At 33.4% G+C, this 67,502-nt stretch overlaps 1 protein-coding gene across 1 annotated transcript; it reads right to left on the bottom strand.

Moving 5' to 3' along the window:
• Positions 1 to 19,758: 19,758 nt before the first annotated feature.
• Positions 19,759 to 57,486, bottom strand: LOC129222385 (uncharacterized). The gene is made up of 7 exons (XM_054856888.1): positions 57,377 to 57,486; positions 44,407 to 44,901; positions 41,479 to 41,572; positions 31,604 to 31,726; positions 29,902 to 30,079; positions 24,790 to 24,958; positions 19,759 to 21,077 (listed from the first exon to the last, which is right to left on the bottom strand). Exons 2-7 carry the CDS (start codon positions 44,831 to 44,833, stop codon positions 20,881 to 20,883), a joined length of 1,188 nt encoding a protein of 395 aa, XP_054712863.1. The 5' UTR covers positions 44,834 to 44,901; positions 57,377 to 57,486; the 3' UTR covers positions 19,759 to 20,880.
• Positions 57,487 to 67,502: the final 10,016 nt, after the last annotated feature.

Below are 67,502 nucleotides of genomic sequence, written 5' to 3'. Positions count from 1 at the left end.
ACACCCAAAGTGAAATTGCAAGTTTTTGAAAAATATAAAGCTAAAGACAAAAAATTTGAAAATTTTCCCAGTGGGAGGGGGAGAAGAGGTGTCACTACAAATTACCACCCCTGGTGTCCCCCATGTTATGTACGCCGTTGGTGTATAACACTAATTGAGCCATGTTTCATTTCTAATCCCACTGGAAATCATTTGAATAAATAACGAAATAGCTTAATTCTAAAAATTTCCTTTAACAAAAATTCCTATAACAACTTTCAAATTTCCTTCAGGTTTCAATCAGTTTAAATACAATTCTTACTTGCATTATCTCCAACAAATAACCGGAACAGGGTATTATAAATTAAATAACTCTTTCATGTTTTTAAAGTCAATATTTTTATTTCTCTTTATTATTTTTTTATTAACAAAAGATAAAAAGAAGAAAAATATAGAGCTTTCTGACTTTAACTAATTTGAAATTTTAATGGAAAACGTGATCTTTTTCCTTGCAAATATTGTCATAGGTCAACATTAGTTATCATTAAAACAACCTCAAATCAAAATTATTTTATATATTTTGTAAGCCGTGATCCAATCAGAATGTTTATGGATAACTTTTCAGAGCAATTCGTGATCTGAAAAATTCTTCAGTCATGTCAGATGAAACTTAAGATAGAAACAGTGAACGGCAATTTGTTAGTCCAGAACATAATTCAGTTACTGACGTCAGCAAAAAAAAACTCTAGTTCTCAATTCATCTCACAGAAGTTCGCTGTAAATGATGTGGTTAGAAAGAGTAGGGTAAATCATCCTAACCAGGTTTCGAGCATTTGAAGATTTTGTAAAAAATATCTGAAAAAAAAGAGACTGCTTAAATTTTAACTTTAGGGGAAGTATTTGTATTTCAACATCAATACTATATTCATTATACCTTAAATTTTCTCCAAACTTACTTTAACTAGTTTCAAAATAGCTTTAAATGACTTGCACTGTTGTTATTCCACATCCTCATATACAAGGTGACAAGAAATAAATTGGACACAAATAATGCATTATAATTTTAATGCTAATGAAAATATTAGAACCAAACTTCAAAAATAATATGAATACACTATTTTGTCTAATACATTTACAAATTTTCAAAGTGACTATCTTCAGTCTTAATACAGAGCTTTAAACGTGTCGCAAAATTTTCGGACCTCAACTCATTTACTGATATATTATCCCATTCCTTGCATAACGATTTCTTGAGGGATGCCAAAGTTTTGTGAGGTTTAGCTCACATCCTTGTCTCTAAGACCTTCTTGAATTGTTGAACGGCGTCCATGACCCCAATCTAATAGTTTGGGGTGGGATATGTGCTTGCGGTAAATTATCCCTTATTTTTGTTGATCAAGGGATAAAGATTAATTAAGAAACATATCGCAAACGCATTTCAGAACATGTTGTCTTACCTTGGTCGCAAAAAGTTCTTTGGAAAGAAAAGATGGATCTTCCAACAGGATTCCACACCTGCACACAGAGCTAAAGGACCAAGACACATTTTCCGGACTTCATTGGAGCTCAAAAATGGCCACCGTATTGCCCAGATTTGAACCCAATGGATTACTGTTTGGTCCATTGTGGAGACAAGAGTGTGTGCTAAATCTCATAAAATTTTGACATCCCTAAAGAAATCCTGATGCAACATGGGATACAATATCAGTAAGTGAGTTGCGGCCCATAGCCGAAACTTTTTAACAGGTTTAAAGCACTGTATTAAGGCTAGAGGGGAGTGGCACCATTGGCACAGTCAATGCATGTAAAACGCAAAATTTCCAGGATTTGGAAACTGAATACATGATCGCAACTCACAGTTCAACATCATCGGAAAAGTTCAAAAAATTGATAGAAACGAGCTGATGTATGCATCACATGACTTCCTTTTACTTCAATTTTAATGTCATTTTCCCATTATTGGCAATTTTAATGTGATTCAATAGTTTACTTTCTAAATATCACCACCAGTGGCCAAATTGAAACCAGATTTTAAAAAAATCGCCAAATTTGTTTTTTGACTACCAAAAGACTGGCGATATATCGCCAAGTGTCTACCAAATTGTAACACCACTTGAGTTTGCATCGAAATTAACAATGATTTCCCCCCAAAAAAGTGCAAAAGACTCCTTTAGAAACACCCGAATGCAACCAAAAAGGAAGGTGCACAACTAGACCCCAAAAAGACCAAATTTAAACTTTCTAAGACATACCGTTCTTGAGTTATGCGACGTACATACGCACATACGTACATACGGACGTCACGAAAAAAGTCGTTGTAATTAACTCGGGAAATGTCAAAATGGATATTTCGGGTGTTTATACGTTCTTAGGCACTTATCCGCGTGTGATCGGGTTGAAAAAAAAAAAAAAAAAAACCTCAACATTAATTCGGGGGTGAGCAAAATGGAAATTAAGGCCGAATTTTGAGTGAAAATATTTTCGCGAATACAATTATTCCTTTTTTTTTGGAAAAGGAAGTAATAATTTGTATATTTTCTTTTGGATAAGAAGTGATGGTCCGATTTTTTTTTGGCATATCACTGTGCATAACTCTCTGTTCGTGCAATTCCCCTTTTGTCTGCATTTCTTTATATTTAAGGTTATTTCATCACAAAATGTCCTAAAATTTATCCTACGATATAAATTAAATGAAAGCTTCCGAAGAAACTTTTAATTATGTATTTTCCTTTTGATTAAAGTTTAAGATCATCAGTTCTACAACTCACACGTTTTAACTCTAAGATAAAAACTTTTTTTTTTTTTTCACGCAGCTTAGATTTCTAACGCCAATCACAAACATATTAACAAATTTTATCTCACTGTGACATAAAGATAAAAGCAATCTTTATTGTCGTTTTATCGCAAAGATACAAGATACCAAAACACTTCGATTCGATTAAGTTTTATATATTGAATTCTAGGTGCAAAATTACAGTTGTCGCAGTATTCACACCATGGGCGTCCCGGCCGGGGGGTCCAAGGGGTCCGGACCCCCCCAATATTTGAGGACTGGACCCCCTCAATATTTGAAAATCGGAACCTCTCGATAATTCTCAAGATGAAATTCATTATTTTGGGGGAAATTATTTTTGCTTTGAAGACTTTAAACAGTTGCATAATACATAATTTACCATGTTTGATTCATATCAAATAAAACAAAATGAACATCGAAAAAAAATGAACTAAAAAAAAACAAAATAGGTGGTGTGTATAGTGAACGGAAAGTCGGAAAGTGAACTCCATTGACAAACCATTGCTCTGCTCTCTGCGCACACTAGCTTCAGTGGAGGATGCTAGAAAGGGGACACCTTCTCCCGAGTGCAATGTCAACCATCCATAGTCGAGTCTCCAGCGTATATGGACACCCCCGCCCCCTTTTTTTTACGACTCTCGTGCTAATAAGTCAACAGAAGTCAGACGGGAATCTGAGTTTCTGCCCCTTTCTTTCTTATCTCGTTTCTCGGCGCTTCCAGGTTTCTGTTTCGAATTTTGCAGTGTTTGTTTCGCCGCTTCGATTCAATTTATAGCGACCCCGATGTTACCCAAACAAAATGAGACACCAGACCTCTTTGGCGGTTTTTTGCAGCTGGCAACAACACCCTGGCCAAAGGATGCACAAAAATTTAGAAGACCACTTAGCTGGTCAAAGGTAAAGTTTGCGGTAGAAAGGGAAAGGAGACGTGTCATGTGCTTGACATTATTCAACACGTGGCTTCAAAGTACCTTACCGAAGCGCGGTTTCTCAAATGTGTTTGCGGCATCTCAAATTTGACCAAAAAAGCGTTACGTTACAGAAAAAAAAAAAAAAAAAAAGGAGGAGTCTAAAAATTAACGTGCAATTTCAAAAGCAAATCGTAAGCCAGCATAACGTTGGATACTGTGATGTCACTTCCGATAGACCAACAAAAAAAGAAGCGCAAGATGACCAGGAAAAAAAAGAGAAAAATAAAAGGACGTTCCGACAAAAATAAAGATAATTTCATGTGGTCTTTTGGTCTCCTTGAGAGGAGGTGACCTAAAGAGCGCTCCTATTTTGGTAAAAATACTTTTTTTTTTACATATTCGATTGCGGCTATGGAGAGGTGGCTTGAAACGGGAAAATGTAACAAACCTTCTACATCAAATGAACCTGAGCAATTTTTAACAACTGAATCATCATCAACATCCACGGAACCACAATCTTCAAAAAATCAAAAGACCGTGATAGGTAAGTATCATTCTGTTTAGTGTAATACATGCAGAGGCTCCCAGATTTTATACTATTCAGATGGGGTTATTTCTCGATTTTCCGAATGAAATTCCTAATTACCCACATCACTACATCTGATGAGAATATCTTTTTAATGCAATATTTCGCAAAAAACTACTCGAAATTTGAAGACTCGTCAGACAAAATTTTCTGGGAAAGGAAAGTTTATGAAAGTTCACAGTGACCTCTTATCGAGTAGCCCCTGAATGCCTGCTAATCGGGTATGCTTTACAGTCAATATTTTGACATTATGAGTCCTATCGAAGCTATTACGTTCAACTTTCTCTCTCTCTCTCTTTTTTTTTTTTGAAATGTTTCAACTTTTATAAATTTTAATGGAATAAATAATACTTTTTTTAGTTATTAAAGCTTAACAGAAAATTATCCATTAATAATCCTGCTTTACTGAACAAATTTTATTGAAATAACCCATTTTAAAACTTACAGTCACGTGTCAGAAAAAAGCAGTTCATTTCTCTATCTCTTTCCCATCGTCCGCTGATCAGAATTCAATTATACGCCAAATGCTGTTTGTTCTCTGTGTAGGCCAGTACTTAATCTGTGAGGTGTGCCTCTTAAGGCAGGCTTGTCACTTAAAGAGGATCAGGAGGGGCACTTTCCCTGCTGACTTTGAGAAATCAGAAATTAATGTATTTACATGGGCATGGTTTTTGCTGTTTTTTGGTTTCATATGCATTGAGTGTATGGATGATTCAACAAAAAAGCAAAATTTTGGTGCATTTGTTACAAAAAACCTGAAAAAATTAAGAAAAACTTTAAAAGGTAGCATTATTAAGATATGATATTATGAGAGCTTAATTATTTGTGTCTTATTTTATTTTTGTAGTTGTGTTTTTCGTAGGTTCGTGAATGTCATAATGGTGAATTATATACTTTGATATTTTAATTAAAAAACATCAAATTAAACTCCTTCGAATCCAACTTGTGCCAAGAACTTAGAGCTGCAGGGTTTATCAGTATGTAATTCAAAAATTTAATTATACAGTTGTCGCGGCTTATATGAGTCACATTTTGTTCTGAACAGTTTTGATTCCATAAAGCGACTGATTCAATAAAGCTGGATTTCGGTTTTGATGATTTCATTCATTAAGAATGGTTAATTCAATTGTCCACTGTTTCAAAATGCTGAAAATTTATTGCGGCTACTCTTGGTGTGCCGCCCTTCATCGTGTAAAGTTGAAAGAAGCTTCAGTGCGCTGAGAAAGCTGAAATTGTATCTAAGGTCGACTATGATACAAAAGCGGTTGAATCATGTTGCTTTATGCTAAGTTCACAAAAACATCTTGGACGAAATTGATCACAAAAAAATGGCACGGATATTCGTATCCCATGTGCAGTCTAGAAAAAATGTATTTGTTAGTATTTAATTATTTTTCTTACTGTGTAATTATGTAAATCAAGATGTACCCGTTTAAAAGTATCGTATTAAATGTAAACCCATTATATCTTAGTCAAGGTAAGTAATATTATAGATTAGTCAAGGTCTTAGTAATGTGTATTAAAGCTGACGACGCCAATGATTCACACAGAATACCTTTTTGGTGCTGAGTAAAAAAAAAATTTAATGTTACGAAGCATAAATTTTGTGTCTTGTAGAAACTGCAGAGTTGCTCTTTTTTCTCTCTCTCGTCTCTGAAGAAGCGCAAAAATCTTGAAATATCAATTAGACATTCATTCAAAATCTCAAGAAAGTTGAAAAGATATCAAATAATGTATTTGAATTATATTAAAAATATTATACCCTTTCATTTATTGTTTTGAACTCTTTATAACTTTATAGTTGTCAGGGCCCAATTTCCCAATAGGCAGAGTAGGCTGCTGCCTAAGGCGGCAAATTTTCAGGAGCTGCATATTTTGCTTCAACCGCGCATTTTTTTTTCTAATTATTTTACTTGAACATGAACTATTAACATTCTTTCATTTTCCATTGCTTGACTAAGATTTTTAGTGCCGTTCTGAAGTTTATTCAGTTGTGGTTTCTTCAATAATTAAAGTGTATTTTTTCTTCTACATTTTTAATAGTTTTTAAAATCTTTTTTGTTAATATTAAGTCTCGGTGGCAAATAAAAATGAGTGGCGAGCGAAAAAGACTGACTTGTTTTAAAGGAAGGAAATATGTTTAGTTAAAAACCGAAGAACGAAAAGGAGCATTCAAAAAGTTTTTTAAATGTGATACAAATATTCTATAATGGATAGTTTTCAAAAACAGAATTTTTTTTTTTTTTTTTTTTTTTGGAATCTAATCAAGTAACAAATTACAATTGAAATACCATCGAGTAGAGTAGCGGTAAGAAACTCAAGGTGAACGTAATAACACAGGAAATTATATGTAAATCGTTGATTCATAGATGAAAACAATTCTCAGTTTGCCGAATGATGAAGTACGAGCATGCACGAATATCATACATTCATAACCTAATCGAAGAAATGTTAGGCATCATAAAAAAATCAATTCTAAAAAAAATTTTAAAAAGAAAAAAAAATCTCAATGTTGCAATATTGTTTCTAAATAAGGAATGTTTTGAGGGGTCACAGTGACCTCCCAGCGAGGCACCTTAAATGTAAAACACCATCATTTCTTCATAAGCTTAACAGTTTAAATTTCAGAAAAACTATTTTTTTTTAATCTCGAAAATTTTACTTCCTCTTCTTGGGTCTTTTTTTGAGGGAGGAAGCGGCAGATTTCAAATTTGCTTAGGGGTGGCGTGGAGCTAAATTCGGCTCTGATAGTTGTAGGGGAAAGTTGGGCAAAGCCGCTCCTTTAAGCTTTAAAGTGAAATTAAAAGGTATATTCAGAGATTTTTTCCATGGGGATAAAAACTTATCAACATACTTCCTTATAGATTAGTGAGGCAATATTCGGTTTTTGATATTGTTGATGGACAGATATTTTTCATCATTGATTTTTCTTTAAATGTTTATACGAATTAATTGTTGTTTTGTCCTTATTCAGGAAATGACGGTTGACCCGTGAGTCGGACAAATTTTTATTTAGCCAAGGTTATAAAACCTACGGCTAGAATGTAAAGTATAGAATTCCGTTACTAAGCTAAAGTCTAATAAGTACGATGAATTCATGTACTTACATATACTCCACACGAAGTATTTGTCATTTTGATTCAAAATGGAATCTTATGTTCACCTTAAAATCAGACAAAAGGTTATGAATATTTTCAAAAAAATGCAACACCTAAACTAAATGACCGACGAACGCTAAATACAGCTTCAACTGTTTTTAATGTAATTTCTTTAATCATTGATATTCATTTCATCAGATAGCATGTATTGCCCAAAAACCAGAGGTGTTGGTATGACCCGGCTGTACGGTTTTGCTCAATTTTCTCTTGCAAACAAAGATCTCTTCTTATCTTGGCCCTTGTGTGGTCGAATGTGAGTTAAGTCTTGAATAATAAGAATATTTTATTAGTATATAAAGTGTCATTTGAACAACACAATGAAGACCTTTATACTGCGTAAAAAATAAGGAATAGTATAGAATGACACATTGCCCATAGTAACCCATAGCATCCATCAATTTGGATTAGTAATAATACAAAAACTGAAATACAGATAAAAATTTGAAGTGAGGTACCATACCAGGGTTGTTGTCAATCCCTTTCAATCAATGAATTCTTGCATACATGACACTAACTTCACTTTGTATTTGTAGTGACAAATGAGTTCCTTAGAACTCCGAAACTTGCTATGCAATTTATTTGCACATTATGTGAGGTGTTTCTAGCAAATTCATTTTTTCGCAATGTTTAAAATCTTCTTCTTCAACTTCTTCAGAACTTTGGCGAAAGCTAATTTACGTTTTACTCAAGCTACATACAAACATCTTCTGTTAAGTTTTACTTTGTATATTTCATTCAAAAAAATTTACATTCTCGCAGCTTGATCTGAATATCAAATTTAGGCTATATTATCCTTCGCGTCTGAAACTTATACATTATGCCTTCAGAAGTTAAAATGGCTCAAATTCGGTTAATATTCAAAGTGTAAAAAGTGAGTTTTACAGAATTGAAAAAAAAAAAAGTTTGTTCAATGCCATCAGTTAAAAAACTTGGAAAATATTTTTTAATGGGTAAATGGATATTTAGTTATGACGAGGAACGTTGCAAGAAGAAGGTAACTGACTCAATTTATAATGCTTTCTTTGCTTTTTTATTATTAAGCACTTTTATTATACTTGACCTGATTGTCACGGGGAAATCTGAGGCCTGGTTTTGCTTATAGTATCTCTGCAACTAGACCACTTAGAGACTTCGGGATTTCACTGAATGATTTACTTAATCTTAAGGTACAACTTAGCGCTGAAAAATTGAAATTCTAAAATAAAATTATTATTTCAGTTACGATGGAAAACAGGAAATTTCATGTAATTTTCCTATTAAATGTTTAAATATAAAACTCATTGTTACAAATTTTGTTGCCTTGCAACAGTAATATTAAAAGCAATCATAATGAAAATTTTTAATCAAGGATTCTCTGAAGCAAGCATGATATTAGCAAGCATAACTCCCAGAGAGGAACAAGGGTTAAATTTTAATGCCAACTGCTTAAAGTTTTAGACACTTATACAGGTTTTTTCCCTTTTAGTACCGAGCATTTACATGAAAAAATAAGGGGGTAAGGGTAAAATTATTCTTTTTCTGAAATACATTTAAACTAAAAAGAATAAAATAACAGAATTTTTTTAAGAATACCAAGCACTTTCCATAATGCACTCAAAAAGACAAAATAACTTTTCTGGGTCAGAAAGGACAATATAAGAATGTGTAGTGTTCGAAAGTAGTGTTCGAAAATTTCAAGAAAATAACACCACAAACGAAGAAAAGTGAGGTTCTAGTCATTTCAAACCAAACTTTCCACCTTAAGAAAGATATGCATGTTTCAACACTCAATTTAAAAAAGTTATAAAATAAAGGAGTGTAAATGAAGTACTTAATTAAAAAATGAATAGGGTCTGGTGGGGTAAAGTGGTCATAAAATCGTAGGTTTTCAACTTAGGTGGATAGTAAATACAATAAATTCTTTAAATACTTCAACTTTTTTTTGTTGTTATTTTACATTGCATTATTAAAGAACACAATACATTGAATTTTAGAAAGAAAAATATTGATTTTAGTATTTTTAAAGCACTTTCTTTTCCCTATGTTTTTATGACCACTTTACCCCATGGAGTGGGGGTACATATATGCAATACATGTATACATCAGATAATGCATGCACGTGCCTACTCAAGTATATACGTGTATATAAGAATGTGTATAAGCATGTATACGTAATTACCTACAGGAGTGTATGCGTGTCTACATGAGTACATACGTGTCACATGTCTATACGTGTCACGTGTATATACGCGTATAAACGAACATCATATGCTCGTACGCACTTGTATCTCGAGAAAATATGTGCATACTTGAGTATATACGTATATAGTAGATGTATATACGCATATATAAGAGTACAAACGGGTATACACGAGTTAATTCGTGGATACATCCAGTGCGTCTTTGGGGGTACGTGTCTACTCACGTATATATAATATGGAAGCACGAGTATATGCTCATGAATATGTGTAAACACGATTATATACCTGTATAGACGTATATACGTACATTTACGTGTATACACCAGTGCATGTATGTATACACGAGAATATACGCTTGTATACTTGTTGGCCTACAGAGAGAATCTAAGCTCCTGGGCAAGAATCAAATCGGTGTGAGAATGGAGGATAAGAAGCAAAGAATCATAAGGAAGTTATAATCACTGACGCGCTACATGCACACAAAGCCAGAAACTGATGGATGCAAAACAGAGCACAAATTTGTTGCACAAAGATGATTCTACCTAGGCAGTTGTTAAAAGTTACGGCCTGTAGTAGCTCTAATACACGCATCGCAATATAGGTGCAGTGGCTGATGAAAGTTTTTCAAAAGTCTCGTTATTGCAACAGACAATGATAAGTGAATGCGACGCATGTATTACAGCTGCAGGCTGCAAATTTCATTAAACACTTTAAAACTTTTCTAAGACCTAAAATGCTGTGTAAAATTGTCTTTGTGTAAATTTGTGACCTTTTTTGCATCCATCAGTTTCTGGCTTTGCGTGCATGTAGTGCGTCAGCATTGTGTTTATGACCATATGTTCCTAATGTGATCCTTACTTCTTATCCTTCCCTTTAACACCTTTTAATAATTTGCTTAAGAGTTTAAACTCACCCTACATACTTGTATTTCTTATGCTTGTATGTAAGTGTCTACTCGAGTACGTACGTATATATACGTGTCTACCTGAGTATATAAGTGTTCGTTTATACACGAGTATAAGCGAGCATATACGTGTATAGTAGAATGTATAGCTGTATTGATAAAATCTACTTGCAGATACCCATCTACGTAATTATTGGTGCATTTATGTGAATACGTCTATGTACGTGCCTACACGAGTATATATGCGTATATATACGTATGTACTCGTATATTTAACCCCGTTTCCTGCAAAAACAATACATATTAAGCAAAATTAATATTTAATTTGTATCTGCCTTATACTTGAAGATTCAATGACATTAGAAGAACAATATTCGTTAAGCCTAAGATTATGACCACTTTACTCCATTTTAATTAAATTGTTCTAAAAATTATCTAACATAGATTCAGCTAACTGCTAATGAGTAAGAGTTCTTGAGACATGTAGGAAGCTTCCTGTGCAGTCAATCTGTTCATAATTCTAACCAACAAAATTTCCCAAGGAAGTTAAAAGAGGTGTTTAGATTTTTAAAATTTTCATATTTACGCAAAATAACTTTTTTTACCAAATAAAATTTTGCCAGTTGTAAAATTTTATATTCAAAATGTAGTTTCTAACTGCCCTACTCTAAAATAAAATTTTCACATTCTTTCGAACATTTTTTTTCCAAGCTATTGCCATTTATTTGACGTATGACCACTTTACCCCATTGACCACTTTCCCCCACCAGACCCTAAGGAATTGATTAAATAAATGATGCATTTTACTAATTGCGCTAAATATTTCAAAAAAAGCTTAATATTAAATGAATAAATAATCACCGAACATTAGTAGGTCTAAATTTCTGTTTAAAATTTTAACAACTTTATCGTTTCATAAGAACAATCTTTAACTTGCAACAAAGTACTAACGAAGCCTTATTTCGATCCCGTGCTCGATTTCGTCCCCCTAAGTTTCTCTGGTCTGACACTAGGTGTCGTCACTGATGATATTTTTTCTCGTTGGGATCAAGAACAGTTGGGATCAATGTGAATGCTCTTTTTGATTTATTAGAATGTGTTTATTTCGTTGTATTTCACATAAGGTAACGGCACCAGTAACAGACATGCTTAAGACATCGCTCTCAGGTTAACTCAATTTTCTGGGCCTTTTAATGTATTTAGAATTTTTAAACTATTTTGCTTTCATGCAATTACATCTCATCTAATATTTGGATGCTTCTAGATCCTATGAACTAGTTAATTCTATTTTTATTTGCTCAATTTCGAAAAAAGGTCCGACCCTCCACCCCCCAGTAACAGACACCGAAAAATCTGATGATACCCAGTAACAAATAGGATAAGGAAAGGATTAGTAATGGGCAAAATGTGCAAAAGTTCTTTATTTTTGGAACTAAAGGGTGTTTTTTTTAGAGGTATAGAACTTTGAGTTGGCAACACTGTTTGATATGTGTGCCATTTTTATAGCTGTCACTTGTTTTGTGTTCAGTTCGGTTTGCCATTTCATCATGAATAGACAACAAGGCGTGCAACATGCCTCACAGCGCGCGTCACAATTGATTTATTAAAAGAAACGTTCGGTGAACGAATAATTTCGCGTAATGAACCCGTGAATTGGCCTGCAAGATCATGCGATTTAACACTGCTGGACTACTTTTTGTGGGGCTATGTGGAGTCTCTGGTCTACACCGATAAGCCACAGACGATTGATGTCTTGAAAGGGAACATTCGCCACTTTATTACTGACATACAGCCCCTATTGCTGCAAAAAGTGAGAAGGACTTTCCGATTAGACTTTCTCCGAGCCAGCCGAGGTGGCCATATGCCAGAAATCATATTTAAATAAAAATGGCAAAGAATGGAATAAAAATCTTTCGAATGAAGCAACATTCATGGCAATTTACAACTTTTAACTGTGTTTTATTTGAGCCTAAAGTTATCGACCTCTAAAAAACACCCTTAAAAACCCTATTTAATTCAAATGAATATTGAACACCAGTAGACCTCGTGGTGTCTGTTCCTAACTTTCCCCCACTGACTTGTAATTTGCCAACTGGCTCATAAAATTCACTCTGATAAACACTTGATGGTTACACCGTATTCATGGATCACAGCAACATCAGTTTTATCCGCCTAAAATTCTTATTACAGTAAAACCTGTAAAGTTGACCACCTTTGTAAGTTGACCACCTGTCTATGTTGACCGCTTTTGTCAGGAACGGAATTAGTCCTATGTTATATAATGAAGGAAAACCTCTGTAACTTGACCACCTCTCTATCTTGACCACCTGTCTATCTTGACCACTAATGAACACCAAATTTGGTTTGAAGCATTGTAAAAAACCCTTTGTAAGTTGACCACTTGGGTTTATTTTTTTAAATTTTACTTAGCAAATTGTTTTATTTTATTATTTTTTTATAGCTTTCCAAGAACATTTTTGATACCAGACCAGCGTTTTACTAACTAAATGAAACAGTAGCATAACTAAACCTCCTTTTGAGTTTAACCACATGGGAAAACTATTAAGAACCCTTTTATTCCCCAAACTTGTTTTTCTTTATGAAAACATGTGTCAATAGAAAAGTACAAAGTATTTTTTTCCAGTTGTAAAATTTTGTGACAACAATGGTGGAATTGTGCTAAAGAGTAAAGTTACTTGCATTGCAGTATTTCTGGTGCAAGGGATTAAGAGATACGACATTTTCATTCTCAACTGCTTTTTTAAACAATGAGAGTCCAGCTTGTTGCTCTTTGTGTTATAGTTTTACATAAAATGACTTCAAAATGAAAGTTAATTGAACTTGAGATTGATAAAAAGTATGAAATATTGAAACTAATTGAAAAGGGAGAAAGCTGGAGAAAATTAGCTGACACATATGGAATTTCTAAAACTAGTGTCTAGTAAGTGCGCCAAATTCAATAAGGAGTTATTTTGTTGAAAAGTAGATCATCATGGAGTTATAAATGTATATGAGAAAAATTTGCAATTTGAGAAGCTATGAATTTTTAGGAACTATTAATATCAAATGAGTAACTTTTCATAAACAATAAGATTTTTTTTTGATCAATTTACTGAAATTTTGAATTTGCATGACACATTATACGTCATTCTGGGAAAATAATCTCTAAAAATATTTGAATAACATTTTAAAATATTGTTTCAAAGTAATGCTAAACAATGAAAGTGAGTTAAACAGAAAGAGTAAGTGTTAATCATTAAAAAAATGAATACATGGTGCAAGAAATGACAAAAAAAAAAAAAAAAAAACATTACTCCCTCCATAAGTTGACCACCTGTCTAAGTTGACCACCAAAGGACTGCACCGCAAGTGGTCAACTTACACAGGTTTCACTGTATTTAAATCCAAATTTATAACTGTCTGTTACTGGACCCTTGTCTGTTACTGGTGCCGTTACCCTATAGGGGGTGTAAGGAGTAAAATGAATGATCTAAGTGTTTTACTATGTGAGTTTCACTTCAAACCAAAAAGTTTCCTATTGTGTTAATCACGCGAGGGAAATTATGTCAATACGCATACCAGTCCAAGAGAATCCGCTTGCAATGCTATCAAAGGCGCATGGCATTTAAATTGATCAATCACCGAAAGCAATTATATTTGCACCATTATGAACTTCCGCGTCGTCGTCTCGTTTAAAAGAATGGTAAATTTGCATTTCCCTTTTACTCCGTTAGCGAGCGTTTTCAATGGTGATGAAATCGGTCTGGCGTAAACGTGAGGGGGGGGGGAGCAGTTACTAGTGCTCATTGTGTGTTAAGATGCAGCTGTCATTAACATTGTCTTTTAACTCATTACGTCACATTGAGTCTTCTGCAATCGTATTTGTCATAATGTTATCTGCCTAATCTTATTGGTTTTTTAAAGAGTTGAGGAAAGCTTTTCGATAATGGGTTTGAAATGGGTGGCTTTAAAAATAGTTGGTGTTGTTTTTTGGAAATCAAGCAGTCATTTGGAGTGACTTTGAGCATAATTTCTCGCTTTTGAACTGCTTCAATCATATTTTGATAGATTTGTTGGTGTAAAACGGAAGAAAAAACTGCTAAAGTATTGTAGTTTGCCAAAATTAAGAAATAAAATTTATTTAGTTCATTTTAAATGAATTTTTTAGCTTGATTAAACGTTATCTTGTTATTTTGAGTCACTTTGAGCAAGGACAGAAATAGAATGGAAAACAAATTATTTCAATGAAAGTAGTGCTACTTTGAAGCAGAAAAACAAAATTTCTGGAAGGTTAAGACACTTTATACTTGACAACATCAAAAGAATTATATCATTTATATTATTTCATAGAATATTACTATGTGGGAAATGTTGTACTAGCTTCAATTTGAAGAACTTCAAAACCAGCTTCTGAAACACAACTTCATTCAATTATGGAATGATGCAGTGAACTGTGTACAATATGTCCCTTTTGTGTGTGTGTGTGTGTGTAAAGAAAAATGAAAAACTTAATTTCGCAACCTTGCTGGGAGAGTCGCGCTGAACCTCCTAGATTTTTTTAATATCAAATAATACTGAAATATTATAAGTGGTGCAAGATTAACCAGCGTGGTTCAAAGTTACCTTAAAGGGCAGTTTTTTTTTTCGACGGAAATATTACTTAAATGTGGATTAAAGTCGTAACCTATCTACTCAAATGACTCGTATGGATGGTTTACCCCTTTTTCCCTATTATGAGGAAAAGAAGTGAAGCACCGTTTATACGTTTTCGGAAGTACTGTATGAAAAAAGCGTACAAATGAAAAAACGTGTAGTAGGTATAGGTTAATATGTCGTAATCTATAATAAAAAACGCATAATTGATAAAAACGTATAAAAGAGAACGCATAAACGGTGCTTCACTATTTTTTTCATGTCGAAAAATATAAATGTAACCAATGATTATTTCTTCATAACAATTACTCTGGGCTGACTCTATCAGATTTTTCATATTGTATGGGAAGTAGGTATATTTTTTTCAGTTAAAATACTAATGCAACCTACAGGACACAAATTTAAACACTAGACACCTGCAGATCACTAACGCGAACAGATTTTCTGTTGTGGGAACATTATCTCCCAGCAAGAGAAAATTCTCGGACTTTTCTCGTGGATTATACCTTGATACGATTTCCTTGCCTTGTACGAATCAAGATGTACTATCAATACTAGGATCGTCAGTAGGGGAAACTAGGGAGACTTGGCCCAATTTTTGGTTTTTTATTTTCCATTTTTACTGTAGAATAGTTAAAACGAAATAAAAAATATACATAAAAACTTTGACATTTTGCACATTATTATGGCTAATAATAATAGCATAAGTCTAGGTATAAATGGTACAAAAAAAAATATATTCCTCACGTCTGCATGTGGGTTAAGTGTCCCTAGATCTAAGGAGACTTGACCCAACACTTAGGGAGACATGACCCACCTTCATGAATGTAAGAAAACTCATAGATACTGAAATCAAAATGCAGGTTTAATGGTATTCTTTGCTTTAATAAGTGATACTTGAAATGAATGAAAATGTTCACTCTTTAGGTTAAATGTTACACATTGTTTTAAAATTATTCTTACTCCACATAAGCAGAAGTGTAATTCAAAACTTGATAGGTACCGACCTACACAATATTTCAGCTATTTTAATGAGTAACAAATCGTTGGGCTTAAAGATTATTAGAATTTTAGTTATTTGTCTAATACAAACAATTTATTAGGCCAAAATATTTTAATCGTTCAAAAAAAAAAAAAAAAAAAAAAAAAAATCAGCCCTTCATATTTACATTTTTTAAGTTATTACTCAAATAAAACAAAATCATTAGGCCTAAATCAACATATTTTAGCTATTCATAAACAAAAATTCATTGAAAAAAAAAACATCAAATGAAACAACAACATCAAATTATTTTTTGAGTCGTTTCCCTAGTTATCTTGGGTCAAATCTCCTTAGGTAGCTTTCTTTTGTTTACCTTAAATTTTTAGCAACTTAGATCAATAAAATCAAATCATTAGGCCTTAATTACAATATTTTAGTTATTCATAAACAAAAATTCATTGAAAAAGCATCAAATTAAACAAAAACATCAAATTTGTCTTTGGATCATGTCTCCCTAGTTAACTTGAGTCAAAGCTCCCTCGGTAGCTTTCTTTTATTTACCTTAATTTTTTAGCAACTTAGATTAAAGTTATATAAAACTACTGCTTATCAATAAATAGCCAGAAAAGTGACTAAAATATGTATACTTTTAAAATTCATTTCCCTCAAAACTGGGGGGTTAAAATTAAACAAATTCCAAAAACTTCTAAATTTACTTGAAAGGTGCAGTAGCATTTAACACTAAAGTTCTTGAAAACCACTGATGATTCTGAAATGGTTTTGTCTTGCAAAATAACGTTGTGTGATTATTCAACCAATAATGTGTCTAAAATTTTCCGTAAATATCCTTTTCATAAAAAAAAATCCCCATAGATCAAGTCTCCCTGTGGGTTAAACCTCCCTAGTTTCACCTATGTCTGAAAACTAAGGGTTCTGGGGATTTCAATTGCAAACATTTCCCATCTCCGGTGCTATCCTGGAATAAAAACGAGTAAAAAAAATTCCCACATCATTATTATTTGTTTAATTCCAGTCGAACTTGCTTATAACGAGGGCAAAGGGACCACGATATTTGCTCGTTATATCCGGGTGCTCATTAAAAAAAAGAGTTCGTGAAAAATTATCATATAAATTCATCATAGTCACCTTTTTTTCTCCTTTTTAACTTCTGTGCAATCCCAAAGAAGTTGATTAATTTGCTTTTCAACTATCTGAATGTCTGTTTTTTGTGTCATTGTTTTTGAGGAATTACATATACATACACACATTTTTTAAATGCTTCTTTACTGCACAAATTTTTTTAAAAAATGCTGTCATTGATTGTTCTCAGGATTTATAATTTATCAGTTGACTTCGAAATGTTAAAGAAAATTTTCCCAAAAAAGGATAAACTTAGCTGTCAAACAGAATCTTTAGTCAGCAGACATTTTATGAATCACCAGAAATATTGCTCGCTTTAAGCGAGGTTTGCTTGTTAAAAGCGAGTTATGCTCCCATAGATTAAACATTGAACGAACCAAGTATCTCTGACTTCCTCGCTAAATCCGGGTTCTCGTTAAATCAGGGCACGTTATAAGCAATTTCAACTTTATTTCTAAAGTGTGATTTACAAAACAAATTCTGATTTTCAAATGTACTATCAATCTCCAAAATATTTTGAACTATTTTTGGTGGGATGTTTATTGCATTGTCCGCAATTTTAATAGATACAGATAACGTATTGTTCTACTGATGTTTTCGACGGCTACTGTGTAACGGAACATATTTATAGAAATCACGCTGAAAGATAACAGAAATGATCTAAGTCATCATTCAATTCAAGTCTCTTTTAACTCATTCTTATTTCAGTTAAAAATACATTTCAAAATGGTAATGACCTTCGAAAAGAAAGTTGATCAATGTGAATGATTAAAATCTTGTGAATGTAGAAGATGCGCTATTGAAATTTACATGAATGTTATTCGTATTTGGTGATTCATCACTTCTGAAGAGTGTTCTCAGAACTCTATCAGATGGTACTTAACTTTTATAGAATAAGTGACGGCCTTTGTTTGAACTTTACTTTTAGTGTTCGAGAACAACAGATTAGCCTGCGTGGTTAGTAATGGGGTCGTTTCCAAAATTTTAAAAGTATTTTTTTCTGAAAGAGCATGCTTAAAATCATAGAATCTGACCATTTTTAAATAATTTGTTTAAGTTTAATATTTAAAAAAAAAATCTTTCATCGGTACGCTTTCATTGTTTACGCTTCTGCCGATGACACCACAAGTGATGAAATGCCATTCACTGTTGCCATTCACAGAGCAAAATATTTAATTCGCATCTTTACTCACGTGTATTGGCAACGATATGGTTTTATAGCAAGCGTAGAGCGCTATGTTTAATTCACTTCTTGATTATCATAACGTGTAAACGTGGCAGAAAGATGCGCCAAAGGTGCGTCATTTGTGACGTCATGAAGACCACCCCTTGTTTGAAAAATCGGATATTTAAAAACATTAATAATAAAAAAAAACTGTAGGAAAAATTAAAGTATTTTCTAGGTCCATATTATTTTTTTGCTTATTCTATCAATTTCAGTGACTAAAAGTAGTACTTTTGACTGAAGGAAGCAACCCCATTGTTTACGTCCGGCAAAGTTCAGCTGCACACACAGCTAAAGGTATTAGATCTATTGGTCATGCCGTACAGAGTTTCAAAATGATTTAAATAAAACAGGAAAAGTTATTGTATCTCATATCTTTTTGTAACTAAAGATGTGTACATTTTCCCTACAAAAAATGTTTTTGTGAAGTGCCTACATTTGCATCAGCTATACGCTTCATTTAATGATTTAATTTTCCCGATCAGAAAAAAATTTCAAGCTTCCATTGGTGACCTGCCTGAAGTTGGATTCTTTTATTCAGGCTTTTTTAGTAAAAAAATGCTTCGATAAATCTGTGTCATTTGAATAGTTACAAAATCGTAAATAAGCCAGCATTTATAATAATGAATAATAATGAATTCAGCCAAAGAGCAACAGTTTTTTCAAAGTGCCAAAAAGCTTTCTGAGATTTGTGCTTTATAGCTTTTTCCCACATCACAGTTTTTTTTGGGGGGGGGGGGGCAGAATCAAAAAAAAAAGAAAATTTAATTCTGAAATTTTGAATTCAATTATGTGTTTCGCAATCACGAGTTGCGACAGGGACCGTACTCATTTGGGTTATTGTTTCTAGAAAAGGCTTTTATCCCCCCCCCCCAGCCTGCCCTTCCTCCTGAGAGGTTACGTGTGTGTAGTTGTGTGTGTGCATAGGCTTGTGTGTGCGTAGACCTGTGTGTATGCACGTAGGCGGGGGTGTATGTGTGCAAAGGCGTGTGTCAGTATGAGTGTGAGTGTTGAGCGTGCCCATGTGTAGGACATGGACACCACCGCACCAGGAGAAGCGGATTCTGGGGGACAGTGCTCAAGGCCAGGCCAGAGGAGTTGCGCCTGCAGAGACCGGTGGGTGGTGCTGCAGAGGCCCCTGGTCCAAGCTGAAAAAAGAACCGGACCTCAAAGACGGTCAAGTGAGAACAATAAGCAATCGTGATTGCTCAAAAAATACCACTCGGTTTTTTCAATACACTTTATTTCTAGATGAAATTTGCAACTTTATATGAAAATCATACTGGGTGAATACAATATCATATCAACTGAGTTTAAAACAAATTATTTCCCAGAAAAACAGCAAGCATGATAAACCATCTTGATTGCAGATGATATTTTTAACACAAGAAAATTACTTTCACAGAAATCACTTATATAAATAATGGTATTACTTATTACACAGAAGTCACTCACACAAATGTTATTCTACTTTTTATTACACGAGAATCACTCCGTTTAAACATTATAGTTTAAACATTATACCGTGAATAGGAACCGCATAAAAAATGGTATTAAAAAATCGCTTAAATCTTCACGAGTATCTATAAAAATAATTTTTGCAATACAGTTTTTTTTTCTTTTTTTTTTTTTTTTTTTTTTGATGCAATGGATAGTGTCCTTATAAAAATAGTTTCACGTAGAAAATAACCCAAAAACTTAAGAAACAACTATACGAAGGGTTACTTTAAACGAATTCAAGACACAGCAGCTACTTGCAATCTCGCCGAACCTTTTATAATCTGGCTTAAAAAATGCACATGTCAATATTTTTAACAATATTATCCCACATGTTCTTATTTTGCACATACAACACTTTTCAAAACGTATACACGACCAGTATCCTTTGCAGTCTGACAATACGGGAACTTTCTTGTGGTAAACTGGTTCAAGATCACTTTTGTTATTTGAAGATACTACCTCGCACTTGTTTTATAAATAATTTCGTCAATTGAAGAACAATTTGACTGAAATTTTCATGTACCGCACAAAATAAAAAAATGAATAAAATAAAAATCGAAAAAAAAAAAAAAAAAAAAAAAGACCGCACAAAAACATGTTTGAGTGTACTCCCTTTATTTTTTTTTCCTTGCAGGAATCGCCCCTTATAAAGGCTTCTTCACTGGAATCTCGCCATATAAATGTTACGTTACTACTTTTTCGTTGTCCATATAAGCGTTATGTTGCTATTTTATCACTGAAGACACTGTATATAAACGTTTTGTTACAAATATTTTCAGTTATCACTCCATATAAACGTTACATTACAGAAACGTTATGTTTTACTATTTGCAAACACGAACTCATTTCATACTTTCTGTATGCTTGCTTACTTCTCTGTTTGCCAAGGTACATGGGGGATATGCTCCCAAGACAGAGATTTGTGTTTACATTGTTGCTTGTGACTGTCAAAATGTTCAAAAAGAAACGACGCCACGGCCTTTGAAGTCATTTCTGGTTGCTTCTTGAAGACAAAGTGGGTGCCATTTTCAAAGGACAAAACTTTTTTGAACGGATTTGTTCCACCTATAAAAACAAAACATAAAGCAATTTGAGAATTCAAGGCTTTTACCACGAAAATAATGGCATTGTCATTTATTTTCCTTAATTTACTGGAAGAGGATTTCAGGCCCTTAAAGCTGCTCAAAGTTTCGAAAGAGAACATAGTTAACTTTTCTCGAGAAACTTTAACTTTTTTGTATAATAAAAAGTATAGAATAAATTTGATTTTCATGATGAGTTTAAAAAAAAATGTTGACTTACAAATTTACCGGTAATATGCTTAATTCCTTCTTTTAAAAGAAAAAACCTCATCAGTGATTTAATTTCTAAGGATATGTCTCATTAGTGAAATTTTATGTACACCTATTCATCAAAAAAAAAACTGGCTGTCCGAAGTTTAGATTCAAAAACGCATCTCATACGAAAAGAGATTATAATGAAAGAAACTCCTAAGTAAAAATTCATGACCCATTTTAACCTGCGAAAACTCATCAGCAATAATGGAAATTTGTTCTGTGAATGACTTGTGGTTCTACACAAAATGAGTCCTCATGAAATATTTCCTGTTACTCGTAACCATAAAGTTTTTTTTGTATAGTCATAGACACAGAAAATATGTATGGTCAACATAGATTTGCTGTTTTACCTATGCCTGAAGTTCCAAGGGTGCATGCCCAATGACTCTGAAATTTGAGATTACTTTCCGGAAGAAAAAGAAAAAAGGTTTGAGCCGTATGTTTCCAAAACTCTTTTGTGAATATTGTTTAAAATTTGATCAAGTCTCACATAAGATGTAAAATTTATTGGAGGGAGAAGGAGAGAGGGGCTCACACAGAATCAAGACCTGATCATGAGTAGCCATCCTTAACGTTCATTTACTGTAGTTTTAAGCAAATTTTTTCAGGGTTCTTCACTGGTGTTGAAGTTATGTCAAACACAGGTGTCTGTATTTATGGTAGACAGAATTTGCAAAGGAATGCTAAGTGCTTTATTTGATTGGAAAATCAACTGTTAAACTACTACAGGCATCATTAATAATGCTTCACCTATAGCAATCAACAATAACGTATTATTCCCTGCGCAGTTATTAATATCGACATACTTCAGCATAAGCTGAGTATGTTTGAATCAAGCATCAACCTAATCTTAGCGATCTAAACAAAACTTTTCACAAAAAGCAATAATCTCTTAAAAAGAAATGCTGATAAAGTTAAATTTAACGTTTTGAATGAATTTTTATTGATTTACTTTTTAATTTATTGAAATTTGAAAGTGCGTAGTATTTCTGTAAACCTATAACAAAACTTTTGCTTAAAAAAGTTTTGGGAAAGATTTTTGGGTTCCTTCAGGTTTGGTGACTGGGACCCTGGTTCGTTATGCGATAGTCGAGCAATGAGCCTATTTTTCATACAATTTTGACAGTGATGGTTGTAAGGAAAACTTTTATCTCTGCTAGCTTCGTATAATTTTAAAGCTGAGAAGAAGCGAAGGAAAATTCCACAGTAGAATAAAGCATGGTGACCGTGCTACTGATCACTATATTCCGAATATAAGGCTAAACTGGATTTGAAGCACTTAGTATCAAAAAAGTGTAAGTGCCAGAATTAAAATTTTGGATCTAACCAGTACAAATGGTAGGAGAAACTCACATATATTTTAGGGAAAGGGAAGGTAACAGTAATCCGGGAATATGCTGCTGTAAAACTCATGATTTGAGAAAAAAAAATCAATGAAATCCTACCTACGGTTTGAAGTTAGAACGTATTTTACACAAAACTTAGAGAAATCCACTTGCATTCCTTTGCTTCTCAGTCTCCTTTGTTGAAATACTTTGCTGTGAAACTTTTTGAGGATTGGATTAAGAAGTGTCTTATGCATTGTTTAATAATAATTTCGAGGGGAAAAAAGTTGCATGTGTTTTCCTTTCTTTTTTTTTTTTTTTGATAAAAATTCTTACTTTACGAAAAGTACAGTAATATATCGGTTAAGAGCAGGGATAGGGACCAGATCTCCTTAGATAAATCGAAAAATTCGGATAAAAGACGTACTCGTCAGGACTTAGGAGACAGCGGGAACTTAAACGTGTTTAAACATGTGAATAGTATTTAGAAAATAGTTATGAAATGTGATGTTTTTAACTATGTTACCATTATTATAAACAACAAATTTGTTCAATAATAGTCACATAATTTAGAAAATGCAGTGACAATTTAATAAGACATAGTCAACTTTAATGTGTACTGTGACATAAATGATGCATTTAACTTCATCTTGTGCTCTTCAATTTTAAACAAAAATTTGTTGCAAAAGAATAGAACTTTTACATTCGATTGCTTGTGTATTGTAACATTTGAGGCATTGAGAAGCAAAGGGATGTAATTGACAAGATTAAAGATTTAGAGATAACCAGTACAAATGACAGGAGAATCTCTCCTCTGCTTTGGGACAAGCGATGGTACTGGTAGCTCTGGTGGGTGCTGCTATACAGCATGCTTTAGACAAAAATTTTAATGAGAGCTTTTTTTACCTAGGATCTGAACTTTACTCGTGATTTACTCGAAACTTGAAATGGTCCACTTACATCTCTTTGTTTCTCACTGCCTCATTATAGAACTAGAATGGGGTCGTTTCCAAAATTTTCAAAGTATTTTTTTCTGAAAGAGCATACTTAGAAACATAGGATCTGACCATTTTTTAAATAATTCGTTTAAGTTTAATATTTTTAAAAAATTACTTAAACCGGTGCGCTTTCATTGTCTACGACTTCTGCCGATGACATCACAAATGATGAAATGCCATTCAGTGTTGCCATTCACGGTGCAAAATATTTAATTCGCATCTTTACTCACCTGTATTGGCAACGACATGGTTGATAGCAAGCATAGAGCGCAATTTAAATTCGCTGCTTGACTATAACGTGGAAACGTGGTAGAAAGATGCGTCAAATTTCATCATTTGTGACGTCATAAAGACCACGCCTTGTTTTCAAAATCGAACATTTTAAAAAAATTATTAAAAAATAACTGTTAAGAAAATGAAAGTATTTTCTGGGCCCATGTTATTTTTTTTTACTCATTCTATCAATTTCAGTGACTAAAAGTAGTACTTTTGACTGAAGAAAACCACCCCATTATTAAATTTTCTGAGCATTTACTAAAGAAAATTCAAACAAAGTGACTTCTGTTAAACGAGGGCTCGGTTAAAAGAATTTAGGATAATCAAGGATCTACTGTATTTATGTATGAAGTTACTTCAAGTGATTAATGATAGATATGTAGCGACAAACTTTAAAACAGTTTCGAAAGATTCGAACATCGTATCAGTTTAAATCGGTAATACTTCTTTTACATCAAATATGCTATTTTTTTTTCCACAAGTGATTTTGAACGGATAACATTTATTTTACAGCATGTAAGGTAATATCGATAATATTATTTTTACAGCATATAATATGAAACTTGAAAATACAGTGATTTTTAAAACAGTTGTGATTGTCTATTTGAAAAACAGCAATTGAAGGATTTGCAGCAACAAAGAGTTAACTTCATTTTTTGATTGTTGGGAAATTTCCTGGAGTTAACTCCATGTTGCCTCAAGCAAATGAAGCAGCTAACTCATTCTAGCGAATAACTTACGAACTATCAATCAGAGACAACTCTTTGTGGAACCAATCGACCAAAAAACGGAATTAACTCTTTGTTGCTGCAAACCCTTCAATTTTCTAAGCATTACGTACCCACGTTGGTCACTTTTCCAGCAGAATCAAATCTCCGGATTTCTTCTTCGTGCACCATCATTTTAGCCATTTTTAAAGAATCATTAGGATGTATTAGCTTGTCATTATTGCTGTATACCATCATAATAGGAAAATTCCTTTTTAGTAGCTTTTCAAAGTGAATCCTTTGCTGCAGAAATATTTAAAAAAAGCTAGTGTTAATATATATTTTCAGCAAAAACAAACTATCTAGAAACATAAATATGATACACAAGTTATCAAGAAACTGCGAATAAAAAGAGATATGAAAAGGAGGAAAACCGAAATATTAAATAATACCAAAGGAATTACGTGAAGCAAGGACTAATACGTCATCAGGGAGAAGATTAGCCCTACTTCACAATGCTCTTTCTGTGCTGCATTTGGGAAGGTCCCAGAACATGCAACCTTCCCCGAGAGCCTTCAAACATTTCTTGATAAGTTATGTATTTTTGATATTTTTATCATATTTCAGTTTATTGATAATTTATACATTTCTTTTCTATTTTTGTACTGTTTTTGTTTCTAACAGCTAAGTGCTAGCACTACAGAACATATTTGGTTGTTTTTTACATCATTAAATTATTGACGATTAGAATGTCGCCCGTCAAGGTATGACGGGTGAAAATTGTTTCTACTCTTCTACATTTGAACGAAACATTTCCCTGTTTGGTGATATATTATGATATTTGAAATTTTAACCGTAACTCCAGTGGATTAACCCTAAACTTCAGTGGACTAATTTTTAATCACATCTTCATTCCCTAAATTGACACAGTCTTACCATTAAAACAGTTAAGTTACCGGATTCAGTTCAGCCTTGTCACAATAAAGTCTTTCCATGCATTTTAAACACTTCCAAAACATATTATATAAAATTATCATGCCGTGGCGCGAGTTTCATTGTTGAAACACGCGCGTTACTCGGTCATCGCTATTCTATATATGAGGATGTGTTGTGCAAACTTTTGGAACATTTTTTGAAATGTATTACTTGTGTGTACTATTACCCCCCCCCCCAAATGAGAGAAGAATCCCACCACAAGTAAGCTAAAGAGAAGCAATAGAAAAGTCAAAATGAGAGGTGGGAGGAATAGAAATTAATCTTACTGATTGAAGAAGAAAAACTTTTCCTTATTCTTTTATTTTCAAATTAACAATACGAATTGATACCAGTTTATGCCGTAGCAAGAAAATATTCATTCTCTACGTTTTTATGGGATATAACTTCAGCGCACGCTCATTTTTCTTATTCTGGTTTTAGAAAATAATCTTTGCTCGGCAGTAGTTGTATTTTAAAACTAATTAGGTTTTTTAAAATGAACAATACTTGTGTAGTGATAGTTCATTTTAATTTATTTCTCTTTTTAGTTTTCTGTTACTTTTTTTTTTGTTTATTTTTGGATAAACAAAAATAATTTTGAATTATCAATGGGCTTTTTTAGCGAAGAACCCTATTTGACAAGATATACTTTGTTGATTTATTTACTTTTTCAAAGAAAACTGTTTTCCTTCGTTTTTAAACTCAATATTTCAAGTTTGTGAAGGAATATTTCTTATTCCTTCCTTCGTCAGTCATGGTTGTTCCTAGTTCCACCATGGCGCAGTCCCAACCACGTAATATATCCCTCACGTCCTCCTTTGCTTTTGAAATTGGAAAATAGATGGCAGCACCATAGTAATTGACTTTTGCTTTTTTCACATCTTGGAATCCGGAGGTTTTACTCTTTTACTCGGTTTTACTCAATTGAATTGACACATTGATTACTTTCAAGAATGCCCACCTGGGGGGGGGGGGGGTCGTAGCGCAGACTGCGCCATTGAAATTTTTATGAGGAGTTGAGGGGTATTAATTATTTTTAGTCAGAGGCGTAACTTGGCCATGTAAAGTAGGGAGGCAAATTTTTTTCAAGGGAAATTTATTAGATTTATATTTTGCCATCCAACTAAAATTCTAAAAAAAAATTTACTTTTTAAAAAACAAATGAATTCAAGAAATTATAATAACTTTTAACGCAATGTACGTTATTTAGTTTAAACAGAATAGAGCTACAGAGAGTAATGCGCACATACATCCGGAGAAGTATCACTCTTTCCCAAAATATGCTGATACTCTTTTGTTGTTGTATTTATAGTTTACATGATCACTGGCGCCAAACAGTTTTGCTTACGTTTTGTAATCCTAAAGTACGGATATCGTTTTCTAAGTTGCGTTGGTTTTAATTCTCAAATAATTCCATGGACTAATTTAGAAAGTGCAAGGAATTCTGTATTTTGGAAATGATTTTTCTTTCTTTTCTAAGTTGTTTTCCAGGATCCCAGGAATGAAGAATCTTGCTATTAGTGACCTATGCACTGAACCAAAGTAATATTCTACGTCAGTGACGCAACCAGAAAAAAAAAAAAAAAAAAAATAGGGGGGAGGAAGAGGCACATCGAAAAAAAAAAAGAAAAATTTAGAACTATTAGGAAAGGGGGGGGTCCGGGGATTCTCCCCCGGAAAATTTTTGAAACTTTTAGCTTCAAAAACGCAATTTTAGACTTTCTTCGTTGATGTTAGGGTGACAAAAGGTACAGGGGTCTCAGCGGAATTTCTCGAACATGAAGCTTTAAAAACGCGATTATAGGCCATATTTTACCGACGTTAGGGAAACGAATAGAGCTCCAAGGACTGTCCCCGATAGATTTTTTTTTATAGGTTGAAAACAATTCCTCCACCCCCTGCTTTCCACATTGAAGTTTAAAAACGCAATTTTAGACAAACGTTGAAGATTTTACGGGAAGGAGGTTCTGAAGCTCTTCCTGGTAAAATTTTTAAATTATAGTGCTAAAAACTAAAGCAATGTTTTATAATCAGGGGCTACTCCACTTAAAAAATTTTTTTAAGTATAGTTTAAAAAACCAAACTGCTTATGGTATTGGAGGATGGCGGCATAGGGACCTTTGCCCGAATATTTTCTGAAATTCAAGTCTTAAAACGCGGTTGTAAGCCCATATTTTGTAATATTAGGGCCAGTAATTTTTCGAAATTAAAACTCCAAAAACGTAATTTTAAGCGATTTTCGATGTTGTTCGGTAATTGGGGGCTTTCCCCTGGAAAATTCGCGAAATTGAAACCTGAAAATGAAATGTGAAATGCTCCATAATGCTTCCGTTGTGTGTATGTGGAGGGGGGGGGGGGGCTCTTCGGAGGAGCAGCATTTTGATAACTTTCTTATTTTTAAACGAACTAGGTAAAAAAAAGAGAAAAAATAGGACGGAGTGGTGGGGGCGGGGTTGATTGCTGATTAATAAGCTGTTACTTTTGAATATTTTTTATTCAAAGATTTATTTTTAAAAGAAATTAAGATTTTCCCGTAACATTACTATTAATTTCTAAAAATTACTTTGTTTTCGAAAGACGTCTTCTCATCAATAATAAAGAATAGTTTTAAAAAACATTCAACTCAAACATTCTATGGGGCTCGGGCTTTAAGCTTCCTTTCTGGTTGAAACACTGTTTTATTTTGACCCGTCCATTATATGGTTGGTTGTTCATTCATGTGAGCTCCAATTAGAGGATTAAAAGTAAATTTCGCTTTAAGAAAAACTTTGCAGCAACATTTACGCTCTTTCCCGAAAACACTCATTTTTTTGGTCATGTAATTCTAGTTTACTACCTGAATTTAGTAAACTAGGATTACATGCCTATATCTATTGTGAGGGGGGGGGAGATGTTCATCATCACTTCGGGATTAGGCGATCAGGTACACTGGCCTCTTCTGAGCTTCAGTTGCGCCGCTTTGATGCAGTTTAAAAACAGATTAATTATAGGTTGAAATTACTAATTGGTGGTTGAAGACAAGGATACATCTTTTGCATATAATTCATGACAATTGCATTGATAATATGCGAATTACATTTTATTATCATTTGAAAATAATATATAGATCATTTGACAAACAATTTAAAAAAATCCTTTGCTTAAGAACTAGGGGGGCAAAATAATACTTTGCCCATAGCTCAAAAAAAGTAGGGGACACTTGCCCCCCTATGCCCCCCCCCTAGTTTACGCCAATGTTTTTAGTCTTTTTTAGTCATCTGTAACCAAATTCATCACTTACCGGGACCTGAAGAAAACCGGCCGGGACACCGAGATTTTGTCTGAAAGCAGGGACTTTACCGGTCATACCGGGACATCTGGCAAGCCTACATAAAAGGGCTTTTAGATTAAAAAAAAAAAAAGTTTGTTATGTGCACTTCTTTTAACCCTTTACCTCCCAATTTTAACAATTTAATTTTCTTTGCCACCCTCAAGGCGTGATATCATTTGTGGACGACCGTTTAAGCTTTTGAAAAACTTCGCGTCAGATATCTAAGTTGGAAAGAAAAAAAAAAAAAAAAAAACAGGAAACTTTTTCTCCTCAGCAAAAATTATTTTTTCTTCCAGCTGTGTCGCCCGGCTTTACACGGTCTACCTCGAAAATAAAAGTTGTGTCAAGTGACGCGTGTTCACCAATCAATCTCGAACAAAAAAAAAAAAAAATCAGAAAAACTTTGCTGCAGATTACGGAAAAATAACCGAAAAAGAAATTTTTTTAAATCCCCCAATTACAGGAAAAGCCTCAAGAACAACCAATATTTTATTTGTTCATATTTGAGAAAAAAATGGCAACAGATCTTTCTTCTCGATGATTTTCTTCACGCTACAAATTTTAATAAAAGCATTGTTGCGGAAAGTTGAGATGAAGCATTGAATAATAATTTGAATGGAGGAAAGCCTTCGAAAAATAGGGATTTTATGCTGAAATCTAAGTATCGTGATTTTTTGTTTTTAATTAATGTCTCCGCTAATTATTATCGGAGGTTTGTGTTAAATAGCGAAACATAAAGACGGGAAAATTACGAAGCTATCAATACCTGGTTCGATGGTCAGTTCACTGGCGTTCGTGAGAAGTAACTTGAACATAGATGAATGCATAGATCCATACATAGGTACAAACGCTCAGTTTTTTATTATATAAGATAGTATACACTCAGCATTCACATTGACGCTATTCAAATGAAAATTTCCCGTTTGTTGAAAGAGTTTTTTCATTTTTATTTAGATCTTACCTGAGGTATGGACGAATGAACCATGGTAAATGCCGAGAAAAAATTATCGCCAGATGTTCCTTTCGTTAACCCCGTTTTTTTCTCCAGTTGTTTAGCAGCAGCTTTAGTAATCTGGTATCCAATCGGGAACTCATACAATCGTATCAGGAACTTCATTAACGAAAAGGGTTTCATCATTCTGTGAAAGTATCCCAAAAGAAAAAAAGAAAATCATTGCGCATATAAATGAAAAACAGTAAAATAAAATCATTTATTGCAGATTCGTTTCATCCAAATTCAAACGAAAGGAAGAAGTACTGGGTGCGGCAAAAAAAAAAAAAAAAAAAACCCGGACAGTAAATTTTCAATGTAATTTTATTAAAAATAAATAAGTTAACAAAACACGAAAAAATAATAAAATGAGTAGACATTTAGCAATCAATAAATTTCATTAGTTTTAAACTGACTGCCTTTTGCAGTGATACGAAGGTGCAACTGCTTAAACTGACTTCAGGAAACAGCCATATACTTGAACCAATTTTTCACCAAAAAACAAAAAGATATATTTTTTCATCGTATTAAATTAAACTATGAATAATCTTTATCTTTACTAATAATAAAGATGAAAAGTCTGTGTGTCTGGATCTCTGTCTGTTACGCGCATAATGCCTAGACCGTTTGGACGATTTTCATGAAATGTGGCACATAATTAGTTCTTAGCATAGGGGTGAACACCACGAAACAATTTTCCAAAAATTCGATTTTATTCTTTTTCTATTTCAATATTAAGAACATTTTACCCAGCAAATTATCATTACGTGGACGAACAAATTATCATAATGTGGACTAGCAAATTACCATAAATTGGACGAGCAAACTGCCATATGTGACCATGGGCGAGAAAATGAACATAGCAAATTGGCGAGAAATTTATTATCCAGTAATTGTAAATATACAGGCGAATCAAATGACATTTTAATTTTCTACTGCGGGCAAAGCCGTGCGAGTACCGCTAGTAAATCATAAATAATGAATTATTTTCTAACATTAAATGTGTTTAAAAGACTACATCAGATTAAAATATTTTTCCATGTTCCTAAACAAATCTTAATTATTAAGAGCCATGCTTATGTTGCGCCTTAGGACGTGTCCTACGGGCATTATGTTTGGCTCTCCGGAGGTACAATTATCATTGATTTAAGAAAAACCAAAATGGTGGTAAATAAAAATGAAGAAAATATTTACTTTGGAGTTATGAAATTTTCTTTCTCTCACAAAATCACCAATTTAACTCTTTTGAGGCTGATTGTTACTATTGGCACCATTTAGTGGTTATGGTAACTATTAGAGATTACAAAAATATGGCTGTTAGAAATAGGTTCTTAGAAATTGGCAAAGTCTCAAGATACAAGCGTCCCAAGATACAACACTCTTCCTTACTTTTAGTTACGTGCTTCCTTAAAATTTCAGAACATATGCATGTAAATTCAAAAAAAAAAAAAAAAAAAACTGCAAGTTAATGAAATATCAAAATTAATGTCTAAGAAGTTAAATAACTTGCAGGATAAGTGGGTCATTCCAGGTCAAGTGACCTAGGAGTCCCCAATCGACCCTCTACAATTTTTATTTAGGCTCTTCTACTCCAAAAGTTAATCAGGATCACCAAATATAAGTAACACAGGATTGTTCTCTGTCTTAGCCTACCTTGGTTTAGTTAACTTACCTTGGGTTTTCGAAACTTGTTGGATTCAGCAAACACAGGGCGTTTGTTGTTATTTGGTTATTTTCCAAACATAACAGTTGACCAGGAAAAACAGCGCTGCTGTGACAAATCAATAAGTCTATCCTGATGAAAGTAGAAAAAAAAAAAAAAAAATTAAAACGAAAATTAATACCGGTTTTTTAAAACAAAAGGAGTAATAATAGGTATACATTTTAAATTTTAAAATGTTTCAACTGAAATAAATTTCCAAATGAAAAATTTTAAAATAAAATATGATTTATTTTTTTTAAATCTAAAGAATATTTCTGTGAGCTTGGTTCGCACAAAAAAATATATAAAAAAATAGGTATATGATTTCAACTTAAAAACTAGTTGATCTGAATACCTTTATATTCGAGCTAACTCTGAAGCAGTCAATAAAATTTAAGTTAAAAATTTGAGATTAGAAATAGACTTTGTACAAATAGCTATTACTATACCGCCAATATTTCTTTCTTTCTCAATTTTTAATTTAGCTTTCATTGATTGTTCGCCAAAATGTAAAGCATGGACGGATTCAGAAAGTTTTCAAGGAGGGGCCATTATTTTTTGCTCTTTACTCTTTGTAACTTCGATTTCTTAAAACTTTTGGAGGAGTGTACCCCATCGCTTACCCGTACGCAATAGAAGGTGTACTACAGTTGCGTTTCTTTCGAAAAATATTCATTGAGAGCCCTCGAACCTTCTTCTAACATCATCGAAGATTGTCTAAAATTGAAGTTTTGGAACTTCAATTTCGAAAACAATCTTGCTGAAAGTCCCAGTCCCTATCTTTAAACCAGAGTAATAAGAGATGGATTACGATTTCGTTTTCAAGACTTAAATTTCGGAAAAGAGCTGCCTTTTTCCTTACGCCATCGAAGATTATGTAAAGTTGCGTTTTTAGAAATTAATATCGTAAATATACCTGAAGAAAGTTCCTGTACCTCAGTTCAACAAGGTAGTGGCAATCGCCTTCAACGCCCCTTCCTTGTATCAGTCTTTGATATAAAGATATTAAGATAAACTGCAGTTTTTGAGAGCTGCAATTAAGAAATCATAGCTTATTTTATTTCATACTTTTTAGTGCGAACCAAACTTGTAGAAATAGTCCATAAATTATTTTTTTATATTTTATTGTCATTTGCTGGTCAATGAATTTAGTACTATTTAATAAGCGAACCAACACTGTAATACTAAATCTTTCAAACAAAAAATGTTTCAGGATTACGTGGAACCACTTGATCAAAGCAAAAAATTGGGCGTTTCTAAATTTACATAATCTAAGCCAAGGCAGAAAAATGGAAGGAAAAAAAAAAGATTTTGTCAAAAGCAGCTAACTCTGGAAGTTGGAATAAGTAGATTAAACAATTCAGAAAAACACAAACAAATTGTTCAACATTGAGATATAAAATTATTATGAAAGACAGCATATGAAATATACTAAATACTAAAAATAAATGTCATTGATTATCGATCGGTATACAAAGAAAAACATAGTGTTATACTGAAAAGATATTGGAGGGAGTTAAATTCAGTTGAAAATTAAAAGAGAAGGAAACATTAAAACTAATCATGAATATACTTTTAAAAAACAATCAATGAAATTATTCTTTTCCTATCTTTCTTTATCTTTCGTCCCCCCCCCCACCTTTTTTTTTTTTTTTTGGATGAATTGGTTGTAGGTTCGTTAGTTTTTCTAACATTTGGATACAGAGAACTTAACTGGATTTGAATGTAGTTGATTATTGTGCACAACGTTTCATAGAACTTATGTGCAAATGTATAAAAGCAATTCGTCACTGCTCATGATATTTTTCTCTCATTTTTCGAAGAACAGACAACCAGTAAGACAGGGGTGCTCCCCCCCCCCCCCTAAGAGCAATGACACTCCCCCTTCTTATCGCGAAGACCCCGCTCCACATGAAAGAGCCTGTGGAAACCCATAAATTCATCAGATCAGTTCATGCAAAAGGAGAAATCCCATTTGGGCAACTATGGAAACCTCCATTGCGCAACCACTTGAACTCTCACAAGGCTAACTGAGAATCAGCACTGGCAGTCAGAGGAAGATAGTCACTGGAAGAGTGAACGTGTAAATATGGTGTATTAAACAGTGATCTAAACTAAAACCGAGTTATGTAGTGAATATATCCCCTCTGACATCACTACAAGCCTCCCCTCCGCCCCCCAAAAAAAGAGAAAATACCCCCTCAAAACATCCCCTCCCCTAAAAATTTTAATGGCGCAGTCTGCGCCCTGACTCCCCCCGAGGCAGCAGGATGGGTGTCCTTATGCAAAATTTTAAGGGGGATTGAGATGTTTCCCCATGGTTTACAAGATATTTTCCGCATGGAAACCGATTTCAGTACAGATCAGAGTTACTAAAATTTGACATTTTGAATAACTTAGATTTTTAATAGACTTATTCACTCTTGGCTGGAGAAGAAATATCTTTACATTTTTGCAAAGAAAAAAATACTAAAAGCAAGAAAGTTTTTATTTCTAGGGGGGGGGGAGTTGAGCCCCCCCCCTCCTCTTAAAAATATTATGGGCGCCTATGTCTCTGAATAAGAGGTTATGGAGTGTAATTTATTATTGAACCGTTCTCTCAATCGACTTTCGACACCCTGGGAATGGAACACCTTCTAAGCATTTTCTCTCAAGAGATTTCACAATTTTCATGTCTGAGGACAATAACCTCTATTCGCCCTTCCTTTCAAATATATTATTACGTTGTGAAATCAAAACATTCTCGGAAGCTTTTTGTAACTGAAGGTTTTAAACCTTGAAAACCGGATCTAACAGAAATCTTCCAAAAGAAAAGAAAATATTCTACTCACCCAGTCGTAACAGATGTTTCGAAACAGAAAGATGTTTTGAATTTTTACATGTCGTCTTTTATTAAGTGCAAACGTGACCGTATTCCTGATGCTATTTAGTTTTCTTCTACAGCATGAGAAAAAGAACGAGTGGAAAAAATTACTAAAATAAATTTATAAAATAAGTTATGACTAGCACGTCGCCTGCTCAGAAGCAATATTTACTCTTTTTTTTTTTGTCTTATGATTATCCTTTCAAAATTAGTACTATCATGTCTGGCACTTCTGAACTTTGTTCCACAATTTTAACAATTCCCCGGCAAATCATATTTTTTATCAAATCTACATTTATTTGTGTATAATCAGGGCTTGCACAGGGAGGGGAGGGAAAAGGGACACATTTTGGTTCGAGCCCGAGCCTGAAGGGCGCCCGAGATTTTCAAAAATCTCGGGCCTCCAGACAGTGGCGGACTGGGTCTCGCAAGAAGGCACCAACCTCGGTCTCCAAAGGGCGCGAAAAAAGTGCAAAAAATAAAAGAAAGAAAAGGAAACAAAAACAATAACAGATAGCACACGGGTTTAAAGAAAGAAAAAAAATTCAAAGTGAACTCGCACAGGTTTGTTAGCGCGAAAAAGTCATTTGTGACGGGCCACAAAATTTATGTGCACGCCCCTTTGTATGATACTCTATAGTTATGAAGGGACTTGAAAGCCTCCTTAACACAAGGCAATTAGTTGAATCAATTTTCGAACTGTCGGTTATTAGGAAATGCAACCAGGTAAAAAAGTGAAGGAATTGCAAGTCATCCTTCACACGACAGTCAACTGTACTGCTGACTGTATTGTTACTGTGGGCACATGTAGAACCTCCTATAGCTGGAGAGGCCGACGCCATGTTAAAGCAAGCGTGTACTTATCGCACAACAGGGAAATACAGAATAAAAGACATTAAGTAGTACGCTGCAACATGTCAGCAAAGATTACAGAGCATTTATAACGTAATGATAGCAAAATCATGAGAAATGAGTCGATATTAACCTCACACAAGCAAATACCATTTCCAGGCTGCCAGTCACTTCGTCGGCTATTAATTATCCATTTAATTTTCCTTTCTGCGTCTGCTGGAAATCTGAAGAGCTGAAATCCTTTTTTGTTTGAACAATTAACTACCCATTTGACTCAATTTAACATATGCTAAAGAAATGTCAACACATCAGCAGCAATGCTATCGCTGCGAAGCACTGGGTCAAGTTTGCTCTAAAATGGCGGATGCGTCGGCTCCTCCACTATAGGGGCCTTAGGCACACTTACGATTCCACCCTTCTCATTCCGATGAGTTGAATAAATTTTTTAGTTGATTCAATTCCTCTGACATTGCCAAGCATTTGCTCTACACACAAATAAACTAGTTCAGTCAACTAGGTTCGGTTTGAATGCGTTGTGGAGCAGCTGCTCGAATAAATTTGGCTTATTCGAAGAAAAGTTGATGCAACTAAGTTGTCTCGTGAGAAGGCTACAAAAAACGCTTGTCAATTAGTTGATAGGCAACTTTTTTGGAAGTCTATTTATTCAATTAAGCTACATCGTGTGTTGTAGGCCTTTTTGACTACTGTAGAACTCAAAGTAGCTAGCTAAGGATAGAAATTATACTACTTAAATTGTTCATTTTATGTTCAGAATTACTGTAAAAGAGTGGATAATATAAACTACAGAAAATTTCAGGACTAAATCAAAACCAACTTTTCCAAGGGCGATTCTTTTTTTCCCCCCAAGTTTGCTTTGTCATTTTTATGTGAAAGACATAGTTAACTGTTTATATTGTTGTTGCATTTCAGCACGATTGTAAGTCGTGCTAACTAGCTGCGTCGCCCGACATTGCACGGTCTACCTCGAAAATAAAAGTTACGTCAAGTGACTCGTGTTCAACAATCAGGCTTGAACAAAAAAAGGACAAAAAATCAGTAAAATTTTGCGGCAGATTGAAGAAAAATAATCGAAAAGTAAACATTTTAAATCCCCCGATTACAGGAAAAGCCTTTAAAACAAAATAAAGATTTTATTTGTTCATATTCGAGAAAAAAAATAGCAACAGATCTTTCGTCTCAATGATTTTCTTCACGCTATAAAGTTGGTTTTAATTATAGTGCCTAGAAAGAATAGTGTGTCGATCGGCGCTTTTTCCCCTTCGATTCTTGAAGACAAAATGTATGAAAACCGCTAGAGGGCAGTGCGGTCGAGGTGTACGTTCAATTTCGCGGTGTTTACATTAGTAGACGCGGGATTTTGTTACAATTCAGTTCCGCGTTTCTCTTTTTACTTCCTTTTACAAAAAAGGAAGTATTGTATTCGCGAAAAAATTTTCACTCAAAAATCGCCCTTAATTTCCATTTTGCTCACCCCCAAATGAATGTTGAGTTTTTTTTTCGATTCGACCACATGCGGAAAAGTGCCTAAGAATGTATAGACACGCGAAATATCCATTTTGACCATCACCGAGGTAATTACAACGACTTTTCTCGTGACGTCTGTATGTATGTGCGTATGTGTGTATGTGCGTATGTATCTCGCATAACTCAAAAATGGTATGTCCTAGAAAGTTGAAATTTGGTACATAGACTCGTAGTGGGGTCTAGTTGTGCACCTCCCCTTTTGGTTGCTTTCGGATGTTCCTAAGGGGGTCTTTTGCACCTTTTTGGGGGGAAATCATTGTTAATATCAATGCAAACTTAAGTGGTGTTATAATTTGGTAAACACTTGGTGACGTATCGCCAAGCTTTTGGTCGCCAAGTTTTTTCGCCAACTTGGCGACGATTTTTTTTTTTTTTTTTTTTTGTGCTTCTTATAAATTAATTGTTCTCCTGCCAAATATACCTAGCCATTCCTGATTTGTTATTTTATAAGAATGAGATTAAAAAAACATATATTCAGCTCAGTGGTGACTCTTTTTTACTTCCTTTTACAAAAAAGGAAGTATTGTATTCGCGAAAAAATGTTCACTCAAAAATCGGCCTTAATTTCCATTTTGCTCACCCCCAAATGAATGCTGAGTTTTTTTTTTCGACCCGACCACACGTACATATGTACCTAAGAACGTATAGACGCTCGAAATATCCATTTTGAAGTTTCCCGAGTTAATTACAACGAGTTTTCTCGTGACGTCTGTATGTACGTATGTGCGTATGTATGTCGCATAACTCAAGAACGTAATGTCCTAGAAAGTTGAAATTTGGTACGTAGACTCCTAGTGAGGTTTAGTTGTGCACCTCCTTTTTTGGTTGCATTCGGGTGTTTCTAACGGAGACTTTTGCCCCTTTTTGGGGGGAATTCATTGTTAATTTCGATGCAAACTCAAGTGGTGTTACAATTTGGCGGACACTTGGCGATATATCGCCAGTCTTTTGGTAGCCGTTTTGTTGCCAAATTTTTTCGCCAACTTGGCGACAAATTTGGCTATTTTTTTTAAAATCTGGTTTTAATGTAGCCATTGTTGGTGATATTCAGAGAGTTAGAGAGAGAATCACATTAAAATTGCAATAATAGAGAAATAACATTAAATTGGTGTAAAAGGAAGTCATGTGATGCACACATCAGCTCGTTTACCTTTATTTCGTGAATATTTCATGAAACAGCGTTTAAGGCTTTTAATGGAGGCATCAAAGTTTAATATTAGAAGAAGTAAAGCTTCATCTTGTTTCGTACCAGGGTGCAAAAGTGGATACAAAACATGCAAAGAAAAAGTTTCGCTATTTCAAGCTCCAGCAGATGAAGAAAAACTAAAGAAGTGGAACTCGTTAATTCCCAGGTTAGATAAAGTTTTTGATAAATATTGCTCAATTTGTGCTCTGCATTTCGAAAAACATTTTATTGAAACGCATTATAAGCATATTATAAATGGTGAGGAAGTTTTGATTCCTCGAGGAAGACCTTTTTTGAAAGATGAGGCAATTCCGACAATTTTCCCAAATCTGCCAACATACTTTACTAAAAAAATACCAAAGCAAAGGTCCATCAGGAATTATGCAGTTAAGAAAAATGTTCCCTGTTTGAAAAAAATAAAACTTGATCTTTCCGCAGATGAAACTGAAATAACCACGTATAAATCTATTATAGATGAAATTGTTCATATTAATTTGTCTAACGAATATTGGGTTTGTATGAAATTTAAAAAATCTCCAAATATTGTAGTTTTTGTATATAATGAAAATGAAAATTATGTGGAAAATAATATTGACGATAAAAAGATCATTATTGAAGTAGAAGAAAATTTACAAATCAATGCTACTATTTTAGTCAAAGGTGTAAAAGTAGATTATCCTGTTCTTAAATCAGTGTCGGATGTCAGAAGACTTTTTATTGACGTTGACGCTAGAATCGTGTGCAATGGGATGGGTACATCAGAGGAATTCAAATTTGTGTTGCCTGTAAGGAAACGAACTGAATATTTTGCTGATGGTTCATCTTTAAGACACTGTAAATATCAAGGTTTTGTATAGAGTGAAAAATTAAGTTGTAATTTTTGTAAAAAGAAACGTAAATATTTGTTGACACAGTGAGATTTTAATTAGCTTCAAGAATTTAGAAGCAGTTTTATTTTGTAACTAGCGGTACCCGCACGACTTTGCCCGAAGGAGAAAATTAAAAGGTCATTTGATTAGCCTGTATATTTACAAATAATGGATGATGAATTTCTCGCCAATTGGCTATGTTCATTCGTTCTTCCCCATGTTACGATTCCACGTCAGGATAATTTCGTAATTTACTCGTCCATTTTATGATAATTCTGCTTCGGAAACTGTTTTTAAAATTTAAAAATAAAAAAAGAACAAAATCGAATTTTCGATAAATCGCTTCGAGGTGCACACCCCCATGCTACAAACTACTTGTACTAAACTAAATACTTGTACTAAATTTCATGAAAATCGGCCGAACGGTGTAGGCGCTGTGCGCATCACAGGGATCCAGACAGAATTCCGGACAGAAATCCAGACAAAAATCCAGACAGAAATCCAGACAGACTCATTTTTATTATTAGTAGAGAAATAAGAGCCGCGCTGTTATTGAATACTTAAGGGCCATTCATTAATTACGTAAGGATGATTTTGGCAATTTTTGACCCCCCTCCCCCATGTAAGGGTACGTAAGAATTTTCACCCCCCCCCCCATTTTTATGTAAGATTCCATTTTGTTTTTCAAAATGATAAAATAACAAATCTTGAATCGTTACATCACTGGAATCGTTATTAAATTCACATTATTAAATTAAACCTTTTGCGTAAAGAAATAGTTACTGACAAGAATCTAAACTGAATGTTTTTTCGACTTTTTTTTTTTTTTTTGATGTAATATTAATTACAAATAAAACATGCCGTACGCAATGCGACTCCTTTATTATATTTTACACTATAAATTCTTTGTAAAACAAATAAAAAAACATCTTATCCTAACACGTTTCTTACCTTCCAGACGCAAATGGAACATAATCTCTGCCAAATCACTTGACCGCGCAATTTCTAATGTGAAATATCGACTTGGAAAATATTATGTAAGAATGAGTTTGACCCTCCCCCCAAGTAAGGGTACGTAGAGGCTTTTCCAACCCCCCTCCCCCTCGGGACCCTTACGTATTTAATGAATGGGCCCTTATAGTCTACTATTTTCATTGAAGTAAGGTAGTTTTATAATAAGGTAATAAGGTAATTTTATATGCTTCAAAAAATAAATGAACACCCATGTAACAATTAGCACTTATTACAGAATTTGTCTTTTGCGCAAAAATAAGTTTAATCCGAAAAACGGGGCTTTTAAACTGCGAAATCAGCATGCAATCGCCGATTTAAAACGAGTCTGATTGAGGAGCATAACGTACTACTCGAGTGTAGCGCCACCTGGATTTTCCTCAGATCTGACCTCACTTTTTCCCCGCCGATCGGCACACTACTCTTTCTAGGCACTATAGTTTTAATACAAGCGTTGTTACGGAAAGTTAAGATGAGGCACTGAATAATAATTTGAATGGAGGAAAGCCTTCGAAAAATGGGGATTTTAAGTCGAAATCTAAGTGTCATAATTAAGAGTTTTAAATTGATATCTCCGCTAATTATTATCGGAGGAGTATGTTAAATAGCCAAACATAAAGATGGGAAGATTATGAATGTATCGATACCTGTTTCGATGATCAGTTAGTTCACTGTCGTTAGGGAGAAGTAACTTGGACATAGATACATACATAGATACATACGTTCAGTTTTAATTATACTAGATACATAGGTACATACATAGATACATATTCTCAGTTTTTAATTATATAAGATTAGAGCCCCTAGGAGCCTTACATATAAGATAAGATAATATTAAGCTGAGACATCTAATATTGTCCTTGTTCCAATACATTATTTAGCCCGTCATGAACAGCTTATGCACGAACTATTGGGACTTAATTATACAAAATTAAGTAGAGAATCAATAAAAAAATGTTTAGTTGGTGGTAGTTGTTGAAATTGTTTTTTTAAAAAGATATAAACTGTCGGACATTTACTGAACCGTTTTGACGAGAGTGAGCCATTAGCTTCATTTCCTGCCATTTGTTTTACAATATCATTTAGCTTGATATTTGTGTCCAACCAAGTGGTTCACTTCACAAATTTCCAATGAAAGCCATGACCCCTTGTTTCGGAACGACAAGGAGTATGGGGGAGAGTTGTACCTTGGGACACTTTTCATATTTTAATTTTTAACGTCAATTATTTTAATTAAATTTAAAATCTAAATGTCACATTAAAGTACACCAACTTATATCTATGCAAATAGATTTTTTTTAAATTCAGACTGAAAATAAAATATTGCTAGAGATTTAAAGTAAGAGTTCTATGCTGTCTCTCAAGGTATAACACGAGAATCGTTTTGACAGCGTGAATTGTTGAGTGGAAGAGAAGCTATATCCTTACAGTATATCATACATAATCGTTACTATGACATTAAAGCTTAATAAAATGCGTGGAAAGACGTTTCTTTACAAGTTTTAACCAACAGACTTACTTTGGAATATTCAGTGCTGAAAGGAAATCTTTTACGTATTCTGACTTTTCTTCTGGTGTGTGCCTAAACACCTTTGCATTAAGAGATTTGCCATCTGAAATTATTAACACACACATATAAATTAGGAAAAAATGTCAAAACGAAACGGCAGAATGTTGTACAAAAATCTAGTAAGGCGTTAAATATATAGAAAAAGAAGAAAAAAGGATGGTTATTTTAAAAATGAGGTATTTTAAATTATAAATTAAAATTAATTTTCAAAGTGATTTGAAAAGTTTAAAGTTAAGTACTCATTTATGATTTGCTTAAAAGAGAAGTTATTTTATTGGAGCAACAACAATAACCGTTGTTGACAAAGGAAACCGGCTTGATCTGCCCCTGCTTTAACCAATAGAATTGTTTGATACTTCAACCATCGGAAGTCGTTTTATCAGAGCCAGAAATAATCATTTTTCACTAATGAAAATAAGTATGATAACAATAATAATAATAGCATTTATGTAATATTTTTTCATGAATTTTGTGATCACTTTTCATAATTGTTTTGTAATTTTTCTCAAAGATTCATATGATAATTGGAAACAAAAATAAAGCAAAACCAACGCGGGTAATTCATACTCCCACGTTTTTAATTTTGTGCGATTTTTAATTAAGCACTTTTATTGTACTTGGCCTGATTGTCACAGAAAAATCTGAGGCCTGCTTTTGCTTATATCTCAGCAACTAGACCACTTAGAGACTTCGAGATTTCACTAAATGATTTGCTTAATCTTAAGGTACAACTTAACGCTAAAAAAAGTCAATTCTAAAATAAAATAATTATTTCGGTTAGAATGGAAAACAGCAAATTTCATATAATTTCCCCATTAAATGTTTAAATATACAGCAATATCAATAGCAGTCATAACAAAAATTTGAATCAAGGCTTCTCTGGAGTAAGTAAGAGAATTATCCCCTATCATTGTTTTCTTAGGAATTTTATCCTCATTTATGCCAATAATTAAAAACAAGGTTAAGTAAAGACACATAGTAGGATCTTTATCACGAGTAACTAGTATGTTATGAAATATGAATTAGTTTCGCAAACCTTCAATATTTAAATAGTTCTAACTAAATTAGCACACAAACAAATCCTAGAGGGGAAGAAAGATTAAAATTTAGTGCGAAATGCTTAAAGTTTCAGACACGTGTAATAGTTTTTTTTTCTTTTTAATATGAAGCATTTAAATGAAAAAGAGGTGAAATTTCGTGATGGTATCATGATTCTATTTCTGAAATATATTTACACTAAAAAGAATAAAGTAACAGAATTTTTTTAAAAAATACTAAGCACTTTCATAATGCACTCAAAAGGACAAAATAACTGTTCTGGGTCAGAAAGGACAATATTTAAGTATTCCTGTAGTTTTCAATTATTCCAAGAAAATGACTCCACAAACGAGGAAAAGTACGGCTCAAGTCATTTCAAACCAAACCTTCTCAGAAAAATATGCACGTTTCAACACTCAAATTTATGACAGAAAGTTAGATAATGATAAGAAGTTCTCTACATGACTTGGGCCGCACTTTTCCTTAGGTTTTTTTTTTTTTTTTTTTTTTTTTTTTTTTTTTTTTTAACACTGTTATTTACTTGTATACAGGTTGCCCTTGTGCCCTTGCTTTCTTTCTGCTTTCAGTAGTAAGTGAAAACTCTCTAGTAATTCTTTTTACATGTTAAAATATTTACACGCAAATATTCATGGTTTGAATTTTAGTTACATTTAATTAAATTTAACTGAACCGACTTCGAGCAAAAGTAATAAAATTTAAATTTTAATCACTGACGATCATTAAGTTAACCATCACTTTTATCTACAAATGCTAAATTTATTTTCTTTTACGAAAAACATCGCACAAAATATTTCGCAAAATTTCTATAAAAACAAATTATGTAAACAACGAAATAGAAATAACAAATGAACTTCCCGAAAAGTACATCTAAATCTCGTTGTTGCTTAATAATCGGACAAGTTCTTACTAGTCAGTAATATTTCTCTAATGTATTTCTAAATTTATTTATTACATTTCTATGTAATTATATTTCTATAAAATTAAGGACTTAAAAAATAAATAAGAAATATTATCGTCATTCTATAGGAAGTGATTCACGGCCCGGTTTGTGATAACTAAGATGTTACTGCAGAACTCCAATATTCCGAATCAATTCCACCAAATCCCATTCGGATAAACAAAAATTTGAAAAATTCAATTTTTCTAAAATAGAAGTTTGTATTAATCAGTTACTGTATGTATGCTGAAAATGAGAGAAAAAAGCTAGTTTTAAAGAAAAAGCTTTTAATTGATCAAATAGAAAAATAACGCTTTTCATGCTATGCGTACTTACATGTGCTGTACATTAGTACACAGCGTGTACTATGTACATTCTGTGTTGTAAATGAAAGTCATTGCTTGCTAAGTACACGGTCAAAGTAAGCTGTTTGACTAGCTTCGCGGAGGTAAGGATAATAATATGCTTCAACATACTGTCTGACCACGGATTGTATGGAAAGACAAACATCCGTCTTACAGCCGGAAATGGACAAATCTATTATTTTTTAGCGATGCCAGCTTTTGCAGAAACAGAATCTCATTCAAATGAGCGGAATACCGGCATTAAAATTTTACTTTTCACCCTCATTCAGATAGATTCGTCTTAACTCGACGTTTGAAAATTCCATACAATCCGTGGTTGGGCAGTAATCATTTTTTTTACGAATCACAGCAAGTGCAATCGCCTTAATTTTTTTTCTCAAATTCTGAAAGCGTTTCGAAAAATCAGAGATTCGGATAGTTAGAGTTCGGATGGTTAGAATTCTACTGTAGTTGAATTCAAATGTCATTTAATTAAATTCGAGAAATACTGGATGATATAAGCCACATATTTCTTACCAGGAAATAAGGGTGATACTACTCGAACACCAAGATCATAAAGATGGGAAGTTATCGAGTTGAAATCGTTGTACGATCCAGGCGATCCATGAAGCGCCAGTACTAACGGAGAGACCTTTGGATCACAGTTCTGGTAGCCGGTGTCAATATATTTCACTTTGAAGTTAATGTCTCCTTTAGGTACTGTCCAATACTTCTTCTCCTTCCGCCATCTTTGAAATAAACTCCCGCACGTTTGGATCTCTATCTCTTTTTCCTCAATTGCTCGTTCGTATGTCAGCTTGTTCATTAAAAGTTCATCATTTAGAATTTTAGAAGGCTCCTCCTTGCAGACGGCATAGATGTAACGAATCTGAGTTTTTGTCGAACTTTTGGGCAAAAGTGTGCGGAAGAGTTTTGCAAAAGCAGGTCCCGTTACGAGCACCATGTTTTTCTTTCTCCTTTTTATTTCCTTGTAGCTTTGAGGGGCTAATACATATTACAGCATGCTGAAACCTGTTCGAAAAAAAAGATAAATGCATGTAATTGCAAAAAGTATTAACGAAACGTACATTTGAAGACTTATAATGTCATTTAATTACAAGTTGTTACGAAGTAACACCAATTACACTTGAAGAAAGTTGGAAAGAAGTATGGTAGAGAAGTTCTGGAAGATAAATTTTCTATTGCCTTATCACCAAAAAACGTGACTGTAAAAAAACCTGCAATGACTCAAAAAAAAAAAAAATAATAATAATAATAATAACATAAAGTAAAATTTTCTGATTAAACTTTTAATCTTATAGTAGGCGATACCTATACGGTAACTAAATAATTCGGTAATTGATAGTCCACGATTTTCTGACTTAAGTCCTCTTCATGATCTAAATCAGGGCTGTCCAACTGCAAAGAGCCGACGGGCCAGAATTCCGGCCACAGATCTCCTGGCGGGCCGCAGTTTGAAAAAGTTGAACTATAACCTCTTATACAATAACAATTAATTTTAGTCGAATTATTAATTACTAGTGGTACCCGCTCGGCTTTGCCCGTAACAGAAAATTAAAAGGTCTTTTGGTTCGCCTGTACGTTTACAAATAATATATGGTGAATTTTCACGCTAATTGGCTTGTGTCCATGTTACGGTTCCACTTATGATAATTTTGTAATTTACTCGTCCATCTTATGATAATTTTGTTCTTAAAATTGTAATAGAAAAAGAACCACATCGAATTTTCGAAAAATCACTTCGAGGTGCACACCCCCATGCTACAAACTAACTTAGTGCCAAATTTCATGAAAATCGACCTAGTCTAGGCGCTATGCGCGTCACAGAGATCCTGACAGAGAGATTCTGACAGACAGAGAGAGATCCGGACAGAGAGACTTTCAGCTTTATTATTAGTAAAGATAAAACAATGAAACAAAAGTTTTATAAAACAATTTGCTTACATTTTATTGGAAAAACTCGTCGCAACCAATCAGATCAATATCATCAACGGAAAAAGAGTAGAGAGTTGTGACGAGAGCAATCTCAATTTCTTTTTCGATATCAACAAAGGCCGTAGAGTCAGTGAAGGGGGTCTTTATTTTTAACTAATTGCAAGCAGGTTTTGCTTATCTGAAATGTTTCTCTCTTCCCTCCCTGTCTCCCCCCCGCCAACGCGACACAATACTATTTCTAGGAATTCGTTTGAACTCCAGCATGCAAGGTAAGACTGCTTGACCTTGATCTGCAGATGTCCTGTACCTTTTTCTCCCAATACAATGAAAGGAGTAAAAGAGCGATCAAGAGGAAATTTCGGGGACCCCGGCCTGACCAAAAATGGTAGTGTCGGATGCTTATTGATGCCATAAGATGTGGAAAAAAGAAATATGCTGAATAAGAAGTTGGCGGGCCGCATGAGGCCCACGGGCCGCTTGTTGGACAGCCATGATCTAAATGAATCGGTAAATATAAATTTTAATCTGTTTTCATGGATTATAGATTTGATTCTTCTTCGTTATTTGTTGATTGACATTTTGAAAAAATTCAAAAGTCAATGCTTTGCACACTGGTAGAAACTATTTTAGGTCGTAATTGTAACGCTTCTTTTTAAGACCAGCAGAAAAAGATGGTCAATCAAATAAAAAAAAATTGTTGAATCAAACTAAATAAAATGAAACTATAAAATAAAAATAGGTAAGTAAACGAAAGAAAATTAGATATTGAAAAAACAAATAAATGAATATGAGCCTGTCCATCTTTAAAATTTCTTGTTCTTGGGAATTTTTCTTCTACTCAGTTTGTTTTAAACTTAAGCTATTTTGATAAAGAAAAGCCTTTTATAAGTTTCGACGTTGAACTAGGGTTTATTCTAGAAACACGAGAAAACTATGCGAGAAATGTGTCTTGCTATAGGCATAGATTGGCTCATTTTCGATATGTTTTTCACAATGTTCTGCGGTCACCCAAGTCAACTAGTGATTAGAACAAGGTGTTAATTTTTTGTTTAAGAATATTGTAATACAAATTTCATGTTCATTTTCAAATCTTTACTTTATTTGCTGTAATAAATGATTGATTCGTTATCTGGTTAATACTTGAAAACCATAGGCTCGCGGTAGAAAATAGACAGTAGTCAAATAGAAAAAAAAAGTTTTTTTTTTTTTTAACAATGACTTTTTTTTTTTTTTTTTGGTGAATAAGAATATGATGCTTTAATAGCATTGGGGAAAAATTATAAATTGTTTGTAGTGATAATTTAGAAAATAAATGTTGATGCTTAAAAGGTTCATGGTGGTCGAAATGAAGTCGGAATTTTCGAAACCACACATGACGTCATGACATTATCATGCATGCATGTAACAAGTAGAACCTTTCAGAAAGTGAGTAGAAATTAGATTTAGAAGTCACGGATTCCAAGATCGTTTGTATCCATTTCTATATGTTTTGTCTTTCATTCTCAGTCAATGTTGCGCGGAAAATTTTGACCTGTTTTCGGTAATGTTTACCTATCCGATCTAAAAAAAATTTTCTTATCTTTACTTATAATAAAGTTGAAAGTATAGTGCCTATAGTTGAAAGTCTGGATCTCTGTGACGCGCATAAAGCCTAGACCGTTCTGCCGATTTTCATGAAATTTGGCACGAAAATAGTTCGTTGGATGGGGGTGAGCATCTCGAAGCGATTTTTCAAAAATTTGATTTTGTTCTTTTTCTATTCCAATTAAAAGAACATTTTACCGAGCAAATTATCATAACATGGCCGTGCAAATTACCAAATTGTCATAACGTAGAACCGTAAAATGGGCGAGCAAATGAACATAGCAAATTAGCGAGAAATTTATCATCCATTATTTGTAAATATACAGGCGAACCAAATGGCCTTTTAATTTTTCTACGACGGGCAAAGCTGTGCGGGCACCGCAAGTACATAATAATTGTGAAATGAAGTTAATTCACAATCACCCGGCTGTCTTTAACTTGCACTGTATAATACACGGATATCTGGTTGCTCTGAGAGGGTGTTTGAGATGTTTGATTCTAGTGCCATGTTATTTTTTTACTGTAACTTAATTTAATTATTCAAGTAAGAATACATGCTGTTTGTAATCAAAGCTTGCTGCTTCACTGCGTGATGAAATACTCGGCTCACAGTAACAACAATATTTTGGATGTTATTTTTACGCTAATTTTGACATTGCTTTTGATGTTTTTCTGTGATTTTTCTCGAAGATTTTTTTTTAGTTATGGATAACAGTTGCAATACAACTTGCAAATAAATATTGTAAAAATTTTATAGTTTATTAATGTAAAAATATTTTGACCAACCAATCAAGTTCTTTTGTGTTACGAAACATTCTTTTTTTTTTTCCCGTCAAATTTGTTACACCTTTTACTGGTCCTCGGGAAGGTCAAATGTACACTCTCCGCCCACCCCTGGAAACATTCGAAATGTCGAGCCTGTCCTCGGGCCAAAAAAAGGTTTGAGAACCACTGCAGTAAATCCATTTTTCTTTCATTTTATTTTGATAACAGAAAATTAACTCTACGTTATCTTCAGATGCGCCCTTATCGGACTATTATCGGTTAACTATTATTTGTATTTCCTTCATGACGTAACGATGAAGTAACTTTTATTAATGTCTTTTAACTTTTTCCAACTAATACGTAATGAATATCGATTGTTGCGTAGCAGTAACTAATCGCTTAATCGTTTCGGCACTGTTAATTAAGCTTCCGCTGAGTAACGAAATTAGGTTCAGAGAGTTCCAATTAAGGTTAGGACTTGGCCGAGCCTTAGAGATGGGTAATTAATGTAAAGTAAAATAAAATAATTTGAAAGGGAGCTTTTTATACATCTATGCTTTTGAAAGTCAGAAAAGAAATTATTCACCTTCAAAAATTTTAATTTGACCAAGGTTGTACAACTAGTGATTGGAATGCTAATTCGCCCTATTGCAACACTTGGCCTTTCCTTTGACTGCATCTGATGGGTCAATCTCTCCCTTGGTTGAAATCTTAATTCAATTCGTTGCTTTCATATCCATTATTTCCAACAAAGAAATTCATTTTTCACATTTTAAGTAAGTATTTCAAACTTTATAAACTTATCGCAGTGTAAATAAACTAGTTCAACATTATAGACAACCTATTACAACATCTTCACACATATAATAGCGAATTCACTGATCGAGTAACGCTGACGTCATCAACAATGAAACTATTGCCACGGCATGATAATTTGATAATATTTTTTGATAACGTTTGACCATGCAGGGAAATGCTTTATTTTGACAAAGCTGAACTGGATCCTGTAACTTAACTGTTTTACAGGTATAGACGGTCATTTTAGTAGAATGAAGAAACGAAAAAGTTGTCAACAATGAACGCTATCTACTGGGAGTTTAGGATTAATGCACTGGCATTAGGGTTAAAATTTCAACTATCAAACTATCACCAAACATGCAATTGCTTCGTTCAAGTGTAGTAACAATTTTCACCCGTCATACATTGACGGGCGATTTTCTAGTTGCAAATCAACTACTTCGATACTGTAAATAAACTATTTCACCATTGAAAAACAAACTTTTTCATCATTGTAAACAAACTATTGCGCCAATGTAAACAAACTATTTCACCATTGTAAACAAACTATTTCAACATTGTCCATAAATAATTTTCACTTTGTTAGAATTAAAAACTAGAAATAATCTGAAGAATTGAAGTTACATCACATCCCCTATATACCACGCATGAAAGGCCTGAATTTGGCTTGTAGTAAGTAAAACAAAACATAAGTTTTCTTCCACGAAATTCTGCATTGTAACACCCCCTCCCTTCCCCAACATTTTACATTGTAATGAAAGGATATTTTTACGTGTTGTAACTAAAAATTAGTTCAAAAAAATTGGTATTAGTTGCATTGTTTCGAAACTAAGTGCCACACACTCGTAGGAGAAATAAATATGCTTACGTCTTTCTAAAACACATTTAGGCACCACTATGCACTATTTTCGTACATTTTTTATGAGAAATCCTCCATGATACTCCTAAATCTCTTTGGTTTCTCACAAACTTGCTTTCTAAGCCAAAATTTTGAGTGTGTGCCTGCTTGAAACCTTAATATTTTGTGACGTTTAATAAAACGAGGCATGAAGTGCATCAATGTATTCGTTGAGATATGCAAAGATGATATACTAAAAGTATAAAAGTGTTTGTGTAAGTGAAAAGAAATTTTTTTGTACTTCATTGGTAAATAGTGAGAAATTTGACAGGTATGCTAATATTAGGCAATAAATTCACCCCAAATTTTAGAATAGAGAGCAAACACAACACATAAAATGCTTTTTATAATAGGATTTGGGGCCACACAATCAGGGCTTGCCTTCTCCGGGCTTGCCTTGTGGAAATAAAGGCCTGCCCGTACTATTCCAAATCAAGATGTTTAACCCCAGAACTGGTGCTTCGTTTTCATAACAGAACTGTGTAAAAAGCAAGATAAAATCTCATACTGTGAAGCTGATCGGTTAATAAAGTAATTTATGCATATGTGCATAAAATAGTTTGTTAACCGATAATTTTCGTACTTCCGTTCATGCAACAAAATAAAAACAGTGAAATCTCCTTTTATATAATGAAATAGTTTGGTTTTGGATGAAATGTTTCAGTTGAAAATATCAAGTAGGTGAGAAAGGAGGGGCGGGAGTACATTTTTAAGCACATTTTCGGTAAATTAGAACTCTTTGAAATTAATTTCGAAAATTATAATTGTGGGAGATAATCACAGAAAAATATCTCAAATATTTCAGAGTTCAGTTCATTTGCGCAGGATGATGAAACTATAATAGCAATAATAATAATATGCAGAAATAATTATAAGACTGGCACACAACTATTGGCAGGTTCCTGTTTTTGATGGTGACACGACTTTCTTCTTTATCGTTTCACCCTTTTATTCCCCATGTAATGGACTCGAAAAAGAACAATTTCAACAAACTTGCATAAAAAAAGAGAAACATTTTTCAAAAATACTAAAAACCGAAAGAAGAAATCCGGAAAAATTAGTCATGCAGGACCAGAGCCTGATTACCGCAGGGGCATGTGGGGCACAGGCCCCTCCTCTTAGATTTCAGGGGGACCTAAAATCCCCTTACTTTATTATGCTAATTAAAAATAAATAATGATTTCATTCAGAATCTAGAGTACAATGAGATCATTGATAATATTGCAAATGCCAAAACAAGGAAAAAAATCTATTTGTTGATAAAAACTCCCCTTCAAAATGTGATCTCTTTGCACAAATCAGAAAACCACTCCAAATTTAGTCTGTATTTAGTAATTAAATTTATATCATAGATAATTTTGGTATTTACGGTTCACTGCAACGGGCAAAGTTTAACCACATTTTATATATTTATCGTATACTACTATATCTCTTCTACTTTTTAAATGTATGTATTATATTGTGGTACCACCAAATTTAGTATGGTTGTGTTAAAACGCAAGTATCGAAATATTTTATGGCTTCAACATATAAAAAAAAGCGGGAATGGGGGGGGGGGGGAGCACAAAATGAATTTCGTACCCTGTGTCTTCAAAAATCTTAGTCGGGCCATAGGGGGTTGGGGGGCTGAAATAGAAATGTGTCCCATGTCCAATGTCAGGATGATCGGACTCTGTGCAGGGCAACAGTCAATTTTTATTATGAGAATAGAACCTTAATGCTACATTTGTTCCTATAGTCCAGGATCTGAAGGGGGTTGAGCATGCATGTAAAGGCTGACGCAATATTATTTCTGATTATTGTTACAGGCACGATGGTGATTATGAAACCTCATGTCGTCGCCCCCCTGGGTGGTCGACAACCCCGGGGGAGGGGGGAAAGCAGTGGGGGAGCAGTTTTCTAAAACACTCATAACTCGCGAACTATTTGAGATAAAACATTGAAAAAAGTGACAATCGACGCAACAAAACAAGGGCTTCATAAAAGCTAAATATGATAATGGACCTATCTTTGTTGGTTTCTGAGTAAATTTCCATTTTTCGCAAACAAGCAAAATTTTTGAACAAAATGCGCAAAACAAACTTTTTTTGACCAAAATAAATTTCAAATCAAATTTTTTTGATTTTTTTTTTTCAAATAAAGTTTAAAATATCATTATTCAGATTGTTAAAATCATTTAAGTACTGTTAACGCGTTGAAAAACAAAATGACAGTAGCAAGCTCGAACACGATTTGCATTATAGTTCAGGATCTGAAGGGATATTTTGAGCATGCATGGAAGTTCGCCCACCACACCACATGTCTTCGCCCCCCCTGGATGGTCGACAACCCCGGGGTAGGGGGAAAGTAGTGGGGGGAGCCGTTTGCTAAAACACTCATAACTCGCGAACTATTTGAAATAAAACACTGAAAAAAGTGGCAAAAAATGCAACAGAACAAGGGCTTGAAAAACCTAAACATGTTTATGGTCTTCTCTTTGTTGGTTTTTAGTTAAAATTCCTTTTTTAGCAGCCATGCAAAATTTTTGAATAAAATGCGAAAAGCTTTTTTTTGAAAGATAAGTTCTTTTTTAAAATTATTTAACCGTTTAGGGAATCAATAAAACGTGAAACTTCATTATTCAGTTTGTTTAAAACTACTTAATTATTACCAACGTGAGCGTTAAAAAGCGAAATAGAAAATGCAAGCACTTGCCTAAGTTAGCGCATTGAATAAAACGGCAGTATGCTAAGGAGAAAAAAATAGCCTTTTTATCCTTATGACGAACTATTCATTCTTCAGTTTACAAACTTATTTTAATTGCAAAGTATTCAACTATGGCTTTAATTTTGTTATATACTGCTTTAAATTTGAGAGGAACTAGGGAACCAGGCCCAGAGTAGTTTTAATTCAAATATAATTTTAATTTATTTCCATTAATTTATGTTTTCAATTTGCAAAAAAGAATATTGCGGGTATTGTTTTGCGGATATTGCTTTTTATAATTTACTCAACAAAGAACAATGATACAAGAAATAATATGTACTAAATAAATATAAAAAATGAGAAGCTTGAGCTTTAATGAAAACGAATATAAATATAAAATTATACACTAGAGTTCTAAAAAAACTAATTAAATAAAATTAGTAAAATAATGCGTATTAAAAAATAATTGTAGAACATCAGTATGCATACATAAAGCACTAATGTATCAGAAATTCTGAAAGCTGGATCATACTCTTTTTTGTTGACTTGTAATTGTTCTATTGAATCATTCTCTTCCGAGTATTTTGTAGCTTATGGGTTTTTGCTTTAGTCTTAAAAGCACAGTATTTACAGCAAAATGAATTATTAATTAAAAAATTACAAGATTATTTACAGTTCTTGCCTGCGCAGGGTGGAATTGAACTCTCTGGTAACGTTGGCTGCATCATAAGGTGTGGGGCTTTATTGTTTTATTTTCATTCAAGTGAAACCCAAACTTGGTTACATCTAAAGGCACTGCTAAGGTACAGGGGAATTGATTCAATAGTAGAGTTGAGCAATACTTCTTAGCACATGTTGGGAAGAATTGCAGGAGCATGGTAAAGAGCTGATATTATATTTATTTCTGATGGAAATGACAAGAAATTATTGTGTGTGTGTGTAATGTATTTTCCGGAACTTCTGGTTTTCAAGTTATGAAAACGACAGTGAGATGTACCGATCGTGTTTAAGGTCCACTCTTGTAGTTTGACTATTGGAGAGAAAATTTTATTATTTTTTATTTGGAAACCTGCAAAATCTTTGCTACATTTGAAAGTAGTGTTTGGGACATTATGGACCAGAGTCATTCCATCGATAACTTGAACTTTGTTCTTAAAATAGGGTGCTTCTTCCAGAGTTTTGCTGCAAGAAGTATCATTTTCAATTACATTCACGAAATCGGACCTCGCGCTTTGCTTCAGTGAACCATTCTGATGAACCTAACCTAGCATTGGGCTTATTGTATGGGAATGATTTAGATGTACTAACATCACTTTTGAGCTAACGTTTCCCAGGTTAAATGTTTTTTGGTTTTCTTTTGCTGTTTTTCAGTCGCTATTGAAGACATTGCCATTGCAGGACTTCTCTGGATAAGAGACTATTCACATTTTCTTTAACGTTCCACTGAAATTTTGATGCTGCTTATTGGCAATAGCCTCGCTCACTATGTTTCATAACTCAGGTGTAAAATCTGCAAAAGGGTTATCCTGATCATTTATCCTTTCCGTAATTACTTCGTACTTGCAAACTTGAATGTTTTAATTTTTAAAAAAGTGCCATTGTGACCCATACTAAGCAGCTATAATGCGGTAAAGGTTAAATAATTACTTAACTGGGACATTGTTTTGATAATATTACGAAATAAAACCGCCAAAACAGGAGAGCCACAAAATTTACTTTGGTTTACGTCGAGTCTTCAAGGTACATCCCGCAAACTTGTTTTTTTTTTTTTTTCCTTTTGTGAATTACCTCAAATGCTTTTTGAGCTTGCTTTTATTTCACTTTTCAACGCTTTGATAATATTTAAGTAATTTTAAACTAACTGGATAATGATATTTCAGATTTTATTGGTTCCTTAAACAGTTAAATAATTTTGATAATCTGAAAAAAAAATGCGATTTTATTCAAATTTCTTGCTTGTGTGCGAAAAATAGAATTTTACTCAGAAATTAACAAAGATATGATCATAGTCATATTTAGCTTTTATAAAGCCCCTGTTTTGTTGCGTCGATTGCCACTTTTTTCAGTGTTTTATTTCAAATAGTTCGCGAGTTATGAGTGTTTTAGCAAACGGCTCCCCCCCCCACTGCTTTCCCCCCTCCCCCGGGGTTGTCGATCATCCAGGGGGGCGAAGACATGTGGTTTCATAATCACTATAGTGCATGTGACATTAATCAGAACTAAGTTTGCATCAGATCTTCCATGCATGCTCAAAATATCCCTTCAGATCCTGAACTATAATGCAAATCGTGTTCGAGCTTGCTACTGTCATTTTGTTTTTCAACGCGTTAACAGTACTTAAAAGATTTTAACAATCTGAATAATGATATTTTAAACTTTATTTGAAAAAAAAATCAAAAAATTTTGATTTGGAATTTATTTTGGTCAAAAAAAGTTTGTTTTGCGCATTTTATTCAAAAATTTTGCTTGTTTGCGAAAAAAATGGAAATACTCAGAAACCAACAAAGATAGGTTCATAGTCATATTTAGCTTTTATAAAGCCCTTGTTTTGTTGCGTCGATTGCCACTTTTTTCAATGTTTTATCTCAAATAGTTCGCGAGTTATGAGTGTTTAAGAAAATGGCTCCCCCACTGCTTTCCCCCCTCCCCCGGGGTTGTCGACCACCCAGGGAGGCGACGACATATGGTTTCATAATCACCATCGTGCCTGTAACAATAATCAGAAATAATATTGCGTCAGCCTTTCCATGTATGCTCAACCCCCTTCAGATCCCGGTCTACTAGAGAAAACCTTCGTTGTTGAGAGAAATCCGCAAAGAAATTTCGTTGCTGATAGTCACGACTTTGCATGGAAAAAAAAGAAGTTGATATATCAAAGAAGATCAAATTGACAAGATACAAGGACGGATTCAGAAACTTTTCAAGGGAGGGGCTATTTGATTTTTATTACTTACCCTTTACTACCTATCCTAGTTTACATAGCGTCAACTCTGAGCAAAAGTAACACATCTAATCCCAGAAATAACAGTAAGATATCCATTTGTTGCTTTGAGGCGACGATATGTTGATTGCGAATATTTCGATCTTTAATTCCGAAATATTTCTGGAGTTGAACCCCCCCCCCCCCCCCCCAATTCTCCCCCACCCTTATTCTTATATTATCGAATGTCGTCTAAAATTACGTTTTTTGTACTTAAATTTCTTCAATATCGCAAAATTGTGGGAAGAGCATTCACGGGGATGGAAGCCCTCTATCCCCAATTCTCCTAGAATGATCAAAGATCGTGTGAAACTGCTTTTTTAACACGCTTTTATTAGTTTCAACTGTATGTATGTATTTATATATGTATGTATGTATGTATCTTGTAACGGAATCTTGCAGCTCAAATTTCGTCCACTTCCTGCGATTGGATTCTTTTAAAATTTGGCACGCGATCTCACACTCGATGACAATGCAATATTCTATAATCAAATTAATTAATTCTTTTAATTGTTAGTTTCCTCCAATATTAATCAATATTTTGGTATAAATCCAACAATGTGAAAAAGGAAAAATTTAAAAAAATACATTAAAAAATGCGCGCAAAAATTATTTAAAAATATCTACAAAAGCCTTTAATCTTTCTGCATCAAACAAAATTTGTTCCAATGTTCCAAGGTAATTAGAACATGAAATATAATTATTTTAAACTAATTTCATGCCAAAATTTATATGAGCCTTCAATTTGAAATTCATTGCTGCTAATCAGACCATTGTTGAACAAAACTTTTATTCAAATGCATCTCAAATTTTCAAAGTAATATAAATATGATTTCCGCAAACATACATCGATGACTCACAGTAGCTTCCCATCGGGGTGCCCTTGTCTTAACTTTAAGATATTACCTCGCACTCGTTTTATAAATAATTTCATCAATTAAGTCCCAATCTGATTAAAATTTTCATATACCGCAAAAAAAAAAAAAAAAAAAAAAAAAAAAAAAAAAAAAAAAAAACTTTGCCGGATAACTCTCCAACATAAGACTAAAAAACAGAAAAATAGAATAATAGTTTAAAAAACTAAAAAAACACGCTTTCTTAGCAAAATGAACTAAAAAGTGAAAAATAATCTTTGAATGAAAGTAGTTGATCAATCACTTAATTTTAGTGTAATACAAAAAAGCTTGGGGAGCTACTTATCAGTTATCTTGAATTTCTTCCATTTGTTGTCCAAGCAAAATTGTAAATAGACAGCACCCCACGCTTTTTTGTATTACATTAAAATTAAGCGATCGGTCAACTACTATCATCCAAAGATTATTTTTCACTTTATAGTTCATTTTGCTAAGAAAGCGTGTTTTTTTAGTTTTTTAAACTATTATTTTATCTACTTTTGAAATTTCAATTTCAAAAAATTTTCCGCAAAAGAATTCCGAGTAAATTTTTTCCCCCAACGTCATCAAAGATGGACTGCAAGTGCTTTTTTTTCTTCCGGAAACATTTATAGGGGAGCGGAAGCGGATCCTCCACCACTTCAGAAACATCATCGAAGATCATCTAACATTCCGTTTTTTTTTTTTTTTAAATTCAATATCGAAAGCTTAGTGGCGTTGAATCCCTCAAAGGAGGGGCAATTGCTCCCATCGCCCTTTCCTTGTATCCGTGTTTGACAAGATACCATTGAAAAAAGCAACAAAAACGATGGTCTCAAAAATTTGGAATTTTAAAATAGTCTGGAGAACATTTTTCTTAATTCTCTTAAAACTGTTTGCGTACGATAATTGCATCAAATGACAACACTTACAAAACAATAAATTCTAAAGTAATAGAAAAGTGCTTACCAACAAGCGATACTGTATTCTGATGACCGTACAACAAAATCACGGCATGAAAATAAATTTGAGAGCAAAAAACTGATCAATCTCTCTCAGTGAAAAGGATTCGGCGTTGTGAAGTGAAAGTTCCTGACCACAAGGTCATAACTTCTCCTTGGAACCTCAAAAACCGAAACATTGAACTTAAAGCAAAACTTGTTCTCAGTTGTAAAAAAAAATGTCCTCGATTCTAAATCAAACTTTCATAATGCTGGGGAAAAATCATTAAGAGATTGCAACCAATAATGATTGCTGCATCATGTGTGAGCAGCGCCAACTTTGTTCTGGAAAGGAGGGGAATTCCTTTAAAGACGAATTTCCGGTTAACAAGAGTTTTAAATAGAGCTAACAACATACAACTACGTAGTAGATGCTAATTAAATTTCTAACCACATGTAATTCCAAAAGTCTGAGTAGATAATTCATTGCTTGTTCTGTTCTGAAATTCATTGTAGACCTATTCAAAATTTCAAGAAACTTCTATGCAAGGCAGCAATATTTTCATTAGATGTATTGCATATTTTTTGGCTTTTTCCATCTCTAATACTCTACTTCAAGAGAATTCATTTAACTTTTAAAAGAAGACTTTGTTTTCATTCAAAACTTATTTTGCTGTGTTGACGATTATCTTTTAAAGGAAATTATTAGGAATTTTTGCAATATTTTTCTTGATTGTGTTTAAGTTAACTGAATTTTCCATGAATAGTAATTACAAAATGTTGTATAAACATGAATCAGTTTTGTTATTATCCATTATTTGACTATTTCCTTTGTGATGAGAAGATTTAAAGTCCACAAAAATATTAATTATTATTGTTATTATTATTGCCTTAGCAACTGCTAAGTCATGTTGCCCGAAGCACGTATTACGTATTACTGACAATTTTAAGTTCCAGAAGTATTTCACTAGTTTTAAAGGAAATAACGCAAGAACGGCATTGAAATCAATTGCAAACTTGATTTTTAATGTGTAAAAAAAATATTTTTACAATCTTTATTTTATTGCACATTGTGTGAACATTTGATGAAATTTATCATAAAAAAACATTCGTAATGATTTTCACTAATTATGAAAAAAATTTCATGATCATTTAATTTTAGGTTTTACAGAACAGGTTCGTTTTTTTTTTTTTTTTTTTTTTATTAAAGACTACTTCTTAAGTTACTTTCCCCGACCTAATACTTGCCGACTCCGGTTTTTATTTGTTGCCAAAAACAATGAAAAATAAGCGTAATTATTATAAAACTAGAGGATCCAACAGACGTTGTTCTTTTTAAACTTTGTAACTTGAAAAGTTTAAAACTTTCAATAAACTATCGAGTGTTTGAATCGTTTTGTTGGAAAAAATAAGTAAAAGAAAATGTTTTAAACTGCTTGGTGTCAGAATGCGTATATTTATTACAACTTGATTTATCTGATGCCCACTGAGCAGATGTTTTATTAACTATTTTTTCTCCCGTACTTGATGGTTTGTTCCTTCAGCCATACTCAAAGGATAAAAAGCATCCTCAGATATTAAGTGTAAAAAACTAACTACCCATTTAGAACGAAGGGGAAATCCCGCTGCAATATCCCGCATATGAAAAAGAATAAAACAATCGAAAGGATATCGTTTTAAAAAATGCTAAAGGTAAAAACAGTTCTCTGAATAAGCTAAAATCACTCATCCCTAAAGATGTAAAATAAACACATTCTTCAACTTCAAATGACTAAAAACTCTTTTAAGGGGTTACAGTACCTCAAAAATGATGAAACGATCAAAAAAAAATGTTATTGCTTATTTCAAGACAAAAAAACTGTTCTGAACACAGGGGAAAAGTTTCATTGCTTTAGTTCAAATATTTAAAAAGTTATGAGTGGTTTTAGGCCATGCTCCTTATGTGTTCTTATGCAAAAGAAAAACTTCAAATTGTTTTTTCTCGATGATGGTTTTTTTTGTGTTTTCATGTCATTAGAATCCCTAAGGATTTTTTTCTAATTAAGATACAGCTTTAAAGTAATACTTTTTGCAATTGGGATAACATATTTGATAAAACTGTGCATTGGATAAGCATTTTATAAATTACTCTAACGTTTAGAGCATGTTAAACGTTTAAAAACCATTTTTTTTAAACTTTGATTTTTTATATAATTAATCACAGAAAATTTTCTAATGAACTCATAAGCAAAGGAATGCACAGAATTTTAGAAATGGTTATAGTGATCGTTTTGCAAAAACATTTTTTTAAATTAGTGCAAAAATAAAAAAGCCTTGCGGATTTTAAAAAATACAAATTTTTCTCAATTTTTTAAATTTTCAAAAGTAGGCAATATTTTTAAATTTTGAAAATAAATTATTGATTACGAAATAAGTATGCATGTTATGGTTTCAAGGAAATATAAAATTTATATAAATTTAAAAAAATGTTTTAAAGGTACTGTGACCCCCTTAAAAAGAAATTTTTTTTTTCACAAATTGAAATATTTCGCCAAATAAACAAAAAATACAATAAATTACATTAACAGTAGCTTTAAAACGTAAACAAATCATCACGCAACTCTATTGTTTGTATCCAAAGTCGCCAAGCCACCACGTTATTGTAATCCAGCCGATCAGTGAGCGAAGCTACCTCTGACCGATTAGAGGTCCGATCTTTTGTACGAAAACTTTTAAAACTTCATATATTGCCTGATTTGTTCTTTCCGCCAAAGATAAAGATCTTCTACTGCACTGATCTTTTGTGTACAGAACTACCCTGTTGGAATTTATCTGGACGAAAATAAAATGTGTTTCGTCTTTAAATTCCATCATCTTTTCCTTTAATGTACTGATTAGTTAGATAATCCTTAAAGTATTCTTGACATTGGTGCCAAAACTCAGATGGATTTGGGCCGAGAAACAAATGTTGCTAGGTACGGTACTTTCTGATCATTTAGTTAGGAAAACCTATAGCACCGATCCAGTCACATGGTTCAACTACGACGACAGAATACACGTCTTGCGTGAAGCTTACAGTACTTTACTTTAAATTATATCTCTGGACCTAAAATAGTTGCTTCCAAAAAATGAAGGCTTCACTCTCTCTTTACGTTTTATCTATTCTTAGTTGACATATCACAGTAGGAAATTTCATTACAAAAAGCAGAGCTGGCTTTCTTATTGTCCTTTGGCAACGGGTTAGATACTTATTTCAGTTCTCGCTCAACAATAGGTTAAAATAAATATTAATCATTTGGGAGATATAACCATCCAATGTTTAAATTAATTAATTAATTAACAAAAACGTTTCCGATTCGATCAATCGCGCTTCAAAACCATGCTTGCCACAACTTAATTACACACAAAAAGTTTGATCAAAATTGGTACAGCCGTTTAAAAGCCTTATGGTGACAAACATCCGCACAGAAGATTTTTATATATTAAGACTAGAGGACCCGACAGACGTTGTTCTGTTCAAACTTAGTTTATTAAAAATCTTTAACTTTTCAATTTACAATCTAGTGGTTGAACCGTTTTGTTGAAAAAAATAAGTAAAAAGAAAATGTTTTAAGCTGCTTTGTGTCAGAATGCGTATATTTATTACAACTTGATTTATCTAATGCCCACTTTATTAACTATTTTTTCTCCCGTACTTGATGGTTTGTTCCTTCAGCCATACTCAAAGGATAAAAAGCGTCCTCAGATATTAAGTGTAAAAAGCTAACTACCCATCTAGAACAAATGGGAAATCCCGCTGCAACATCCCCCATATGAAAAAGAATAAAACAATCGAAAGGATATCATTTGGAAAAATTATAAAGGTAAAATCAATTCTCTGAATGAGCGAAAATCACTTAGCCCTCCCCCCCCCCCTCCCGATGTAAAATAAACACATTCTTCAACTAAAATGACTAAAAACTCTTTAAAAACGAAAAACAATTATTTGCAATTTCAAATATTTCTCCAAATATACAAAAAATACAATAAATTACATTAACAGTAGCTTTAAAATGTAAACAAATGTTCACGCAGCTCTATTGTTTACAGCCAAAGTCGCCAAGAAACCACGTTACTGTAATCAAGCCGATCAGTGAGCGAAGCCAACTCCGACCGATTAGCGGTCCAATCTTTTGAACGAAATCTTTTTAAACTTCATATATTGCCTAATTTCTTCTTTACACCAAAGATAAAGATCTTCCACTTTACTGATCTTTTGTGTACAGAGCTACCCTGTTGTAATTTATTTGGACGAAAATAACACTTGTTGCGTCTTCAAATTCCATTATCTTTTCCTTTAATAATGTACTGATTAGTTAGATAATTTATAAAGTATTCTTGACATTGGTGCCAAAACTCAGATAGATTTCAGCCGAGAAACAAATGTTGCTATGGTTGCGTTCGACAAACCTAACCGGTCATCCGGTGAGTAACCGGTAACTAATCGCAGCGTTCTATCATCTACCGGTTACCGCACCGATCTCCATTTTAAGTTGTTGATTGGTTGATTGAAGCACGTGATCCTTAGCTGTCACGTGATCGGTTGACTGATTGCTACCGGTTGATCTCGTCGAACGCAAGCTAGGTACGGTACTTTCTGATAAGGAAAACCTAAAGCACCGATCCGGTCACATGGTTCAACAACGACGACAGAACACACGTTTAGCGTGAACCTTCCAGTACTTTACTTTAAAATGTATCACGGGACCTAAAATCGTTACTTTCAAAAGAGAGAGAGAGAGAGAGAAATGAAGGCTTCACTCTCTCTCTCTACGTTTTATTTATTCTCAATAACTGACATATCACAGTAGGAAATTTCATTACAAAAAGCAGAGCTGTATTTCTTATTGTCCTTTGGCAACGGGTTAAATAGTATTTCAGTTCTCGCTCAACAATAGGTTAAAATGAATATAAATCATTTGGGAGATATAACCATCCAATGTTTAAATTAATTAATTAATTAACAAAAACGTTTTCGATTCGATCCATCGCGGTTCGAAACCATGCTTACCACAACTTAATTACGTACAAAAAATTTGATCAAAATCGGTCCAGCCATTTAAAAGCCTTTATGGTGACAAACGAACGCACTGATTTTTATATATTAAGATAGAAAATCGTCCGTCGAGGTATGACGGGTGAAAATTGCTTCTACATTTAAACGAAAAAATTGCCTGTTAGGTGATATTTTTTGATAGTTGAAATTTTAATCCTAAATTCAGTGGATTACTCCAGTAGGTAGCATTAATTGTTGATCATTTTCTTTTCGTTTCTTCATTCCCCTGAAATGACAGTCTTTCCAGTAAAACAGTTAAGTTACCGGATCGAGTTCAGCCTTGCCTCAATAAAGCCATTCCCTGCATATTAATCATTACCAAAACATATTATCAAATTATCATGGCATGGCACGAGTTTCATTGTTGAAACATGTGGGTTACTCGATCATCCGCTATTATTTATATCAGGATTAATTTTGTCAATAAAGTTTAAAAATTGCATAATGTCAAAGCTGAATTTAAGAAAACATAGATTTTTGGATTTCGGACACAAAATTTTCAAACAATGCAGGTTTTTGAAGCTTTCTTTGATTCAAGTCAAATTATCAGTTTAAAACGTTTTCAAAAACTTTTTTCTTCCCTATGGCTTTTTCAAAATTGTTTTTGAATTCCAGCATAAAAACAACTAGAAGTCGTGCGCATACATTGAATAAATAGATAAAGCTTGATAATTTTTTTCCTTTTGTTTTTCAATTACATAATATATTTTCGGAACTCTTTTGCGTGTAATTACCTAAGTCTTATTACGTAATTTAGTTAGTTTAGACATTATTCAAACGCTATTTTTAATATATTCCTAAAGAAATAAAACATTGCAAATTATCACACCACTATTGATGAAATCCAGGAGTGAAATAAGATTAAAATTCTTGGTGAACTAACTTTTAATCATAATTGATCATCAAATTTTATTTAAATCCTTATATAATATTTCTATAGCCTGTTTTTTGTTCCTACGCGAGAACATCCTCAATTCTTGATAGATTTTTTATATTTACACCTCATTTTAAAGCTTATCGTGTAGTCTAATAACGAAAAATTGAATCACGGTCTGAAAATTGATTTTTTTCTGTCGGAAAAACCTGTTTTAAAGCACCGGACTTAGGTTTTCTGTTAAATTTATTAGTCTAATTTGCGCTATGACCGACAGAGCTGAATAGCTCGTTCGGCAGAGCGTTCGAATGGCAACCAGAGGAACGAGTGTTCGGACCCAGCCGGACGACCTGCATCAAAAAATTAGACAAATATCACGCGTTACATGAACACTTGAAAACAATAAATAACACAAGCGGGGTAATAAAAGAAATGTGATGGAAACGCTCCTTGCGGGAACGAAAACTTGACGCAACCTGTAGTTTAAATAAATCTTAATTGTTTTTTTTTTTAAAGCTTTGACCCCGGTCAGAAAACTAAAGCATAATGTAAGCGAAAATATAAGTATCAGGTTTAAGATTTCAGACTACAATGGAATAGTTTTTTGTTCAGAAAAAAAAAAATAAATAAATCGTACATTGAAATGTAGATTTTTCTAATGACCCTTTGTACAAATAAAAAAAATTCTACCACAAATTGAAATTACACTTTTCATTTAGTTAAACTTTGAATATTTATTAAAATTAAAACATTAAAATTACTAACGACTTGATGGGTAAAATATATTTTTTTTTCTTCTTTCGGTAAAAAAACAAATAGCCAGTCAAATTTTTGCTACATTCGAAAAGCTACGCTTAAAAAACGGACTTGGTTGAAATGATTTTGTATTTTAACTCAGGGTTCATACTCAATTTCAGAAATAAAGTGAAGGAGTTTTGGAGGAGTTTTGAAGGAGTGAAACGAGGTTTTGAAGGTGTACTAATGGGCTGTCATTAAATGATGTCGCACTTTTTTTCAACATATTTGACCCCCTTTCCCCTTTATCACAAAGTGTCACACTTCACCTAAACCCTCCTCTTGTCACACGTCATATTTTTTATAAACATATTGTTACAATAACTGTGTGATGTCACTTTTTGTCACCCTCTCTCTTCCCCTTGTCACAATTTCATGAGCCCATCTCCTCCTCAAGGCATGACATCACTTGTGGATGACCCTTTTTACTTTATCATAACTGCGATTTACTAAACAATTGTTTTTTTAACACAATCACTTAATGTAGTACATCTACTTACGTAGTTTTAGACAACCTGACTTTTGCTGCTGAGTGTGTGGCGGAGGATAAAACAATAACCATTAAACTTGAAAAAGTAGAAAAGCACCATTTAAGCATGTTTTACTTCACTTATGAATTGTTTTAGTCCTCTAATAAAATTTTCACCTTCAACTTTTGTAATTTAACAATGAACAATTTGTAAATCACATCTTTATGAAAAAAATAAATGTACGAAATTACTACATTAAAATCGCCCTTGTGACAAAGTTAGTTGTTGATCAAAGTATTATAAGTTACTGTCATAGAGGAAGAATACGTAGTCTTGAACTAAAAAAGAAGGAGTTTTGAAGGAGTTAAAACCAAAATGAAGGAATTTGAAGGACCCTTCAAAAAAAAAAAAAATCCAAATGAAGGAGTATTGGAGGAGTTTTGAAGGAGCGTACGAACCCTGTAACCGTTCGGTTAAATGATGAACACGTGCTGCCATCCAAGCCATAACGGTTCAAGCAGCCTGCGATAACAAATTGTATAAATTTTCAAAAATAAAAACACTTCTCTTCAATATCTTATCTAATATATTATTTCTGTGGATTATTTTTCTGTCGGTATGCGAGATCTTTCTTATTTCTTGAAGAAATTTCTCCTCATTTTCAAGTTCATCGGGCTGGCTAATGACGAAAAATAGACTTACGGTCTAAAAATCAATTTTTCAGAAACGCCCCTTGCTGTTGCAAAACTTTGATGCAACCTGTAGTTCTTATGCAGATTTTTTAAAGCAAAATTTTAATACAATTTTCCAAATTTTTGCGTCGGTTTCGGCCAAAAAAAAAAAAAAAAACAATTAACCGATGTTTTATTTGTATGTATTTTTTTAAAATAAAGCTTAAAAGCACTGAACTTGGTTGTTCGGTTTTATTGATAAATATTTCTCGGTAGAGCGTTCGGCTATAAACTAGATGAACTTCGGGCCCGCCCGGGCTGTCCGACATATTATAGCTAATGTAGATTAATATTATGCATTACATGTACTCATAACATACTACAGATTGCCCACGTAAGGCAATAAAATAAATGCGACGGGAATGTTGGCTAATTTATGCAGGCTACAGTTATTATTCAGATAAGTTGACTACTAACCGAAGGGTGTTTTTTCTTTCTTTTTTAAGCTTTGACTTCGTTCAGACCAATAAGCATAATATAAGCATTAAACAGTATTAGATTAAAAAATTCAGTTCTCAAGGGAATCCTTTTTGTGCAGAAAAACTTTTTCATTGTATTCTGAAATGTATATTTTTCTCATAGCAGAGTGTTCGATCTTTTGTATAAATGAAAAATACTACGCCAAATTGAAATTACGCGTTTCACCCAGTAAACCTTTAACTGTTTATTCGAACACGATGTAAAACATTAAAAGTATTATCAACTTCATTAGTAAGAAATCATTTTCTACTCCTCTGCATTCGGGGGGGGGGGGGATGATGCATTTTGTCTACGTTCGAAAAATTACAATTAAAAAGTGGACTCAGTTCAACTGGCTTTGGTTTTGAATTTTAAATGTTCGATTAAAAGAAAAACATGTGCTGACATTCAAGCCGGAACGGTTAAAGCAACCTGCTATGCGAAATTGTATCATTTTTCAAAAAATAAAAGTTATTTTCAATCTAATTTATTATTTCTCTAAAATGTTTGTTTCAATCACTGCGCGAGATCTTCCTCATTCCTTAATCAAACTCCATGTTTTACGTGTAATTTTAAAGCCTATCATGCTGGCTAATGACAAAACATAGACGCATGGTCTTTTTTTTTTTTTGGCAACAAGCTTTTTTGGCGGGTTTTTTTATTACACATTGCTTCAATGAATAGTATTTGAAAACGACTGCTCGGTTGGTTGGAGTTTCGTGCTGTTAATCAGAATGGCACCAATTCAAATCCGTGCCAATATCTCTTTTTTTTTTCGTCAGATGCTCACGTAGTAGGACTGTATTTGCCACAACCCGTTTTTTCACATGTGCCATTACTGCTTTTTCTCGAATCACTCAGTCTCACTTTTAATGATATTTATGTTTGCATTGAAGATACGTACAGCCAAAAGGTGAGCGATGATCACATTATTACAACATTGTATTTAACGAGGTTTTGTTGCTAATGTCTTCAAATTACATGCCTTCTTCTGTGCGTTTATTTTTTTCCGTTTACTTTAATCCGTTAACTTTTTTCGATTCTTCTTCGTAATGTTATTTCTCTGAAATTTTTAAAGAGCGAAATGCCTCATGAAAGGATTCGAAGAACAGTGCGGAGTTCCGCACTGGTCGTATAGTAAAGTTAATTTCTTCAAAAGAACTGGGTGAATTGAATATTAAAAAAATTACTGATATTTAGGATGGTTTTAAAACAATATTTCTAACTATGACCACTTTACCCCAACACAGGTCATTAACATACATAAAAAAGAAAATGCCATTAAATTATTTAAATTAATGATTTTTTCCGAAAATCCAGTGCAGCGTGTTCTTTATTAATGTAATGTAAAATAACGACAAAAAGATTTGAAGCTTTAAAAGAAATTTTTGTATTTATTATTTACCTAATTGCAAGTCTAATAAACTATAGAAAGCGCTGCATCCACTGTCTAATAGCGGATGAAAAAGGTAAAACAAACAAATGCCGTAACTTATAACTTGCTTTGAAGTTTAGTGAATGACAGTAATTTTTCATTGTATTAGTTGGAAACTTTCTTTTCTATTCCTCTGAAATTACATTACACCATAAACTGTCTGAAGCCCGTAATTTTTCCTCAAAGAAAACACGTGGAACGAAATGTTTTACATTTTTTCGGTAGTATTGTTAATCACCACAAGGAAGCGTATTCGAGCTCTGGAGTTGCGAATTTGAAAAACCTGTATTTTATAACCACTTTAAACCACCAGACC

This window comes from Uloborus diversus, chromosome 5 (assembly GCF_026930045.1).
Source record: "Uloborus diversus isolate 005 chromosome 5, Udiv.v.3.1, whole genome shotgun sequence".
NCBI lineage: Eukaryota > Metazoa > Arthropoda > Arachnida > Araneae > Uloboridae > Uloborus > Uloborus diversus.
The sequence above is the reverse complement of the archived record's forward strand: the minus strand, read 5'-3'. Positions and strand labels throughout refer to the sequence as shown.

Excerpts from the sequence above, each read along its gene's own strand:
- LOC129222385 (XM_054856888.1), bottom strand. The coding sequence starts at position 44,833 with ATGGTGCTCGTAACGGGACCTGCTTTTGCAAAACTCTTCCGCACACTT. Across the intron at positions 30,080-31,603 it reads ACAAGTTTCGAAAACCCAAG|AATGATGAAACCCTTTTCGT; the intron begins GTAAGTTAACTA and ends ATACTTTCACAG. Across the intron at positions 21,078-24,789 it reads TGGAAAAGTGACCAACGTGG|GTGGAACAAATCCGTTCAAA; the intron begins GTACGTAATGCT and ends TTGTTTTTATAG.